At 44.0% G+C, this 67,942-nt stretch overlaps 6 protein-coding genes across 9 annotated transcripts in view; 4 read left to right on the top strand and 2 right to left on the bottom strand.

Moving 5' to 3' along the window:
- The first annotated feature begins 9,060 nt into the window (after positions 1 to 9,060).
- LOC120063407 (serine/threonine-protein kinase TAO3-like) lies at positions 9,061 to 35,312 on the top strand. The gene is made up of 8 exons (XM_039013773.1): positions 9,061 to 9,188; positions 19,538 to 19,774; positions 25,610 to 25,738; positions 27,733 to 27,936; positions 28,564 to 28,803; positions 29,048 to 29,260; positions 30,965 to 31,147; positions 33,775 to 35,312. The coding sequence occupies exons 1-8, from the start codon at positions 9,111 to 9,113 to the stop codon at positions 33,934 to 33,936; spliced, it is 1,446 nt and encodes a 481-aa protein (XP_038869701.1). The 5' UTR covers positions 9,061 to 9,110; the 3' UTR covers positions 33,937 to 35,312.
- pebp1 (phosphatidylethanolamine binding protein 1) lies at positions 34,378 to 40,748 on the bottom strand. The gene is made up of 4 exons (XM_039013776.1): positions 40,545 to 40,748; positions 37,895 to 38,004; positions 36,129 to 36,229; positions 34,378 to 35,944 (listed from the first exon to the last, which is right to left on the bottom strand). Exons 1-4 carry the CDS (start codon positions 40,677 to 40,679, stop codon positions 35,727 to 35,729), a joined length of 564 nt encoding a protein of 187 aa, XP_038869704.1. The 5' UTR covers positions 40,680 to 40,748; the 3' UTR covers positions 34,378 to 35,726.
- Positions 40,749 to 40,899: 151 nt separating this feature from the next.
- Positions 40,900 to 50,315, top strand: LOC120063406 (V-set and immunoglobulin domain-containing protein 10-like). 4 transcript variants are annotated; one of them, XR_005478494.1, is made up of 11 exons: positions 41,184 to 41,511; positions 41,694 to 42,005; positions 42,471 to 42,776; positions 43,005 to 43,153; positions 43,273 to 43,423; positions 45,170 to 45,454; positions 45,712 to 45,825; positions 46,187 to 46,342; positions 49,609 to 49,815; positions 49,988 to 50,047; positions 50,189 to 50,315. XR_005478494.1 is itself a non-coding variant. In XM_039013772.1 (9 exons), exons 2-9 carry the CDS (start codon positions 41,807 to 41,809, stop codon positions 46,834 to 46,836), a joined length of 1,440 nt encoding a protein of 479 aa, XP_038869700.1. In that variant the 5' UTR covers positions 40,900 to 41,177; positions 41,694 to 41,806; the 3' UTR covers positions 46,837 to 47,461. The 4 variants fall into 4 exon arrangements, 2 of the variants coding, with proteins under 2 accessions (XP_038869700.1, XP_038869699.1); XR_005478493.1 differs by having other exon boundaries at positions 49,961 to 50,047; XM_039013772.1 differs by lacking the exons at positions 41,184 to 41,511; positions 49,609 to 49,815; positions 49,988 to 50,047; positions 50,189 to 50,315 and adding exons at positions 40,900 to 41,177; positions 46,757 to 47,461.
- Positions 50,316 to 52,078: 1,763 nt separating this feature from the next.
- LOC120063408 (replication factor C subunit 5-like) lies at positions 52,079 to 60,294 on the bottom strand. Its single transcript, XM_039013775.1, has 11 exons — positions 60,125 to 60,294; positions 59,764 to 59,828; positions 59,409 to 59,545; positions 59,145 to 59,224; positions 58,829 to 58,902; positions 58,294 to 58,453; positions 57,852 to 57,933; positions 55,887 to 56,016; positions 54,787 to 54,864; positions 52,649 to 52,703; positions 52,079 to 52,496 (listed from the first exon to the last, which is right to left on the bottom strand). Exons 1-11 carry the CDS (start codon positions 60,169 to 60,171, stop codon positions 52,397 to 52,399), a joined length of 1,008 nt encoding a protein of 335 aa, XP_038869703.1. The 5' UTR covers positions 60,172 to 60,294; the 3' UTR covers positions 52,079 to 52,396.
- A 44-nt stretch (positions 60,295 to 60,338) lies between these two features.
- Positions 60,339 to 61,331, top strand: LOC120063410 (glycine-rich RNA-binding protein GRP1A-like). Its single transcript, XM_039013777.1, has one exon. It carries the CDS (start codon positions 60,427 to 60,429, stop codon positions 60,913 to 60,915), a length of 489 nt encoding a protein of 162 aa, XP_038869705.1. The 5' UTR covers positions 60,339 to 60,426; the 3' UTR covers positions 60,916 to 61,331.
- A 4,766-nt stretch (positions 61,332 to 66,097) lies between these two features.
- The window catches only part of LOC120062809 (kinase suppressor of Ras 2-like), a 136,418-nt gene continuing 134,573 nt past the window's right edge, over positions 66,098 to 67,942 (top strand). Inside the window, 1 exon segment of the mRNA XM_039012881.1 lies at positions 66,098 to 66,274. Coding sequence (XP_038868809.1) covers positions 66,098 to 66,274 — 177 coding nt within the window.

The raw sequence follows: 67,942 nt of genomic DNA, 5'->3' as shown, positions 1-67,942 counted from the left end.
ACACTCCAACCCTCACCCACATAATGACACACGGGAGGGATAGCAATACACTCCAACCCTCACCCACATAATGACACACAGGAGGGATAGCGATACACTCCAACCCTCACCCACATAATGACACACAGGAGGGATAGCAATACACTCCAACCCTCACCCACATAATGACACACAGGAGGGATAGCATATACACTCCAACCCTCACCCACATAATGACACACAGGAGGGATAGCGATACACTCCAACCCTCAACCCACATAATGACACACAGGAGGGATAGCGATACACTCCAACCCTCACCCACATAATGACACACAGGAGGGATAGCAATACACTCCAACCCTCACCCACATAATGACACACAGGAGGGATAGCAATACACTCCAACCCTCACCCACATAATGACACACAGGAGGGATAGCGATACACTCCAACCCTCACCCACATAATGACACACAGGAGGGATAGCGATACACTCACCCACATAATGACACACAGGAGGGATAGCGATACACTCACCCACATAATGACACACAGGAGGGATAGCGATACACTCCAACCCTCACCCACATAATGACACACAGGAGGGATAGCAATACACTCACCCACATAATGACACACAGGAGGGATAGCGATACACTCCAACACTCACCCACATAATGACACACAGGAGGGATAGCGATACACTCCAACACTCACCCACATAATGACACACAGGAGGGATAGCAATACACTCCAACCCTCACCCACATAATGACACACAGGAGGGATAGCAATACACTCATCCACATAATGACACACAGGAGGGATAGCAATACACTCCAACCCTCACCCACATAATGACACACAGGAGGGATAGCGATACACTCCAACACTCACCCACATAATGACACACAGGAGGGATAGCGATACACTCCAACCCTCACCCACATAATGACACACAGGAGGGATAGCGATACACTCCAACCCTCACCCACATAATGACACACAGGAGGGATAGCGATACACTCCAACACTCACCCACATAATGACACACAGGAGGGATAGCAATACACTCCAACCCTCACCCACATAATGACACACAGGAGGGATAGCAATACACTCCAACCCTCACCCACATAATGACACACAGGAGGGATAGCGATACACTCCAACCCTCACCCACATAATGACACACAGGAGGGATAGCGATACACTCCAACCCTCACCCACATAATGACACACAGGAGGGATAGCGATACACTCCAACCCTCACCCACATAATGACACACAGCAGGGATAGCAATACACTCCAACCCTCACCCACATAATGACACACAGGAGGGATAGCAATACACTCTAACCCTCACCCACATAATGACACACAGGAGGGATAGCGATACACTCCAACCCTCACCCACATAATGACACACAGGAGGGATAGCGATACACTCACCCACATAATGACACACAGGAGGGATAGCAATATACTCCAACCCTCACCCACATAATGGCACACAGGAGGGATAGCAATACACTCCAACCCTCACCCACATAATGACACACAGGAGGGATAGCGATACACTCCAACCCTCACCCACATAATGACACAAAGGAGGGATAGCGATACACTGCAACCCTCACCCACATAATGACACACAGGAGGGATAGCAATACACTCCAACCCTCACCCACATAATGACACACAGGAGGGATAGCGATACACTCCAACCCTCACCCACATAATGACACACAGGAGGGATAGCAATACACTCCAACCCTCACCCACATAATGACACACAGGAGGGATAGCAATACACTCCAACCCTCACCCACATAATGGCACACAGGAGGGATAGCAATACACTCCAACCCTCACCCACATAATGGCACACAGGAGGGATAGCAATACACTCCAACCCTCACCCACATAATGACACACAGGAGGGATAGCAATACACTCCAACCCTCACCCACATAATGACACACAGGAGGGATAGCGATACACTCCAACCCTCACCCACATAATGACACACAGGGAGGGATAGCAATACACTCCAACCCTCACCCACAAAATGACACACAGGAGGGATAGCGATACACTCCAACCCTCACCCACATAATGACACACAGGAGGGATAGCAATACACTCCAACCCTCACCCACATAATGACACACGTGAGGGATAGCAATACACTCCAACCCTCACCCACATAATGACACACAGGAGGGATAGCGATACACTCCAACCCTCACCCACATAATGACACACAGGAGGGATAGCAATACACTCCAACCCTCACCCACATAATGACACACAGGAGGGATAGCAATACACTCCAACCCTCACCCACATAATGACACACAGGAGGGATAGCGATACACTCCAACCCTCACCCACATAATGACACACAGGAGGGATAGCGATACACTCCAACCCTCACCCACATAATGACACACAGGAGGGATAGCAATACACTCCAACCCTCACCCACATAATGACACACAGGAGGGATAGCAATACACTCCAACCCTCACCCACATAATGACACACAGGAGGGATAGCGATACACTCCAACCCTCACCCACATAATGACACACAGGAGGGATAGCGATACACTCCAACCCTCACCCACATAATGACACACAGGAGGGATAGCAATACACTCCAACCCTCACCCACATAATGACACACAGGAGGGATAGCAATACACTCCAACCCTCACCCACATAATGACACACAGGAGGGATAGCGATACACTCCAACCCTCACCCACATAATGACACACAGGAGGGATAGCGATACACTCCAACCCTCACCCACATAATGACACACAGGAGGGATAGCAATACACTCCAACCCTCACCCACATAATGACACACAGGAGGGATAGCAATACACTCCAACCCTCACCCACATAATGACACACAGGAGGGATAGCGATACACTCCAACCCTCACCCACATAATGACACACAGGAGGGATAGCGATACACTCCAACCCTCACCCACATAATGGCACACAGGAGGGATAGCGATACACTCACCCACATAATGACACACAGGAGGGATAGCGATACACTCCAACCCTCACCCACATAATGACACACAGGAGGGATAGCGATACACTCCAACCCTCACCCACATAATGACACACAGGAGGGATAGCGATACACTCCAACCCTCACCCACATAATGGCACACAGGAGGGATAGCGATACACTCCAACCCTCACCCACATAATGGCACACAGGAGGGATAGCGATACACTCCAACCCTCACCCACATAATGGCACACAGGAGGGATAGCAATACACTCCAACCCTCACCCACATAATGGCACACAGGAGGGATAGCGATACACTCAAACCCTCACCCACATAATGGCACACAGGAGGGATAGCGATACACTCCAACCCTCACCCACATAATGGCACAGAGGAGGGATAGCGATACACTCCAACACTCACCCACATAATGGCACACAGGAGGGATAGCGATACACTCCAACCCTCACCCACATAATGACACACACAAACAGAACCAACCTCGTTCATATAGTCATACTATATTAACCCAACCCAACAGCCTTCAATTAAAAGCACTGATGCCATGGAAACCAAAGATACGTCCTTCCACTTTTAAAATGCTGCTCAGCTTGATTCCTGTAAAGATGATACACACACAGCACACAGAGCCAGAGTTCATCACTCCTGTGAATCACACTTTGAGAACAAATATGCCCTAACCTCTCCTCTCCTCTCCCTCTCCCTCTCCCTCTCCCTCTCCCTCTTCCTCTTCCTCTTCCTCTTCTCTGGCCTGGCGTTGTCACACAGGCTGAGGGTTGAGCTGCACACACTGCTGAATGGTTGATATTCATTCTGAATACCCTGCATGTCTCAGGCATCACAGCACACACAGGCACACTCACACTCACACTTCAAACCTGCAGATTATGAGATGTTTGTTTCCTCCTCTTCAGCCACATGTCTTTCCTGGTCTTTATCATTTAGTTAACTGTTATTAGCGATGGGTGTATGGGTTGCTGATATGTCACAAGGCCAGCATGGGTGTATAGGAACAAGAGAAGGTGGCATGTTGTTTGTCTATAGATTCACACTGATAAAGAGTTCCTACATGTACAGTGCCTTCAGAAAGTATTCACACCCCTTTACTCTTTCCACGTTTTGTTGTTTTACAAAGTGGGATTAAAATTGATTTAATTGTAATTTTTTGTCAACGATCTACACAAAATACTCAAATGTGAAAGTGGAAGAAAAAATGCACATTTGTAAAATAAAACACTAATATACAGTATCTTGATTAGATAAGTTAATACATGTTAGAATCACCTTTGAGTCTTTCTGGGTAAGTCTAAGAGCTTTCCATACCTGGATTATCCAACATTTGCCCATTATTATTTAAAAAATTCTTCAAGCTCTGTCAAATTGGTTGTTGATCGTTGCTAGACAGCCATTTCCAGGTTTTGCAATGCATGTTCAAGTAGATTTAAGTCAAAACTGTTGCTCTGCCACACATTCTTGGTAAGCAACTCCAGTGTATATTTGGCCTTGTTTTTGGTTATTGTCCTGCTGAAAGGTGAATTAATCTCCTGGTATCTGGTGGAAATCAGACTGAACCAGGTTTTCCTTTAGGATTTTGCCTGTGGTTAGCTCTATTCTGTTTATTTTTTATCCTGAGAAACTCCCCAGTCCTTAATGATTACAAGCATACCCAAAACATGACACAGCCGCCACTATGAAAATATTGTGTGTTATACAGTAATATATTGTATTGGATTTGCCCCAAACGTAACACTTTGTATTCAGGACAAAAAGTAATTTGCTTTGACACATTTTTTGCAGTATTATTTTAGTGCCTTGTTGCAAACAGGATGCATGTTTTGGAATATTTTTATTCTGTACAGGCCGGAGGGGATGGCTGCCGTTTTATGGGCTCTTAACCAACTGTGCTATTTTTTGTTTTTTCACATTGTTTGTAAATCGCCTCTACCATCCATTCTATTGGCCAACGTGCAATCACTGGAAAATAAACTGGATGATCTCCATTCGAGACTATCCTACCAACGGGACATTAAAAACTGTAATATCTTATGTTTCACCGAGTTGTGGCTGAATGACGACACGGATAATATACAGTTGGCTGGGTTTTCTGTGCATCGGCAGGACAGAACAGCCATGCCTGGTAAGACGAGGGGTGGGGGGGTGTTTATTTGTCAATAACAGCTGGTGCGCCATGTCTAATATTATAGAGGTCTCAAGGTATTGCTCGCCTGAGGTAGAGTACCTCATGATAAGCTGTAGACCACACTATCTACCAGAGGTGGGACCAAGTCATTGTTTTACAAGTCTCAAGTCTTAGCACTCAAGTCCCAAGTCAAGACAGGCAAGTCCGAGTCAAGTCTCAAGTCACGACCGACAAGTATTAAGTCAAGTCTCAAGTCCTAAACTTTGAGTTTTGAGTCCTAAACAAGTCATAATGTGCTCTTCACCAAATGTAATACCATTTCATATTTTTAACAAGAGTAATATTTAGTATATTACATTTACGCAAATCATGAATGCTTTTAAAAATATATTTATTATTTCCCAAATAATCTTTATATTTCCATGGAAATACATGGGTAGCCATAAGAAAGACCCCCCTCCCCCCAATAGCGATTGACTATCGCTATGGGGCACAATCGGGCGATGTAGGCTTGTACACAATCTCCCAACCTTAACTCACACAGTAGGCTAACATGCATCAATGGTTTTAGGAACAGCAGTAACATCGGGCAGGATTTAGGCTACCAACTCCCTAGCCAGTTGTAGCTCAATCTTGGGTGCAATGATCACGTTCCCGCACTGACTGACTGTGTGGAGGCTCATTGATTTAACATTGTTAGCCAACATGCAAACATTGGCAAAGTTATGAATGATATAGCTGTTGGCTATATTAGCCACGACTTACCGTTCTTTGTGCAGCTTCAAATGTCGAACAAAGTTGGAAGTTGTTGTGCCTCTGTCTGTCATTTTCTTCCCGCATGTTTTGCAAGTTGCAATCCATTTTTTGTTGATAAAGACTACGCTGTATCAAATCTGAAAATAATAACTTTGTGTATCATCTTTCCAAGGGCTCCATCTGAATTTACCTGCCGACGTTCCTCTGCACTGCCACGCACAACCTTTTCTCAGCTTGCACAATTTGATTGGCTGCTGTCTGATTCAAACTGTAATCCGTTAAATGAAGAGTTGATGCGCTGCACACTTTTTAAAAAATAGCATAATTTTTAATATTTGGACTTGGGGAGGGTATCAAGTCAGGTCGAGTCATAAGGCTCAAATCCAAGTCAAGTCACGAGTCATTGGTGTTAAAGTTAAAGTCGAGTTGCATGTCATCGTATTTGTGACTCGAGTCCACACCTCTGCTATCTACCAAGAGAGTTTTCATCTATATTTTTCGTAGCCTTCTATTTACCACCACAAACCGATGCTGGCACTAATACCGCACTCAACAAGCTGTATAAGGTCATAAGCAAACAAGAAAATGTTCAGGTAGCCTACTGGTTAGAGCGTTGGGCCTGTAACCGAAAGGTTGCTGAATTGAATCCCCGAGCTGACAAGGTAAAAATCTGTTGTTCTGCCCCTGAGCAAGGCAGTTAACCCACTGTTCCCCGGGCGCCGTTGACATGGATGTCGATTCAGGCAGCCCTCCGCACCTCTCTGATTCAGAGGGGTTGGGTTCAATGTGGAAGACACATTTCAGGTGAATGCATTCAGTTGTACAACTGACTAGGTATCCCCCTTTTCTTTCCTTCATCCAGAAGCGGCGCTCCTAGTGGCCGGGGAATTTAATGCAGGCAATCCATTTTACCTTATTTCTACCAGCATGTCACGTGCAACCGGAGGAGAAAATAAACTCTAGTCCTCCTTTATTCCACACACAGAGATGCATACAAAGCTCACCCTCCATTTGGCAAATCTGACCATAATTCTATCCTCCTGATTCCTGCTTTCAATTAAAAACTAAAGCAGGAAGTACCAGTGACTCGCTCAATACAGAAGTGGTCAGATGATGCGGATGCTACTCTACAGGACTGTTTTGCTAGCACAGACTGAAATATGTTCCGGGATTCATCCAATGGCATTGAGGAGTACACCACCTCAGTCACCGGCTTCATCAATAATTGCATTGACGACGTCGTGCCTACAGTGATCATATGTACATATCCCAACCAGAAGCCATGGATTACAGGCTGCATCCGCACCGAGCTAGGAGAGGGACACTAATCCGGACGCTTATAAGAAATCGGGCTATGCCCTCAGACAAAGCATCAATACAGGACTAAGATTGAATCCTACTACACCGGCTTAGACGCTCACCGGATGTGGCAGGGCTTGCAAACTTCTACGGACTACAAAAGGAAACCAAGCCTCGAGCTGCCCAGTGATGTGAGCCTACCAGACGAGCTAAATGCCTTTTATGCTTGCTTCGAGGCAAGCAACACTGAAGCATGCATGCTGTTCCGGATGACTGTGTGATACCGCTCTCTCTCCATAGGCGTAGACCTTTTAAACAGGTCAACATTCACAAGGCCCGCAAAGCTCATCACTAAGCTGAGGACAATGGGACTAAACACCTCCCTCTGCAACTGGATCCTGGACTTCCTGACGGGCCACCCCCGGGTGGTAAGGGTAGGCAACAACACATCTGCCACGCTAATCCTCAACACGGGGTCCCCTCAATGTTTACTCCCTGTTTACCCATGACTGCGTGGCCAAGCACGACTCCAACACCATCATTAAGTTTGCTGATGACACAACAGTGACAACGATAAGACAGCCTATAGGGAGGAGGTCAGAGACCTGGCAGTGTGGTGCCAGGATAACAAACTCTCCCTCAACGTGTGCAAGACAAAGGAGATGATCGTGGACTACAGGAAAAGGATGGCCAAACACACCCCATTCACATCGAAGGGAGTGTAGTGGATCGAGTCAAGAGTTTCAAGTTCCTTGGTGTCCACATCACCAACAAACTATCATGGTCAAACACACCAAGACAGTCGTGAAGAGGGCACGACAACACTTTTTCCCCCTCAGGAGACTGAAAAGATTTGGCATGGGTCCCCAGATCCGGAGCGCCACGTCTAGGTCCAAAAGGCTCCTTAACAGCTTCTAAGCCATAAGCCATAACATTTCTGAACAATTATTCAAATGGACACCCAGACTATTTACATTGATCCCCCAACCCCCACTTTGTTTTCACACTGCTGCTACTCGCTGTTTATTATCTATGCATAGTCACTTTACCTACATGTACAAATTACTTCGACTCAGCTGTATCCCCGCACATTGACTCGGTACCAGTACCCCCTGTATATAACCTCAGTATTGTTATTTTTTATTTGATTTTTTACTTTAGTTTATTTAGTAAATATTTTCCTAACTGCATTGTTGGTTAAGGGCTTGTAAGTAAGCATTTCACTGTTGTATTCGGAGCATGTGACAAATAACATTTGATTTGATTTATTGCACACACAGTGATGCAACTGTGTAATTATGTGCCTTGTTATTTAGCCTTGCCATAACAAAGGGGTTGACTGAAGATTAAGCTTTTCATTTTGAATTAATAATACATTTAAAATTACAACAATTCCACTTTGACACTATGGGGTATAGTGTGTAGGCCAGTGACAACAAATATCAATTTAATCCGTTTTAAATTCAGGCTGTAACACAACAAAATGTGTAAAATGAATAATTTCTGAAGGCACTGTAACTGGTCAACCGGTCATGAACTGACATAAAATATGTAGGTTTATACACACTCCAATTTGATAGTCTAACTATCTAACGTTGGCTTGAGTTCAGTACAAAACTGTCCACTACCAACCTGTGGCACTACAGAACTATGAGAGAACAACCACCATACCTATCCTCCGCCAGACGCCCTATATGAAGAATCATTTGGCTACTAATAATGCAACGTTCAATTATATCAACTACAGTTACATTTAGGTTTTGAAGTTACAGGCCATGAAATTCACCGTTTCTCCCGTCTCTCTCTCTCCTCAGGACCACAGGTATAACTGGGATAATGGTCTGAAACCTGACCTCAGGCCGGAGCTGATGCCGTTATCCTCTGACATGAGCCAGGCACACAACTACCGCCACAACAACTTCTCCACCATCAAATCAGCATCACTTGTAAGGGTCAACACACCTTTATCTCTCTAGCTTCATTTATCTCTCCTTTCTCTCTACTATCCACCATCGAATCAGCATCACTGGAAAGGGCTACCATCATAGGTCACTCTCCCTGGGTGATACCAAGTCTCCCTCATACTCTGTCCATCTTTACCTTTCCTCTTTCCTTTGTGTCTCACATGATGTCTCTCTCTAGCTTCCTCTTTCCTTTTGTATTCTTTCTCTTGTTCTCACTCTATTCTTTCTCTTTCTCTCCCTCGCTCCCTCCCTCTCTGTGTCCTTCCACTCACTCAACCCCTTTGTGTTCTCCCAGTCCTTCACTCTGCTTCCGCTCCTCTTCACCTCTCTCTCCTTCTCTCCCTCCTTCTCTCCCTCCCTCGCTCATTCTCTCCTGTACTTTTCCCCTCGCTAATATATCACTCTCTTGGGGTTCCCGAGTGGTGCAGCGGTCTAAAGCACTGCATCTCAGTGCGACACTACAGTCCCTGGTTCGAATCCAGGCTGAGTCACATCTGGCCGTGATTGGCAGTCCCATAGGGCGGCGCACAATTGGCCCAGCGCCGTCCGAGTTTGGCCGTGGTATGCCGTCATGTAAATAAGAATTTGTTCTTAACTGACTTGCCTAGTTAAATAAAGGTTAAATAAATCAAAATAAATACTCCGACCCCCTCTGTCTTAAGTCTGGAGGGGTGCAGTGCAGTATGGAGTAAGATTACCCTCCCTGCCTATCTCTCTCGCACTCTTTCTCCATGTATGTTGTCATGGATACAAGGCTCCAGTAAGCAGTCAGTCAGTTGCAATGGTGTCTATGGTCTGTCTGTTCTCCCACTGGATTCAATGGTGTCTTTGGTCTGTCTGTCCTCCCACTGGATTCAATGGTGTCTTTGGTCTGTCTGTCCTCCCACTGGTTTTAAGCCCTGGACTGGCTTTGGCACTGGGGTATCAGTGTCCTTAACATGCCATGTGTTAGGCTAGATTTACTGACTGGGTTCCGGTTCTGGATACTTGGTTCTGACTGCCATAGGTAGTGTTTATTTGATATTTTATAAATAGTGCGAAATCAGCGCTCTGACTGTTAATCAAATGAATTGGTTAAGTGAATTGGTTGTTCACGTGGTGGTTGTTTTATGAGGCAGGGTATTGTGGTGTTGATTCCCCATTGCGGTAGGTATGAGTTGCATTCAGACAGCGTGGAGTCTGTTGCTGCTGCAATGAGTCGATGACATCATCGCTTTCTGCCGCCGTGAGGCGGGCACGCGTCCCCTGATGGACCCGGCACTGCTCGCTCAGACTGGAAAGAACAGGTAGAGGGGGGTGGGAGAAATGACAATGTAGAGGGAGGGAGAAAATGAATGGGATGGACAGAGAGGAGAAAAACATACACACAATGGAGGGAGGGAGACTAAAGGAAGAGAACGTGAGAGTATAGAGAGATTAATAAACACAGACAGACAGATGGACAAGAGAGCCAGTCAAGTAGGCCGAGAGGAATAAGAATGAAGTAGAGAGGAGAGGAATGTGACTGAAGGAGGGAGGAGAGGAATGTGACTGAAGAAGAGAGAGAAGGAGAGGAATGTGACTGAAGGAGAGAGAGAAGGAGAGGAATGTGACTGAAGGAGAGAGCGAAGGAGAGGAATGTGACTGAAGGAGGGAGGAGAGGAATGTGACTGAAGGAGAGGAATGTGACTGAAGGAGGGAGGAGAGGAATGTGACTGAAGGAGGGAGAGAAGGAGAGGAATGTGACTGAAGGAGAGGAATGTGACTGAAGGAGGGAGAGAAGGAGAGGAATGTGACTGAAGGAGAGGAATGTGACTGAAGGAGAGAGAGAAGGAGAGGAATGTGACTGAAGGAGAGAGAGAAGGAGAGGAATGTGACTGAAGGAGGGAGGAGAAGAATGTGACTGAAGGAGAGAGAGAAGGAGAGGAATGTGACTGAAGGAGAGAGAAGGAGAGGAATGTGACTGAAGGAGAGGAATGTGACTGAAGGAGAGGAATGTGACTGAAGGAGAGAGGAGAGGAATGTGACTGAAGGAGGGAGGAGAAGAATGTGACTGAAGGAGGGAGAGAAGGAGAGGAATGTGACTGAAGGGGAGAGGAATGTGACTGAAGGAGAGGAATGTGACTGAAGGAGAGGAATGTGACTGAAGGAGGGAGGAGAGGAATGTGACTGAAGGAGGGAGAGAAGGAGAGCAATGTGACTGAAGGAGAGGAATGTGACTGAAGGAGAGAGAGAAGGAGAGGAATGTGACTGAAGGAGGGAGGAGAAGAATGTGACTGAAGGAGAGAGAGAAGGAGAGGAATGTGACTGAAGGAGAGAGAAGGAGAGGAATGTGACTGAAGGAGAGGAATGTGACTGAAGGAGGGAGAGAAGGAGAGGAATGTGACTGAAGGAGAGAGAGAAGGAGAGGAATGTGACAATGAGAGAGGAGAGGAATGTGACTGAAGGAGGGAGGAGAGGAATGTGACTGAAGGAGGGAGGAGAGGAATGTGACTGAAGGAGGGAGGAGAGGAATGTGACTGAAGGAGGGAGAGAAGGAGAGGAATGTGACTGAAGGAGGGAGAGAAGGAGAGGAATGTGACTGAAGGAGAGGAATGTGACTGAAGGAGAGAGAGAAGGAGAGGAATGTGACTGAAGGGGAGAGGAATGTGACTGAAGGAGAGGAATGTGACTGAAGGAGAGGAATGTGACTGAAGGAGAGAGAGAAGGAGAGGAATGTGACTGAAGGAGAGAGAGAAGGAGAGGAATGTGACTGAAGGGGAGAGGAATGTGACTGAAGGGGAGAGGAATGTGACTGAAGGGGAGAGGAATGTGACTGAAGGGGAGAGGAATGTGACTGAAGGGGAGAGGAATGTGACTGAAGGAGAGGAATGTGACTGAAGGAGAGGAATGTGACTGAAGGAGAGAGAGAAGGAGAGGAATGTGACTGAAGGAGAGGAATGTGACTGAAGGAGAGGAATGTGACTGAAGGAGAGGAATGTGACTGAAGGAGAGAGAGAAGGAGAGGAATGTGACTGAAGGAGAGAGGAGAGGAATGTGACTGAAGGAGGGAGGAGAGGAATGTGACTGAAGGAGGGAGGAGAGGAATGTGACTGAAGGAGAGAGGAGAGGAATGTGACTGAAGGAGAGAGAGAAGGAGCGGAATGTGACTGAAGGGGAGAGGAATGTGACTGAAGGGGAGAGGAATGTGACTGAAGGGGAGAGGAATGTGACTGAAGGGGAGAGGAATGTGACTGAAGGAGAGGAATGTGACTGAAGGAGAGGAATGTGACTGAAGGAGAGGAATGTGACTGAAGGAGAGGAATGTGACTGAAGGAGAGAGGAGAGGAATGTGACTGGAGGAGAGGAATGTGACTGAAGGAGGGAGGAGAGGAATGTGACTGAAGGAGGGAGAGAAGGAGAGGAATGTGACTGAAGGGGAGAGGAATGTGACTGAAGGAGAGGAATGTGACTGAAGGAGAGGAATGTGACTGAAGGAGGGAGGAGAGGAATGTGACTGAAGGAGGGAGAGAAGGAGAGCAATGTGACTGAAGGAGAGGAATGTGACTGAAGGAGAGAGAGAAGGAGAGGAATGTGACTGAAGGAGGGAGGAGAAGAATGTGACTGAAGGAGAGAGAGAAGGAGAGGAATGTGACTGAAGGAGAGAGAAGGAGAGGAATGTGACTGAAGGAGAGGAATGTGACTGAAGGAGGGAGAGAAGGAGAGGAATGTGACTGAAGGAGAGAGAGAAGGAGAGGAATGTGACAATGAGAGAGGAGAGGAATGTGACTGAAGGAGGGAGGAGAGGAATGTGACTGAAGGAGGGAGGAGAGGAATGTGACTGAAGGAGGGAGGAGAGGAATGTGACTGAAGGAGGGAGAGAAGGAGAGGAATGTGACTGAAGGAGGGAGAGAAGGAGAGGAATGTGACTGAAGGAGAGGAATGTGACTGAAGGAGAGAGAGAAGGAGAGGAATGTGACTGAAGGGGAGAGGAATGTGACTGAAGGAGAGGAATGTGACTGAAGGAGAGGAATGTGACTGAAGGAGAGAGAGAAGGAGAGGAATGTGACTGAAGGAGAGAGAGAAGGAGAGGAATGTGACTGAAGGGGAGAGGAATGTGACTGAAGGGGAGAGGAATGTGACTGAAGGGGAGAGGAATGTGACTGAAGGGGAGAGGAATGTGACTGAAGGGGAGAGGAATGTGACTGAAGGGGAGAGGAATGTGACTGAAGGAGAGGAATGTGACTGAAGGAGAGAGAGAAGGAGAGGAATGTGACTGAAGGAGAGGAATGTGACTGAAGGAGAGGAATGTGACTGAAGGAGAGAGAGAAGGAGAGGAATGTGACTGAAGGAGAGAGGAGAGGAATGTGACTGAAGGAGGGAGGAGAGGAATGTGACTGAAGGAGGGAGGAGAGGAATGTGACTGAAGGAGAGAGGAGAGGAATGTGACTGAAGGAGAGAGAGAAGGAGCGGAATGTGACTGAAGGGGAGAGGAATGTGACTGAAGGGGAGAGGAATGTGACTGAAGGGGAGAGGAATGTGACTGAAGGGGAGAGGAATGTGACTGAAGGAGAGGAATGTGACTGAAGGAGAGGAATGTGACTGAAGGAGAGGAATGTGACTGAAGGAGAGGAATGTGACTGAAGGAGAGAGGAGAGGAATGTGACTGGAGGAGAGGAATGTGACTGAAGGAGAGAGGAGAGGAATGTGACTGAAGGAGAGAGGAGAGGAATGTGACTGAAGGAGAGAGGAGAGGAATGTGACTGAAGGAGAGGATTGTGACTGAAGGAGAGAGAAGGAGAGGATTGTGACTGAAGGAGAGAGAAGGAGAGGCATGTGACTGAAGGAGAGAGAAGGAGAGGAATATGACTGAAGGAGAGAGAAGGAGAGGCATGTGACTGAAGGAGAGAGGAGAGGAATGTGACTGAAGGAGAGAGAAGGAGAGGAATGTGACTGAAGGAGAGGCATGTGACTGAAGGAGAGAGAAGGAGAGGCATGTGACTGAAGGAGAGGCATGTGACTGAAGGAGAGAGAAGGTGCGAGAAGGAGAGGAATGTGACTGAAGGAGAGGCATGTGACTGAAGGAGAGGCATGTGACTGAAGGAGAGGCATGTGACTGAAGGAGAGAGAAGGAGAGGAATGTGACTGAAGGAGAGGCATGTGACTGAAGGAGAGAGAAGGAGAGGCATGTGACTGAAGGAGAGAGAAGAGAGGTGCACTCTGTCTGATCTCACTGAATGAAGCGTTAGATATCAGTTAAGGGGAGAAAGAGAAGAGAGGGATGGTGAGCCTCATCTGGAGGAGAGAGGGAGGAGTGGGGTTATTACAGGTCAGCCCGACTGAGGGAGGGAGGGGTACAAAATAATATTTATTAATACTTCTATGCCCTTCTGAGATATGTAGCTTTTGTTTTAGTCCACATACAGTACCAGTCAAAAGTTTGGACACACTTACTCATTCCAGGGTTTTTCTTTATTTTTACAATTTTCTACATTGTAGAATAAATGGAAGACATCAAAACTATGAAATAACACATATGGAATCATGTAGTAACCAAAAAAGTGTTAAACAAATAAAAATATATTTTATATTTGAGATTCTTCAAATAGCGCCACCCTTTGCCTTGATGACAGCTTTCCACACTCTTGGCATTCTCTTAACCAGCTTCACCTGGGATGCTTTTCCGACAGTCTTGATGGAGTTCCCACATATGCTGAGCACTTGTTGGCTGTTTTTCCTTCACTCTGCAGTCAAACTCATCCCAAACCATCTCAATTGGGTTGAGGTCGGGTGATTATGGAGGCCAGGTCATCTGATGCAGGTGAAAGCTATGATCCCTTATTGATGTCACTTGTTAAATCTGCTTCAATCAGTGTAAATGGAGGGGAGGAGACAGGTAAAATAAGGATTTTTAAGCCTTGAGACAACTGAGACATGGATTTTGTATGTGTGCCATTCAAAGGGCAAGACAAAATATTTAAGTGCCTTTGAACGGGGTAGGTGCCAGGCTCACCAGTTTGGGTCAAGAACTGCAATGCTGTTGGGTTTTTCACGCTCAACAGTTTCCCGTGTGTATCAAGAATGGTCCACCACCAAAAGGACATCCAGCCAACTTGGAGTCAACATGGGCCATCATCCATGTTGAACGCTTTCGACACCTTGTAGAGTCCCCAACAAATGTTGTCTGTGCTGAGGGCAAAAGAGGGTGCAACTCAATATTAGGAAGGTGTTTCTAATGGTTTGTACATTGAGTGTATAACACATGTTGAAAATAAATAACACTTTTATTCAAAACACACATCAAGGCTCCCTTGATCAACCAGGTCATTGGCTGAGTAGCTTACCTGGCGAAAGGTCAAAAATGCCCTCACAATCAAATAAATCTTAACCTTTGACCTGGAAGTGTTCCCCCCTGGATCGTATTTCCCTTCTTTGAGCCCAGCCTGTGAATGGCGATCACATGACGTGACTTGGCCTGTGGTGGCAGCAAGGTGAAAGCAAGTGATTAGGATTGTCCCTGCATCACAGTAGAGGTATTGATTCAGATAGATTAGGAGGGAATCTCTCTCTCTCATCCTTTCTCTACTTCTCTCTCATTCTCTCCCTCTCGCTCCCCTTTCTCAGCCCCTTCTCTATCTTCCTTTCTGACTCAATTAGGGGGGGATCTCTCTCTCTCACCCTCTCTCTACTTCTCTCTTTCTCCCTCCTTCTCTCCCTCTCTCAAAGAGGCTTTCATGTGACCCACCTGCTGAACACAGGCTGCTCGGCCCCCAAAAGAGCCCCCTCTGTTCTGCCTGCCAATGGAGTCCGCTCCCTCTCCCTACCTCATTCACAGTTCACACGCCTGCCCCGGTGTAGCTGCCCCGGTGTAGCTAACAGCCACCGCGTTTCTCCAAAGACTTTGTCTAAACGTTAACCAACCAGTGGGTTTGTTGCTTGCCTGGGTAAAGCTGAGTTTAGGGGTTCGGGTGTAGGATATGCCACACATGGTTTCTGGGTGCTCGCACGGTTGTTGAACATGAACGTTGCCATGATGCTTGGGCTTAAGAAGATGAGTTATGAGAAGATGAGGGACTACTATGGGGATCTGGATAGTCCCTTTTGTCAGGTTTGGTTTGTTTGTCATCTTGACACTTTATGTTGTTGTGACTTGGACTAACTTGACTTGACTTTGGTTGACTTAACCAATGTAAATCACATTACATCATAGTCCACTCATCAAGTCAATCTACATTGATTAACCGGTTGGATTTAAATTAGATCGGTATAAACAGGTTATTTATTGAAGACAATTGTTGGATCTCCTCCTTTCTAATGTAGGATCTCCTCCTCCCTCCTCCTTTCTAATGTTGGATCTCCTCCCTCCTTTCTAATGTTGGATCTCCTCCCTCCTTTCTAATGTTGGATCTCCTCCTCCCTCCTACTTTCTAATGTTGGATCTCCTCCTCCCTCCTCCTTTCTAATGTTGGATCTCCTCCTCCCTCCTCCTTTCTAATGTAGGATGTCCTCCTCCCTCCTTTCTAATGTAGGATGTCCTCCTCCCTCCTCCTTTCTAATGTAGGATCTCCTCCTCCCTCCTCCTTTCTAATGTTGGATCTCCTCCTCCCTCCTTTCTAATGTTGGATCTCCTCCTCCCTCCTTTCCAATGTAGGATATACTCCTCCCTCCTTTCTAATGTTGGACCTACTCCCTCCTTTCTAATGTAGGATCTACTCCCTCCTTTCTAATGTTGGATCTACTCCCTCCTTTCTAATGTTGGATCTACTCCTCCCTCCTTTCCAATGTCGGATATACTCCTCCCTCCTTTCTAATGTTGGATCTACTCCCTCCTTTCTAATGTTGGATCTACTCCTCCCTCCTTTCTAATGTTGGATCTACTCCTCCCTCCTTTCCAATGTAGGATATACCCCTCCCTCCTTTCTAATGTAGGATATACTCCTCCCTCCTTTCTAATGTAGGATCTACTCCTTCTTCCTTTCAAATGTTGGATCTCCTCCTCCCTCCTCCTTTCTAATGTTGGATCTCCTCCTCCCTCCTTTCTAATGTTGGATCTCCTCCTCCCTTCTTTCTAATGTTGGATCTACTCCTCCCTCCTTTCCAATGTAGGATATACTCCTCCCTCCTTTCTAATGTTGGACCTACTCCCTCCTTTCTAATGTTGGATCTACTCCCTCCTTTCTAATGTTGGATCTACTCCCTCCTTTCTAATGTTGGATCTACTCCCTCCTTTCTAATGTTGGATCTACTCCTCCCTCCTTTCCAATGTAGGATCTACTCCTCCCTCCTTTCTAATGTTGGATCTCCTCCTCCCTCCTCCTTTCTAATGTTGGATCTCCTCCTCCCTCCTCCTTTCTAATGTTGGATCTCCTCCTCCCTCCTCCTTTCTAATGTTGGATCTACTCCTCCCTCCTGTCTAATGTTGGATCTCCTCCCTCCTCCTTTCTAATGTTGGATCTCCTCCTCCCTCCTCCTTTCTAATGTTGGATCTCCTCCTCCCTCCTCCTTTCTAATGTTGGATCTCCTCCTCCCTCCTCCTTTCTAATGTTGGATCTCCTCCTCCTTTCTAATGTTGGATCTCCTCCTCCTTTCTAATGTTGGATCTCCTCCTCCTTTCTAATGTTGGATCTCCTCCTCCCTCCTCCTTTCTAATGTTGGATCTCCTCCTCCCTCCTTTCTAATGTAGGATCTACTCCTTCTTCCTTTCTAATGTTGGATCTCCTCCTCCCTCCTTTCTAATGTTGGATCTACTCCTCCCTCCTTTCCAATGTAGGATATACACCCTCCCTCCTTTCTAATGTTGGACCTACTCCCTCCTTTCTAATGTTGGATCTACTCCTCCCTCCTTTCTAATGTAGGATCTACTCCCTCCTTTCTAATGTTGGATCTACTCCCTCCTTTCTAATGTTGGATCTACTCCTCCCTCCTTTCTAATGTTGGACCTACTCCCTCCTTTCTAATGTTGGATCTACTCCTCCCTCCTTTCTAATGTAGGATCTACTCCCTCCTTTCTAATGTTGGATCTACTCCCTCCTTTCTAATGTTGGATCTACTCCTCCCTCCTTTCCAATGTTGGATCTACTCCTCCCTCCTTTCTAATGTTGGATCTACTCCCTCCTTTCTAATGTTGGATCTACTCCTCCCTCCTTTCTAATGTTGGATCTACTCCTCCCTCCTTTCCAATGTTGGATCTACTCCTCCCTCCTTTCCAATGTAGGATATACCCCTCCCTCCTTTCTAATGTAGGATATACTCCTCCCTCCTTTCTAATGTTGGATCTACTCCTCCCTCCTTTCTAATGTTGGATCTCCTCCTCCCTCCTCCTTTCTAATGTTGGATCTACTCCTCCCTCCTTTCTAATGTTGGATCTACTCCTCCCTCCTTTCTAATGTTGAATGTAATCCCTCCTCCTGTCTAATGTTGGATCTCCTCCTCCCTCCTGTCTAATGTTGGATCTCCTCCTCCCTCCTTTCTAATGTTGGATCTCCTCCTCCCTCCTTTCTAATGTTGGATCTACTCCTCCCTCTTTTCTAATGTTGGATCTACTCCTCCCTCCTTTCTAATGTTGAATGTAATCCCTCCTCCTGTCTAATGTTGGATCTCCTCCTCCCTCCTGTCTAATGTTGGATCTCCTCCTCCCTCCTGTCTAATGTTGGATCTCCTCCTCCCTCCTTTCTAATGTTGGATCTCCTCCTCCCTCCTTTCTAATGTTGGATCTCCTCCTCCCTCCTTTCTAATGTTGGATCTACTCCTCCCTCTTTTCTAATGTTGGATCTACTCCTCCCTCTTTTCTAATGTTGGATCTACTCCTCCCTCTTTTCTAATGTTGGATCTACTCCTCCCTCTTTTCTAATGTTGGATCTACTCCTCCCTCTTTTCTAATGTTCGATCTACTCCTCCCTCCTTTCTAATGTTGGATCTACTCCTCCCTCTTTTCTAATGTTCGATCTACTCCTCCCTCCTTTCTAATGTTGAATTTAATCCTTCCTCCTTTCTAATGTTGGATCTACTCCTCCCTCCTTTCTAATGTTGGATCTACTCCCTCCTTTCTAATGTTGGATCTAATCCTCCCTCCTTTCTAATGTTGGATCTACTCCCTCCTTTCTAATGTTGGATCTACTCCTCCCTCCTCCTTTCTAATGTTGGATCTAATCCCTCCTTTCTAATGTTGGATCTACGCCTCCCTCCTTTCTAATGTTGATCTAATCCTCCCTCCTTTCCAATCAGTGCAGATGAAGGGCAGTAGAATTGGAGAGGACATATTTTTATGTCATTGAGATAGTGCCTTTGTGTGTCCCATACTGTTTGACCTATGACCTCAGTTGTTTTAACTACCTTTGCGATTAGTTGTTTGATTGATTGAATCCCCTCCACAGGTAACCAAGCAGATCCATCAGCACGAGCAGGAGAATGAGCTGCGGGAGCAGATGTCAGGTTATAAACGGATGAGACGGCAGCACCAGAAGCAGCTGATCGCTCTAGAGAACAAGCTGAAGGCAGAGATGGACGAACACAGACTGAAGTTGCAGAAGGAGGTGGAGACTCAGGCCAACAATGCCTATATAGAGCTAGAGAAACTGGCCAAGAGACACACCATCCACTGTGAAAAAGAGGTGGGTCTGGGGGGGGGGGGGGGGGGGTCCTGTCTTGTCTTGTCTTGTCCTGTCCTGGAGAAGTGCCATACTGTCCAATCAAAGAAGGTGTCTGGGGAGAGGGAAAGGACAACTTGTTCATGTTATGGGTTGGGCATTGCTGCCACCCAATGTCAAGAAGCTGTTAAAAAGCACACCAGTTCATCTGTAACTATGCAGATTATAGGTTAACCTCCATGGTCCAGCATAACCTCCTTGACGTCCACTAGCACGTCTACTAGCACGTCTAATAACACGTCCACTAACACTAGCACGTCCACTAACACTAACACGTCCACTAACACTAGCACGTCCACTAACACTAGCACGTCCACTAACACTAGCACGTCCACTAACACTAGCACGTCCACTAACACTAGCACGTCCACTAACACTAGCACGTCCACTAACACTAGCACGTCCACTAACACTAGCACGTCCACTAACACTAGCACGTCCACTAACACTAGCACGTCCACTAACACTAGCACGTCCACTAACACTAGCACGTCCACTAACACTAGCACGTACACTAACACGTCCACTAACACTAGCACGTCCACTAACACTAACACGTCCACTAGCACGTCTAATAACACGTCCACTAGCACGTCTAATAACACGTCCACTAGCACGTCTAATAACACGTCCACTAGCACGTCTAATAACACGTCCACTAGCACGTCTAATAACACGTCCACTAGCACGTCTAATAACACGTCCACTAGCATGTCTAATAACACGTCCACTAGCACGTCTAATAACACGTCCACTAGCACGTCTAATAACACGTCCACTAGCACGTCTAATAACACGTCCACTAGCACGTCTAATAACACGTCCACTAGCACGTCTAATAACACGTCCACTAGCACGTCTAATAACACGTCCACTAGCGCGTCTAATAACACGTCCACTAACACTAGCACGTCCACTAACACTAGCACGTCCACTAACACTAGCACGTCCACTAACACTAGCACGTCCACTAACACTAGCACGTCCACTAACACTAGCACGTCCACTAGCACGTCCACTAACACTAGCACGTCCACTAACACTAGCACGTCCACTAACACTAGCACGTCCACTAACACTAGCACGTCCACTAACACTAACCCGTCCACTAACACTAACCCGTCCACTAACACGTCCACTAACACTAACACGTCCACTAGCACTAGCACGTCCACTAGCACGTCTAATAACACGTCCACTAACACTAGCACGTCCACTAACACTAACACGTCCACTAGCACGTGTTAGTGAAAAAAAACGAAAGCGTCTAAAGAGCTTTGTTGGTTGGTCTATTTTGTCTTACAAGCTACCGAGGTGGCGGACTGTCTGTTGCTGCTCCACTTTGTGTTCTAGAACCCATAATTAAATTGCAGTTTCTTTTCATATGGCCACTCTCTTTTTTCTACCTAATAGATTTAGTCCACTAGCACTAGCACGTCCACTAGCACGTCCAATAGCACGTCCACTAACACTAGCACGTCCACTAGCACGTCTAATAACACGTCCACTAGCACGTCCACTAGCACGTCTAATAACACGTCCACTAACACTAACACGTCCACTAACACGTCTAATAACACGTCCACTAACACTAGCACGTCCACTAGCACTAGCACGTCCACTAGCACGTCTAATAACACGTCCACTAACACTAGCACGTCCACTAACACTAGCACGTCCACTAACACTAGCACGTCCACTAACACTAGCACGTCCACTAACACTAGCACGTCCACTAACACTAGCACGTCCACTAACACTAGCACGTCCACTAACACTAGCACGTCCACTAGCACTAGCACGTCCACTAGCACGTCTAATAACACTAGCACGTCCACTAGCACGTCCACTAGCACGTCTAATAACACGTCCACTAACACTAGCACGTCCACTAACACTAGCACGTCCACTAACACTAACACGTCCACTAACACTAACACGTCCACTAGCACGTGTTAGTGAAAAAAAACGAAAGCGTCTAAAGAGCTTTGTTGGTTGGTCTATTTTGTCTTACAAGCTACCGAGGTGGCGGACTGTCTGTTGCTGCTCCACTTTGTGTTCTAGAACCCATAATTAAATTGCAGTTTCTTTTCATATGGCCACTCTCTTTTTTCTACCTAATAGATTTAGTCCACTAGCACTAGCACGTCCACTAGCACGTCCAATAGCACGTCCACTAACACTAGCACGTCCACTAGCACGTCCACTAGCACGTCCACTAGCACGTCTAATAACACGTCCACTAGCACGTCCACTAGCACGTCTAATAACACGTCCACTAACACTAACACGTCCACTAACACGTCTAATAACACGTCCACTAACACTAACACGTCCACTAACACGTCTAATAACACGTCCACTAACACTAGCACGTCCACTAGCACTAGCACGTCCACGAGCACTAGCACGTCCACTAGCACGTCTAATAACACGTCCACTAACACTAGCACGTCCACTAGCACGTCCACTAGCACGTCTAATAACACGTCCACTAACACTAGCACGTCCACTAACACTAGCACGTCCACTAGCACTAGCACGTCCACTAACACGTCTAATAACACGTCCACTAACACTAGCACGTCCACTAACACTAGCACGTCCACTAACACTAGCACGTCCACTAACATGTACACTAGCACGTCCACTAACACTAGCACGTCCACTAGCACGTCCACTAGCACGTCCACTAGCACTAGCACGTTCACTAGCACGTCCAATAGCACGTCCACTAACACTAGCACGTCCAGTAGCACGTCCACTAGCACGTCCACTAACACTAGCACGTCCACTAACACTAGCACGTCCACTAACACTAACACGTCCACTAACACTAACACGTCCACTAACACTAACACGTCCACTAACACTGGCACGTCCACTAACAATGACACGTCCACTAACACTAGCACGTCCACTAGCACGTCCACTAGCACTAGCACGTTCACTAGCACGTCCAATAGCACGTCCAATAGCACGTCCACTAGCACATCCACTAACACTAGCACGTCCAGTAGCACTAGCACGTCCACTAGCACGTCCACTAACACGTCCACTAACACTAGCACGTCCACTAGCACGTCCACTAGCACTAGCACGTCCACTAACACCTCCACTAACAGTAGCACGTCCACTAACACGTCCACTAACACGTCCACGTCCACTAACACGTCCACTAACACGTCCACTAACACGTCCACTAACACGTCCACTAACACGTCCACTAACACTAGCACGTCCACTAACACTAGCACGTCCACTAACACTAGCACGTCCACTAACACGTCCACTAGCACTAGCACGTCCACTAGCACTAGCACGTCCACTAGCACTAGCACGTCCACTAACACTAGCACGTCCACTAACACTAGCACGTCCACTAACACTAACACGTCCACTAACACTAACACGTCCACTAACACTAGCACGTCCACTAACACTAGCACGTCCACTAGCACGTCCACTAGCACGTCCACTAACACTAGCACGTCCACTAACACTAGCACGTCCACTAACACTAGCACGTCCACTAACACTAGCACGTCCACTAACACTAGCACGTCCACTAACACTAGCACGTCCACTAACACTAGCACGTCCACTAGCACTAGCACGTCCACTAGCACTAGCACGTCCACTAGCACTAGCACGTCCACTAGCACTAGCACGTCCACTAACACTAGCACGTCCACTAACACTAGCACGTCCACTAACACGTCCACTAGCACTAGCACGTCCACTAGCACTAGCACGTCCACTAGCACGTCCACTAGCACTAGCACGTCCACTAGCACTAGCACGTCCACTAGCACTAGCACGTCCACTAACACTAGCACGTCCACTAGCACGTCCACTAACACTAGCACGTCCAGTAGCACTAGCACGTCCACTAGCACTAGCACGTCCACTAACACGTCCACTAACACTAGCACGTCCACTAGCACTAGCACGTCCAGTAGCACGTCCAGTAGCACTAGCACGTCCACTAACACTAGCACGTCCACTAACACGCCCACTAACACTAGCACGTCCACTAACACGTCCACTAGCCCGTCCACTAACACTAGCCCGTCCACTAACACTAGCCCGTCCACTAACACTAGCCCGTCCACTAACACTAGCCCGTCCACTAACACTAGCACGTCCACTAACACTAGCACGTCCACTAACAAGCTACCTGTCTCTTAATGGTGTTAGTGTACTGTGCATTCGGAAAGTATTGAGACCCCTTCATTTTCCCCACATTTTGTTACGGCACAGCCTTATACAAAAATAGATTCTATTGTTTTTTCCCCCTCATTAATCTACACACAGTAGTCAAGAATGACAAAGCCAAAAACAGGTTTTTAGAAATGTTTGCAATTTTATTAAATAAAAAAAACTGATACCACTTTTACATAAGTATTCAGACCCTTTACTCAGTACTTTGTTGAAGCACCTTTGGCAGCAATTACAGCCTTGAGTCTTGGATATGACACTACAAGCTTGGCACACCTGTATTTGGGGAGTTTCTGTCATTCTTCTCTGTAGATCATCTCAAGCTCTGTCATGTTGGATGGGGAGCGTCGCTGCACAGCTATTTTCAGGTCTCCAGAGATGTTCGGTCGGGTTCAAGTCCAGGCTCTGGCTGGGCCACTCAAGGACATTCAGAAACTTGTCCCGAAGACTTGTCCTAGGCTGTGTGCTTAGGGTCGTTGTCCTGTTGGAAGGTTAACCTTCGCCCCAGTCTGAGGTCCTGAGCGCTTTGGAGCAGGTTTTCATCAAGGATCTCTCTGTACTTTGCTCCGTCCTTCAATCCTGACTAATCTCCCAGTCCCTGCCACTGAAAAACATCCCCACAGCATGATGGTGCCACCATGCTTTACCGTAGGGATGGCCAGGTGATGAGTGGTGCCCTTCTCCCCCAATTGCTCAGTTTGGCTTGGCGGCCAGTTCTAGGAAGAGTCTTGATGGTTCCAAACTTCTTCCATTTAAGAATTATGGAGGCCACTGTGTTCTAGGGGACGTACAATGCTGCAGAAATGTTTTGGGACCCTTCTCCAGATCTGTGCCTCAACACAATCCTATCTCAGATCTCTACGGACAATTCCTTTGACCTCATGGCTTGGTTTTTGCTCTGACACGCACTGTCAACTGTTGGACCTTTATATAGACAGGTGTGTGCCTTTAGCAAATAAGGTATTTCTGGTTTTTATTTTTTTATACATTTGCAAAAAAAATCGAAAAAACTGTTTTTCGCTTTGTCATTATGGAGTGTTGTGTGTAGATTGAGGAAAACTATTATTCAATCAATTTTAGAATAAGGCTGTAACGTAACAAAATGTGGAAGAAGTGAAGGGGTCTGAATAGTTTCAGAATGCACTGTACTCTAACAATACTTAACACTAACACCAATAACAGACAGGTAGCAAAACAACATTATGTGTTGTTGTGTTGTTTTGTGTTGTGTTGTTTTCTCCCTGTGTGCCTCTCCCACACAAGGCCCCTTCATAGCTAACTAATATCTGTGCCTCTCTCTCTCCCCACCCCTCTCTTTCTCTCTCTCTCTCCCTACTCCTCTCTCACTCCCTACTCCTCTCTCTCTCCCTCCCTACTCCTCTCTCTCTCCCTCCCCCCCTCTCTCTCTCCCTCCCCCTCCCTCCATCCCCCCTGTCTCTCAATTCAATTTAAGGGCTTTATTGGCATGGGAAAATATGTTAACATTGCCAAAGCAAGTGAACTAGATAATAAACAAAAGTGAAATAAACAATAAAAATGAACAGTAAACATTACACTCCCTCTCTCATTTCCCCTCAGATGAAGACAATGTCATCAGATGAGAAGAAGTTCCAGCAGCAGATCGTGTCCCAGCAGAAGAAGGAGCTCACCACCTTCCTAGATAATCAGAAGAAGCAGTATAAGCTCTGCAAGGAGAAGATGAAAGAGGTCCTTTATTCCCCCTTTCCCAGCCTCACACTATATGCTCTGTATTGAGCTGAGTTCAATCGATCCTTGGTACAAGCTCTGCAAGGAAAGATTGGAGGTCGCAACGCAACACTGTTTATGTCCTCTAGCTAGCTAGTACAGTACTGTACCCTCGTATAATGCCTCTACAGTAGGAATAATCTCAGCACCCATGACACATCTACTATGTATTGCGATGGGTGGAAACAACCATCCTACAAATACACACACATAAACACACACACATACACATACACACATACAAACACACACACACATACAAACACACACACATACAAACATACACAAGTACAGTATGTTTGATCATCGTGCATTTTCATTTCACTGAGGAGGAGCTGAGTCACTCCTCCCACTCACTCACTATATACACACACACACACACACACACACACACACACACACACACACACACACACACACACACACACACACATATTGTGTTTGTGTTTCTAACAACCTTGATGCACTGTTTCTCAGAACTGGATCCATTGTTGTGAACAGAACTAGGCCATCTCAGTTAACAGACATTGCTCTGATTCTAGACATTCAGTTACATAGCATTGTTTAAATCATAGAATTTGGAATTAGAATACGATAATGGACATGAACCTTCTTATGATGGGTTAAAGGTCAGCCATTTTGGTCAGGGAGTTGGTCAATCATGGTTTTCCAGTCCTGTGATAAGATATTGTGTAAAATAATGAATTTGAAGAATGTTTGTTTGATCGCTAGCCAGCCATTTTTAGAGGAATAATTCAAATTAACTGCCAATATGCCAACATTCCATTCAAACAATGCAGTCAATACACTGGCTGAAATCAGTTGATGATAGGACTTAGACAAGTTGTAAATGCAACAAGTACTGATATTGTATCATATAATAGCGTCACAGCTTTCCAAGAAAACAAAATGTTGACTGTTTATAGGCTATTTACACAGACATTTTTTATAAAACCTGTATAAACTCTATTTATAATTATATGACAATGTTTTAGGTTGACAATTCTATTACACAATTTCTGATATATCACATGCCTTTTATTTTCCTGCATAAATAAAATCAGGATTATGCCTCTATACTGCCATTCTTTCCAATTAGACTGGTTTGGATTTCTCCCTGACCAATATGGCTGCCAATTTCACCTCATTCTGGAACTTTGAGGGTTTATGACATTTCCCCTCTAGTAATTTAATAGGTCAATGGGACTCGACAAAAACAATAGAAATGCCATGGAAACGCGTTGGGGAAAGATCCCAAATCTCCTCATTTCCCCCCAGCAAAATTAGCCTACTGTATATATGTGTACTTAACACTATGTTGGGATAAAAACCGGAGTATAATGCTGTATAGATGTCAACCTCAATACATGTTCATGTTATCGTCACCAATCAACTGCATTAGTTAAAAACGACTGAGTACCTCCATCTATTTCTGTATGCTAGCTACGCTACCAGTTTACATGTATATGAACGGGAGTTAGCATTTAGCTGTCACTTTTAAATCTGAAAAGGGACAACTTCTAAATGTAATGCAGTGAAAACATCCAAATATATCCAAATCAGATTTTAGTAACCACATGGTAGACCTGTTACAATACATCAATCATGACGGTTTTGACGAATGTCCACTTTGTTAGATCAGATTTGTTGAATGTGCGCCAATCCAGCGTCCTTCTATCCTCCACGGTCTGTGTTCCATTGACCTCTTTATCGCAATATGTACTGTTGATGTGGAACTAATATGGCTGTCATAGAATGTTGAGGTGTTATGTAAATGCATCATAATGCAGAAACCTCATTGGCCCAACTCTCTAGATACATGGCTCTAGAGGACCCTATATATCTTTAGATAATGAGAGGATCTGCTGCACACCTGACCATTAGACAGGAGAACATGTATATTACGGACCGTTATATATCCGTAAAAATCTCCTCTGTCTCTTCCCATCTTCCAGGAGATGAATGAAGACCACCACACCACTAAGAAGGAGAAGCAGGAGCGCATGTCCAAGCACAAGGAGAACCTGCAACACAGCCAGGCTGAGGAGGAGGCCCAGGTTCTGAGCCAACAGAGGGTCTTCTATGACAGGAACTGCAGAAGCTTCAAACGCAAAGTCATGATCAAGAGGCATGCGTTGGAACAGGAGCAGATACGAGAGGTACTGGATATTGTATAGATGTACAGATAGCCATTTCAAACGAGAGGCAAGGCGGACTGGATGACATTGTGTGAAGAATGACTGGGAGGTACAGTATCTTGTATAGATAGACACACATTTTAGTTCAAGTTCAGTCTGAAGTGGTGTGCAGTGAACACTGCAATCCAGTAGGGATGTGAAAATCACATGTCCAACTGCTTATCCATAACATTCCCAGGGTCAATGTTGTCCTCGAATGGCTTCTGTAACATGAAAAATAATGTTCAAATCGTAGTGTTCTTTGACCAATAACGGTATTTTCTGATGTTTCGTGGAAAACACCAAGAAGTGGTTTCCCATCTCGTGGAAAGCAGATAAGAAAGTATAAGCAAGGCAACAATGCCCTAATCTCCTAATCTGCTCTGTATATTGGGGGGGGGGGGAGGTAATGTCAATAAAACGACACCACAAGATACTGATCAGCTCCTGACCAAATGGCAGTAGGTTCTCATCATCCAGTGTCCGTATAAAAGCAACATTTTAATCATTGGATGGCCATGATAATTCCTCTCTCCCCCCACCCCCTCTCTCCCCCTATCTATCCCTCCTTCTCTCTATCTCTCCCTCCCCATGTCTCTCTCTCTCCAGGAGCTGAACAAGAAGAAGACCCAGAAGGAGATGGAGCATGCCATGCTGATCAGACATGACGAGTCCACCCAGGAGCTGGAGCATCGTCAGCTGAAAACCCTTCAGAAGCTCCGCATGGACCTGATCCGCCTGCAGCACCAGACAGAACTGGAGAACCAGATAGAATACAACAACCGGCGCGAGAGAGAGCTCCGCCGCAAGCACGTTCTGGAGCTACGGCAGCAGCCCAAGAACCTTAAGGTGACGGCTACGCCAGGTGCAGCTAGCTAGTGAATGTATCCCTGGGAATGTGATGGCTGCATTGGTAGCTACATTAGGCTGCATTGGTAGCTACTTTAGGTGTTCTCAAGGAAAATGCTCTGATGTAACCAGGTAGTGGATGATATGAACCTAAATGTGAGGGTTAGGGTGCAGCTAGTAAAGGCAGTCCTGAAAAAGGGGAAATCCTCAGTGGTAGTTCCAATGTCTTCTCCATTTCCCCCAGGCCATGGAGCTGCAGATTAAGAAACAGTTCCAGGACGCGTGTAAGGTCCAGACGCGTCAGTACAAGGCCCTGAGACACCACCAGATGGAGGTGACGCCCAAGAGCGAGCACAAGGTGGTCCTCAAGGCCCTGAAGGAGGAGCAGACCAGGAAGCTGGCCATCCTGGCCGAGCAGTACGAACAGAGCATCAACGAGATGATGGCATCGCAGGCGGTGAGTCGCCTTAAAATGGAGGACGGGTGTTATGATGAGGATTCGTGAGCAGTGATGCTGATATTTGATCATTTCCTTTATATCAATCTCAAAGATTCATATAAATGTTAAAGATCTTATCTAATATAGCACATGAAAATGAAAGAATGGTTCCATAGGAGAATTGTATAATTTTGTCCCCAAGCCGTAGGAGATGTTGGTCATTGTAGGAGTTTGTAAATCTGCTTCTGTTATTCCCATATCTCCTATCTCATCTTCTGTTCCATCACTCCTCCTATCTCCTCTTCTGTTCCATCACTCCTCCTATCTTCTCTTCTGTTCCATCACTCCTCCTATCTCATCTTCTGTTCCATCACTCCTCCTATCTTCACTTCTGTTCCATCACTCCTCCTATCTTCACTTCTGTTCCATCACTCCTCCTATCTCCTCCTCTGTTCCATCACTCCTCCTATCTTCACTTCTGTTCCATCACTCCTCCTATCTCCTCTTCTGTTCCATCACTCCTCCTATCTCCTCTTCTGTTCCATCACTCCTCCTATCTTCTCTGTTCCATCACTCCTCCTATCTCCTCTTCTGTTCCATCACTCCTCCTATCTCCTCTTCTGTTCCATCACTCCTCCTATCTCCTCTTCTGTTCCATCACTCCTCCTATCTCCTCTTCTGTTCCATCACTCCTCCTATCTCCTCTTCTGTTCCATCACTCCTCCTACCTCCTCTTCTGTTCCATCACTCCTCCTATCTCCTCTTCTGTTCCATCACTCCTCCTATCTCCTCTTCTGTTCCATCACTCCTCATATCTCCTCTTCTGTTCCATCACTCCTCCTATCTCCTCTTCTGTTCCATCACTCCTCCTATCTCCTCTTCTGTTCCATCACTCCTCCTATCTCCTCTTCTGTTCCACCACTCCTCCTATCTCCTCTTCTGTTCCACCACTCCTCCTATCTCCCCTTCTGTTCCATCACTCCTCCTATCTCCCCTTCTGTTCCATCTCTCCTCTTCTGTTCCATCACTCCTCCTATCTCCTCTTCTGTTCCATCACTCCTCCTATCTTCACTTCTGTTCCATCACTCCTCCTATCTTCACTTCTGTTCCATCACTCCTCCTATCTTCTCTGTTCCATCACTCCTCCTATCTCCTCTTCTGTTCCATCACTCCTCCTATCTCCTCTTCTGTTCCATCACTCCTCCTATCTCCTCTTCTGTTCCATCACTCCTCCTATCTCCTCTTCTGTTCCATCACTCCTCCTATCTCCTCTTCTGTTCCATCACTCCTCCTATCTCCTCTTCTGTTCCATCACTCCTCCTATCTTCTCTGTTCCATCACTCCTCCTATCTCCTCTTCACTCCTCCTATCTCCTCTTCTGTTCCATCACTCCTATCTCCTCTTCTGTTCCATCACTCCTCCTATCTTCTCTTCTGTTCCATCACTCCTCCTATCTTCTCTTCTGTTCCATCACTCCTCCTATCTTCTCTTCTGTTCCATCACTCCTCCTATCTCCTCTTCTGTTCCATCACTCCTCCTATCTCCTCTTCTGTTCCATCACTCCTCCTATCTCCTCTTCTGTTCCATCACTCCTCCTATCTTCTCTGTTCCATCACTCCTCCTATCTCCTCTTCTGTTCAATCACTCCTCATTTCTCTCTCTATTGGGGTCTGTTTATTCCTCTCTATTGTGGTCTATCTCTTTATTCCTCTTGCCTCTCAGCTGCGTCTGGACGAGGCCCAGGAAGCCGAGTGCCAGGCTCTGAGGCAGCAGCTGCAGCAGGAGATGGAGCTGCTGAATGCCTACCAGAGTAAGATCAAGATGCAGACCGAGGCCCATCATGACAGAGAGCAGCAGAAGCTGGAGCACAAGGTGTCGCTTCGCAGAGCCCACCTCGAACAAAAGGTACAGAGAGAGAGAGAGAGCTGTGCAGGGCCCACCTCGAACAAAAGGTACAGAGAGAGAGAGACAGAGAGAGAGCTGCGCAGAGCCCACCTCTAACAAAAGGTACACACAGAGAGAGCTGCGCAGAGCCCACCTCGAACAAAAGAGACAGAGAGAGAGAGAGCTGCGCAGAGCCCACCTCGAACAAAAGAGACAGAGAGAGAGAGAGCTGCGCAGAGCCCACCTCAAACAAAAGGTACACACAGAGAGAGCTGCGCAGAGCCCACCTCGAACAAAAGAGACAGAGAGAGAGAGAGCTGCGCAGAGCCCACCTCAAACAAAAGGTACACACAGAGAGAGCTGCGCAGAGCCCACCTCGAACAAAAGAGACAGAGAGAGAGAGAGCTGCGCAGAGCCCACCTCGAACAAAAGAGACAGAGAGAGAGAGAGCTGCGCAGAGCCCACCTCGAACAAAAGGTACACACAGAGAGAGCTGCGCAGAGCCCACCTCGAACAAAAGGTACACAGAGAGAGACAGAGAGAGAGAGCTGTGCAGAGCCCACCTCGAACAAAAGATAGAGGGGGAGGCGTCACAGAGACAGACTGTTAGATCCATAAAGCCTACCTGGTAGAGAGGGGAGAGTCAACGCATGCACACAGACACAGACTGTTAGAAACACAGACTTACACACGCAGAGCCCACCTTCACAAAAGATGCCAAAAAAAGGTATGGGGGAGTGCGGAGTTAACGCAGACAGACACTGATGTACGCGCACACACACGCATGCAGACAGACACTGATGTACGCGCACACACACGCATGCAGACAGACACTGATGTACGCGCACACACACGCATGCAGACAGACACTGATGTACGCGCACACACACGCATGCAGACAGACACTGATGTACGCGCACACACACGCATGCAGACAGACACTGATGTACGCGCACACACACGCATGCAGACAGACACTGATGTACGCGCACACACACGCATGCAGACAGACACTGATGTACGCGCACACACACGCATGCAGACAGACACTGATGTACGCGCACACACACGCATGCAGACAGACACTGATGTACGCGCACACACGCATGCAGACAGACTGCACACACATTTCACTCACCGCTGATGTGTAACCCAGGGCCATAATTGGTCATGCACACAGCTTTTGTTGTGAAATCCCATGATGTTACCATTGATGTGTTATTCTTACAACATGCTCTCTATATTTTAATCATAAGCAGTGTTAAGAAAATGTATAATTGATTCTTGATAATATGTAACATGGAGATTCTCAACAATAAGGCATTACTTACTCAGCTACGCTGCCTCTACTCCCCTGTTGTATTCATCAAGTCATACACTCCATTCAGTGTCATACAATCTGGAGTCACAACACCTCCTCCTTCACCTCTTCTCCCCACTCACTACTCTGCTGTTGACCATTTCCAACAGTGGATGCTGATGGCATACAATCAATTCACCATAGGCCACTTTATCAGTCATAATACTAGCTTTTTTGGGGGACTAGAATACAAAGTTTTTCCAATGCAATGATGTCATTGCTCCTGGACAACAAAGGAACATGCCGCCCTGATCCAGTTTCCGTTGCCCAGGCAGTAGTTGACAGTAGTATCTTTACAATGTTATGCAACCAGTGGTGCTGTGGCGCCATCTGTTGACCATCTGTCTCCCTGCAATCTGCCTGAAATAGATTGCGTCATCGAAACCAGTATCAGGGTTGTATTAATCAGGGAACGTAACAGAATAAGTTTTAAAACGTTCTCCAATGGAAAACTAAAATGAGCATTTCTTATTGGACCAGTTCAGGTAGACAGACCCTTCCTGTTTCAATAAGTGTTCTTCCATTTCGTGCCTAGTGAACACACCCCAGGCTCATATGCTTCATTTCATATGAAAGAGAAGTGAAAACTGCAGATATCGATCCACTGTCTGGACTATTACGTGACTCAGGGGCTAGATGGAATCTGTTGCTGAAGGCTTTATGGAATTAAATCATGAATCAATACAAACCGAACACTGAAAATGAATTAAAGTTGTGGACGTCTATAATGGGTTGATAAGCTTCACTGTTAATGTCTGGTCCTAAATCATGACTAGTGCAGGTGTATTTCTGTCTGTACTAGTGCAGGTGTATTTCTGTCTGTACTAGCGCAGGTGTATTTCTGTCTGTACTAGTGCAGGTGTAGTTCTGTCTGTATTAGCGCAGGTGTATTTCTGTCTGTATTAGCGCAGGTGTATTTCTGTCTGTACTAGTGCAGGTGTAGTTCTGTCTGTATTAGCGCAGGTGTATTTCTGTCTGTATTAGCGCAGGTGTATTTCTCTCTGTATTCGCACAGGTGTATTTCTGTCTGTATTCGCACAGGTGTATTTCTGTCTGTACTAGCGCAGGTGTATTTCTGTCTTTACTTTGCTGACTATGGAGTGGTTATAGATTCATGTTGAATTTCAAATCAATCCCTTAGACTAGCTTGAGCAAAAAAGCAACCTGAACGAGCAGCTGTTGCAGGTCAAACTCAGCAGTACTCATTCATACCTTACTTCTTCAGTATGTTGTGACTCCAAATACTCTTGCTTCCGATAGTTTAATGAACTAAGTTGTTGTTTTGTAGATTGAAGAGGAGCTGGCTTCCCTTCAGAAGGAGCGTACAGAGAGGATCAAGCACCTACTGGAGCGCCAGTCGAGAGAGATTGACACGTTCGACATGGAGAGTCTCCGTCTGGGCTTTGGTAACCTGGGGGCCCTGGACCCCCCCAAGGACGACTACAGATGACTAGACCAACCCTGGTAACCCCCCAAGGATGACTACAGATGACTAGACCAGCCCTGGACCCCCCCAAGGATGACTACAGATGAATAGACCAGCCCTGGTAACCTGGACCCTCATGGATGACTACAGATGACTAGACTAGCCCTGGTAACCTGGGGCCCTGGACCCCCAAGGATGACTATAGATGACTAGACCAGCCCTGGTAACCTGCCCCCCCCCCCCCCCCCCCCCCCCCCAAGGATGACTAGACCAGCCCTGGTAACCTCCTCACGACCTGTCTGTCGATCTTCATCCTCTGGTCTGACCCTCTTCCTCCTCATCCCCCTGACCTGGTCTGGTTTGACCAGTTAGGGTCTTTAGTCACTGATTCTCACACATTAACACACACCAGCCCAGTGCTAGTCTAATGCCAACGGGGCCCCCAATCGTTTTTTTTTTTTTTTTACTAGGCAAGTCAGTAAATTTGTTACAAGATGACAAAAAAAATGCTGGATAACTTCCTAGGCTTTCTTTCTTTTAAAGAATAACAATACAATGTCAGTGTTTCTGTTTCTTGTGCAGTGATGGCACTTGTAGTGTGACTAAGCAGAAACCAGAGAGGGAGAATAAGACAGAACGAGCATGAAGATACAAGTGAATAATGTTGTGTTGCTCATTGATCACACATTAGAGGTTAATAATTGGTTAAAGCTGTGCAAAAACTTCAAGCCCAAAAACAAACTGATCCTTCTGCAGCCTTGTCATCTTCTTGGCGCTGCTTCCAGTTCCTTCAACTCTTTTTTTAGATTTATATTCATCAGGACATTTTTATGTAAAAATGTTAAGTCATAATGTACATATTGGTACGCGAATCAATTTGATTATTAACTTGACTTGGGAGGGGCAATGCACCCTGGTACTCCACTTTATTGCACTGGCATGTAATGTGAATATTACATGGTTACGTCTGGAATTGCACCCTATTCCCTATGTAGTGCAGTACTTATAGGGCAATGGTTAGTGCACTATATAGGGAATAGGGGTGTGATTTGAGACGGCGACCATGTGAATCCCTACTCCCAGGTAGCACAAAGGGCTTTGTCGCAGGGGGAGGGACATGTATATAGAACAATTTATGTAGAGCTTTTACTTATTTTCGTATTTTAATTGTTATTCAAATATTTCTTTTTTAATGGATGATTTCTCTCATACTCCTCAATGTTTCTTTCTCTTGTCATTCTTTTTGCTTTAAAAGCTGCGGAGTATTTTCTTATAAACCAGATCAGTAAATAAATGCTTTATCATTGCATGCTTTTTCATTTTGTTTTCCAGGGTTAAGAGAAAGCATGAATCTGTCAGAGCTTTTAATTATATTTGTAAATAAAGTGCTCATCACAACATCTGTCATTGGATTTTTAACAGCAAGTTTAGGCAACTGAATATAGGTAGTCATGGATTTGAGTGTGCTGATGCTCCCTATTAATGACATCTTGGCCACATTCAAGGTCCACGCAGGGCCAGGTTGTGTTAAAGGAGTACTCCAGCACCATGCCAGTGTCTACAAAAATAACTGATGCAACCGAGAGTAACTCATTCAAACAGTGTTGGAGAACGGTCAACGACTACAGAATATAAACCAAACCAGATTAGCTGTTTCGTTTGACTGATCATGGGGATAGAGAGATTACTTTTTAAATGAGTCAGCATGGGCATTGCTCACAATACAATTGTAAAATAATTCAGTGTGGCAGGCAACTGCAGGAACCACAATGATATCTTATCTACATAATGTTAATTTCTGAATACTCCTTTGTTTATTTTCCAGCCAGTTGCTCATAGAGTTTAGGGACATAATTATCCCATTCTGCCTGATAGCAGGTTCCAGCCACGGGAACTCCCAGTCCGTATTTCTGGCGGAAGGCTTGGATCTTGAACTTGCCACGGTTGTCTCCACAGCAGTTGGTGAGGACGGGCTCCGTACAGGAGAGGTTTCCTGACTGCTCATAGACCAGCCACACATACCTGTGGAGACCTGGGGGGGACACACAGAGACGGGAACAAAGATGTCACGTGGTCAATGAGGGAGGAAGTGCAAAGGCTGTGTGAAGCATGTCCAATAATACACTTATCCAGTTGTGTAGGAAATTTGTCACATTCAAGCTTCAGAAATTCCTAGAGGAATAGAAGTTGCTCCAATCATCATTGGATAAGGTTACCAGTGCCTTTTGGAGGGCCGGACCCAACGTAGTCGGACATAACACATCCACTGGATACATCGTTTCCCTTCATGTTCACCACCAGAAAGTGATGCCACTCCCTTCAAAAGAATACATTCGTTAGAAGAAAAGAAAATGGTTATCCAACATCCTTGATTACACTATTCAGTTGTCTTGAAAACATTTAAAAAATAAGATTATCAATAACACAATCTGTTGGCTTCATAAATCATCAGGGGGTAAAAAAGGTCACGCAATGTTTTGCACAATCTATCCAAGAGCCAATAAAAAGGGAGTTGCAGCCTAGGGCTGAGCGATATAGCCCAAAAAATTATCTTGATTTATTCACATTTATGGGCGAATCATATCATTTGTTTTCTCGAAATAAGCTTTGTTGTACAATTAAAAAAGGTCAAGCCTCCACACAAAGACCTAATTTTATCAAAAATAGTCACTGACCTGGTTTTCAAGTCTATGAAAATGTAATTTGTTAAAATGTACCAGAACAATGCATAATGCACTAATAAATGACTGACTTCTTATAGCAGGCGTTATAGAAAATGAACCCAGGTCTCAAACAATCTGTCAAGCAAAAGCCCATGTGCTAGTGAGTAGCCAGCTACCCTTTACATTTCAAGTTTAGCCAACTTGGATCTATCTGCTCGCTAACAAGGTAGAACAGTTGAATTGTTATGACCACACCCTTCTGTCCATGTTTGAACAGCATGCTAGCTTGTCCACTTTTTTTCCCCAGAGGTTGATATTAAGTGACCTGCCTAATTTCTCAGAATGAGAACGAGTTACCAAAGCCCAGTGCTAGTCTAATGCCAACAGGGCCCCCAATCTCGTGTTTTTTTTGTTTTTTTTTAACTAGGCAAGTCAGTAAATTTGTTACAAGATGACAAAAAAAATGCTGGATAACTTCCTAGGCTTTCTTTCTTTTAAAGAATAACAATACAATGTCAGTGTTTCTGTTTCTTGTGCAGTGATGGCACTTGTAGTGTGACTAAGCAGAAACCAGAGAGGGAGAATAAGACAGAACGAGCATGACTATACAAGTGAATAGTGTTGTGTTGCTCAATGATCACGCATTAGAGGCTAATAATTGGTTAAAACTGTGCAAAAACTTCAAGCCCAAAAACAAACTGTTCCTTCGTCTTCTGGCGCTACTTTCAGTTCCTTCAACTTTTTTTAGATTTATATTCACCAGGACATTTTTATGTAAAAATGTTAAGCAAATGTTGATATTAAGTGACCTACCTAATTTCTCAGAATGAGAACGAGTTACCAAATCCTTATATAATTGTGTTTAATGCTTACTGCACATTTATACAACAGTCTTGATTGTCCATAATCAACGTTTATTGATACTCCTGTTTCAGTAGTCTGCTCTGCACATAATTTGAGGAGTTGAGACATAAAAAAGGGTATCATGAGAAAGGTTAACTTCTCTATAATATGTGTTGTGTCCATGTGACCCATTCTGTTGGACCAAACCTCAAACGCAAATAGCAAGTTGAAACCGCTTGTCAGAGACGAAGTGATCTCTCAGCTTTGTTGTTGTAAGTGTGTGTGAGCGAGAGAGAGAAAAATGGGAAGGTGCACACAGCACAGAAGAAGCGAAAAAGAGCCCCCCCCCCCCCCAAAAAAAAGACAGTAACGCTCAAAAACACAATGTGTGTGATTCTGGAGAAACATGCATTTAGAATATTGTGCTAAAACAAATTCTAATTAATTTGATATCACCCAGCCCTACGGCAGCCCACCCGAATTTGGGGTCTTTCCTGCTGGGTGCGTCGGGGTCGGTCATGGCCAGGGTGTACAGCTTAGTGGAGTCACACCCCTCCCACTCTATAGAGGTGGGACTGCTCTGCACCTGTGAAGAAACAAACCAAGGGGAATGTAGTTGGTCTCACAAATACAAGCCAATCCCATTTTGGTAATAACTCACACAAGCGGTGGTCAATATAGTTGGTATCACAACAAATAGCCTACAAGCCAAAAATACTTTCACAACAAGTCAAGGTTGTTATCACAATACAAGCATTTCACTACACTCACATTAACATCTGGTAACCATGTGTATTTGATAAGAATGGTTGCTATAACAAACAATAAGCAACATAAATCAGTTTAATGTATTAAGAATATTAGATTGAACTGTGGATAATTATGTTAATGAGTTAGGCCAAAAATCCTGCACTAAGAGAGTGCCGATTGACATACATTCATTGCCCAACCCTCATCTCTGCAGTGCAGACAGTGTATGGTCAGACCAGCTCTTATGCAGTCTAAGTGTGGGGTTTTGCAAAGCTTAGCGTGCTAAAATAACTATAAACTGGAAGGATTTTGCATTAATTAAAGTTTAAGCTACTGACTTGTGTAGGCCTGACATTTGTCTTTGTTCTCAGGAGTAACAGTTCTCATAGCCTAACCATGAGGCCACAGCCTGAAATATGTGTGTGTATGCAACAATGTACAAGGGCATAAGATATGAAACAAAAGTGTGAAATGTGTGTGTGTTAAGGGCGCTGTACTGTGTGACTGAAACTGTGCTAATCTTAGAGAGGCACATGAGGGGTGTAGAGGGAGGGGGGTGAATCAGGAGACTGCTGACTATGGTGTACAATAGACAATAACAGATAAACTATACACACGAAGATCATCTGTGAGGTTCTGAATTATGCACTACAACCCAATACTATATGTGATTGTGATTGAATACTCAATGTGATTGAATATTAGCAACTGTTGGCCTGGGCGCCTGGGTGTCTGTGTGTGTGTGCTGGAAGTAACAGTTAGCCCCAGATAAGTGTGCTGGGAAGCTGTGGTTAGCCTTGAGCGAGAACAGTGGGCTTTGTATACAGGTGCAAATAGCTCAGACAATGTTGCAGAGCTGTCTGACCTCAGTCTTTGGGGTGAGGGAGCGTAATCTACACAGCAACAGCGTCGGGACATCACATGCGCTAAGGGGCTAGGACTAGCTTAAGCGCCAACACCAACGATAGGCTGGGTGAGTCTAAACCACGCCCAGTCTCTACTCTGACAGGCCGGCTCGGAAGCGGGAACTATCTCTGTCATGAGTATATTATAACATCTTTGTCAGGAACAAGTGTCTTCTCTGTTTTCATCCTGCGTGATGTTACAGTGAACCCGTATACCGAAATTGCATTTGCCATTTATTAACTACTGAATTAAACAATTATTTTAACCAAGTTCAGGTGTGCTATTGTTCCTATCTCAGTTGAACCTTCGCAGCCTTAACATAAGCAAGACTGGAACATTATTGCACACTGACACGGTTTTGTGCATTGTGTCACATTTTTGCAAATAAACCTGGTCATGCAAATGCTAGCAATCAATAACATTTTTTAAATTAGCTTATTTCATATCAACTACTATCTATTGAGCATAATCGTGAGCACGTGCTGTAAACCCTACAACTCCGAATTATATTCGACACTATGCAAGCTAACTCCACAGATAGAACAATGAGATATTTTACCGGATGTATGAATGTTAAGCATCCGCTTGGCGTTTCCGCTCACTACCAAATATGTAGTGAGAGGAAGCACACTGGCCGGAGAAGATGGAACGATATGGATTTTGGGTGACATTCTGCGCATTTTCTCAACGATTAAACGTTTGTTCCCAAAACTATAATATGTTATGAACAGAGTGGACAAAGTTTTGTAGACTTTACCCTTTCCAAAAGTATTTGTGTGCGAGATATATGCATTTATTTTCTAATCGCGTTTAGGAGTGCAAAGGCGAATTCAGTTATTGCACAGGCGGATCTCAGATAGGCGGCGCAGATACAGGCTGGAACGCGCCAATAGGATCTCGCTAGCTCATGTTTGGCTCTGCCCACGTCCTGGTTCTGCCCACTTTGACTCGTTTGGTCCCATTGGAAACGACAGGCTGGTCTATCTTGGTTTAGTTATTTATAAAAAAAAAAAAAAAAAAAAAAAAAAAAAGAAGATCCGCTAACTCGTTAGTTATTATGTCAAAGATGAACGCTGATGCAACGGCGAGTAACTCATTCGAACAGTGTACACCACAGTGTTGGAGAACGGTCAGCAACTAAAGAATATAAACCAAACACGATTAGTTGTTTTGTTGACTGATCATGAGGATAGAGATGACTTTTTAATGGAGTCGGCATAAACAAATCTAGGGCATTGCTCACAGAACACAATTGTAAAATAAACGAGTGTGGCACAAACAAAAAGGCGTTGTAGTTTCTGCAGTTATCACAGCTACACAATGTTAATTTCTGAATACTCCTTTTGTTTATTTGCTTGTTCTGCCCACTATGACTCGTTTGGTCCCGTTGGAAAAGATAGGCATGGTCTATCTTGGTTTAGTTCTAAAATAAATATTCGTTAAGTCGTTAGCGTTCAGCTTTGACAGTACCTGTGTTGGCGTGAGCACTTTGCCCAACTCGTCGATTTCAAGAGAGCCATACTTGACATGGAGGGTCTGTGCAGGCTTCTCATCCACCTCTGTTAGTGCAAGATCCCCTGTCCACAGGCTTAAATCTACCGGCATTTTGACTGATTCCGGAGAGCTGAAAACAGGAGCTGCTTTGACTTATACTGCACAAAAACACAAGGGGGCAGGCACAGGCAGGGCCCGGAGTCCGGACTATGCATTGCGTTTAGGCCAATCACAGTACGTCTAGCTCTACAGTTAGCACTTGTGATTGGCCTAAGGTTCTGTCAATCCCTCACTTTACTGCCCAATGACCCGAATTTGTCTTTCTAGAATGTTCTTTTCATTACCAAGGCCCACTCCTACTCGAATTGTCACGTTTTGCTGATAAAGCTACATTGTGTCTTTAAGATTTAAAAAAATATATATAAATGACCTACATTTCAGACACTTTTGTGTTAGTTTTCCCTGAGTTAGATATCACTATAGAGAAAGAGATAATAGGCTGTCTGTCACCTTCTCAGTGAACTTGGGTAACACGCTTCGTCGATCAGCGCGGTGACAGCGGTATCAACTGTCAATAAACTAGAAATCCCCTGCTGCACCTTTAAGAAGGTAAGTGTTGGGTGTGGTTTGAAGTTTCCGGATAAACACGCGCGAGTAAACAGCCAGGTAGCCAAATGGCTGAAAAATCGTAGCATGTGGCAGATCCATGGAGAAGAAAAATATTGAATTATAGTGGCTCATAATTCCTATATTAATTACTCTAACCAGTGTTATGTAAACTAGATGTAGAGGTGTCACCGCATGCACAACAGGTAGTCAGACAGAGGTTGGCAACCAAAGCATTTGTCTAACTATAAATCAGAGTATATATGCTATACAGTAGGAGAAATAATTATGAATGCCTTCGCAGTTGCAATTTTTCTTCAGGTCATGCATCAGACCGGTGAGTGTCCACTTGTGACATGTTTATGAAACATAATCCATTGTTTTTAGCCTATACAGTGAAATTAGTTATATATTAGGTCTGACGTTTTGATCTATGTAGGCCTACTGTTCACTTTTATAGGCTATTTGTTGAATCGTGTCTCTTGTCTTAAATTATCGTGCTCATTGTTTTTATGAAAGTTGCAGCAAATGGGCGCTCAGATGAAACTGCTGTAGCTGGAACACTGGGAGAGAATATTATACTTCCGTGTTGGAACACTGCGACCAATGTGACCCCCTCATTCACGCGATGGATGAAGAATGGACAGTTTACCATTGAACGCAATCATTCCATTATAATTCCAATATCCTCAAGTGAAGGGCACCTGACCATACTGTACAATCAAAGCTTGTACATCAACGGAGTAAATTTATCAGATGAGGGGACATATCTCTGTGATTCTTTACCCCATGAGAACAAAACTCAAACAAGTCTCACATTGCAAATAGTCAGTAAGTATCTGTGTTCTATCATAACAATGTGTGTTGATGTCCTTCATATAATGACTTGCAGATACTGTACTGGTATCTTGGTCAATTGCCCTGGCAGTTGCCCTAGAAACTATTTTGAACAATTATTGCCTTGAAACTGGTTATTCCGGATGATTTGGTGCTGGGGATGGTTTCATAGCACATGCTGTAGTAGCCTATGTGTCTTGTAGGCATTTGAACTATCATTATCAGAGGGGTTCCTTGACCATTATGTAGTATATGATGGATGGATGGTATGGGACTGTATATTTTTACAAACGTTGTGTATGTTATGGAATCAGTCCACATTGCTCAATAATGAAAGATGGGTGCCTTTGGTTGTAACAAGGCTTGATTGTTGTATGCTGTGAGGACTGTTTTCAAGTGGAAAGTGTCTGCCTTCTTTGGCAACACTATTGTAAAGTATCTCATGTTTACTTCTTGCAGGTGGTCCTGACAATAGCATCATAGACATCCAGCCAGCCACGCCTCTTTCCAACGGAACTCTCTTTGTTGTCAGGGGTTCCACGGTGTCATTCAACTGCTCCAGCTTGTCCTACCCCTCCCAGAGCCTGTCCTGGGGGTTTCAGGGTGTGGCGTCCAGTAACGACTCTCTGGCGGTGGTCAGTGGGTCATGGCTGGACTTCAGGATAGAGGATGTTCAGCCCACAGCTCAGGGGAACTACAGCTGCAGAGCCCAGAACTCAATCTCCCAGAAGGCTGCTGGCTGGAGCACAGAGCTGCTTGTATACTGTAGGTGACTATAAGGGAAACAGACTTAATGGTCTCTGATAGTGGTTGCTCGGGGATTGGTGACAATTTGAATATCGGCATATATCCGAAGCTCTTAATAGATACCTATCAGATACAGTGGCCAGTGGTGCTTGTTCAAATGACTTGTGTACATATCTTATTGTTGTGTAATAACCCAAATACCTCATCAATTCTATACTGTAAAGAGCATCCATCTTTCTCCTTTAGATTCCCCAGAGAGGCACCCAGAGTGTCTGTGGAATGCAGGGAAGGATCCGTCCCATGTCCAGTTCAGCTGTAGCTGGTTTGGAGGCTACCCCTCTCCCACGTTATTCTGGGGGGAGAAGCATCAGAACTCAGGGAGCCAGGGGAAGCAGGTGTTTGTTTTGGGGGGGTTAAAACACAATTTAATTGGATACCATGCTTTTAAAATAAGTTCGTTTTTTTGTGTGTGTGTGTGTGCTATCCTCAATTATTTCCTTTGTGGTTCTCTTAGGTGGCTGGACAACTGATGGAGTCGGAGGAGACCGATAATCTGGTGGTGAATCTGAACAGGTCGTTGTTGTTCGATGGGCAGATGCTGAAGTGTAATGGGCATCACCCTACGATCAGTCCAGGAGAGGAGAAGTTCTGCTCCTTCACCCTGAGTAAGTGAGAGATGACTGCAAATGTAGGTTGCGTCCTGAATGGAACACTTCCCTATATAGTGCACTACTTTTGAACAGGACCCATAGGTAAATAAGTGTACTATATAGGCAATATGGTGCCATTTGGGACGCACACCCAGCCAACATCTGATATGCCTTTTGTTTGCATTCAGCTTTATGGTTTCTATATTGCAACTGTACATAGATGCATCGAAACGTGTCAATATCAGTTCTGCATTCAATTGTGCAACTGACTAGGTATCCCCCTTTCAGTTGTGCAACTGACTAGGTATCCCCCTTTCAGTTGTGCAACTGACTAGGTATCCCCCTTTCAGTTGTGCAACTGACTAGGTATCCCCCTTTCAGTTGTGCAAATGACTAGGTATCCCCCTTTCAGTTGTGCAAATGACTAGGTATCCCCCTTTCAGTTGTGCAACTGACTAGGTATCCCCCTTTCAGTTGTGCAACTGACTAGGTATCCCCCTTTCAGTTGTGCAACTGACTAGGTATCCCCCTTTCAGTTGTGCAACTGACTAGGTATCCCCCTTTCAGTTGTGCAACTGACTAGGTATCCCCCTTTCAGTTGTGCAACTGACTAGGTATCCCCCTTTTCAGTTGTGCAACTGACTAGGTATCCCCCTTTTCAGTTGTGCAACTGACTAGGTATCCCCCTTTCTCTTTCAGTTGTGCAAATGACTAGGTATCCCCCTTTCCCTTTCAGTTGTGCAAATGACTAGGTATCCCCCTTTCCCTTTCAGTTGTACAAATGTCTAGGTATCTCCCTTTCAGTTGTGCAACTGACTAGGTATCCCCCTTTCTCTTTCAGTTGTGCAAATGACTAGGTATCCCCCTTTCCCTTTCAGTTGTGCAACTGACTAGGTCTCCTCCATTCCCTTTCAGTTGTGCAACTGACTAGGTATCCCCTTTCCCTTTCAGTTGTGCAACTGACTAGGTATCCCCTTTCCCTTTCAGTTGTGCAACTGACTAGGTATCCCCTTTCCCTTTCAGTTGTGCAACTGACTAGGTATCCCCCTTTCCCTTTCAGTTGTGCAACTGACTAGGTATCCCCCTTTCCCTTTCAGTTGTGCAACTGACTAGGTATCCCCCTTTCCCTTTCAGTTGTGCAACTGACTAGGTATCCCCCTTTCCTTTCAGTTGTGCAACTGACTAGGTATCCCCCTTTCCTTTCAGTTGTGCAACTGACTAGGTATCCCCCTTTCCCTTTCAGTTGTGCAACTGACTAGGTATCCCCCTTTCAGTTCAGGGTGCTTTATTGGGACACCCTACCATTGGCCAATTTATTGATATGATGATGTTGGGTAATTAATAAAAGAGACATCTCGTCTGTCTCTTATTTACTTTCAGCTTTAAACCAACTGAATGGTTTCCACAACTGTACAAAGCTCATAGAATATTAGTAATGTGTGAAACACCCAGTGGCTGTGGCACACCTGGTCTGATTCCAAAAGAAACCTGCAAAGGAGGGAGCTGTCTTTGTGATTCCAGAAAGGCGAGATATTTTGAAGTCATTTATCAGCGTTTCTGAGCACCAGGCAAGATGACTCAAACAATGAGGAAGAACAAAAATAATGTGTTATCTACACCTCTTAACAGGCTATACTTTTCCCATGTCACACCCAACGCAGTTTGTGTGATTGTGTGCATACCTGTATAGAAGGATATCTAGCTAGATGTGTATCTATCACTAACCCAGTCTAAACCCCTGTCTCCCTCCTCATCCCCTAGAGTCCCCCTATCCTGAAGGGGAACCACTAGTCACAGCGGTAGAAGGAACCAACGTGACATTAATGTGTACAGAGTCCAGCTCCCTGCCTCCAGCCCTCACCAGCTGGCAGAGGACAGCCCAGCAGGAGGACGTGGTCTCCAGCCCTAAGTACGTCCTGTCAGAGCAGGGCCCCACCTTCACCCTCACTATAGTCAACATCACCAAGCAGGACGAGGGCCTCTACTTCTGCAGGAGCGAGAACCCACTGATGGTCCGCGAGTTGGAGATCTATTTAACAGTTAAAGGTTAGTTCAGAGAGGTGTGTGTTTACAGATTGGATATCTCTGCAGACTCCATCTGGTCCTTGTGATAATCTATGTTGATGATCATACAGGTGCAGAAAGAGAGCAAGGCAACACCTTCCCTGGAATGTCGTTAAACCTGTTGCCTCTCCCTGTTAGCTTCTAACAAGACTTCTTAGATTATTGTACATTCATTTCTCTTTAGTGACCTAACTTTTTTTACTTAATCAATCATGTCTAATGTTGTTTTGTTTCCACAGCCACCTCTCAATACACTGGAGCAATCATAGGGATATTCATAGCTATTTTGATAGTTGGATCTGGGATTGTTATTGCTAAAACAATATACTCCAACCGTGACCGAATATGCCTGGGTAAGATATTTTTCCCATGCGTTATAATGTCCCTTTTGTTGATAGGGCTTCAATTTTGTAACTGCCCGTGTCATATCAGATTATCTGCCTTTATTATTTTCAGGGGTGCAACTTTCACTGGGGACGGGGGGGGGACATAACTAAAAATAATAGTTATGCCCCCCCTAAAACAAAAGTTGTACCCCTGGTTATTTTTGTATAATTTCATGAAAGGGAATGGATAATATGACTCCCATCACCTAAGATAATATAATATATACTTTGATGATAACTGACTTGTGAAGTTACAGAATTGCTAAAAGATATATGCAAATACTAACTACCTACTTTGAAATCTAAATGTATGTTTTTTTTATTGCAGGTAATGGATTTGAGCAAATGGAGGAGAGAGATGTGTTGAGCCTGGTAGAGGCAGACGAAGAGGAGGTGTTTCATGAAGCTATACCCAGACTGCCACCTCTGCCTCTGACCAACGGACACAACACTACACTTGTAGAGATACACACAATACCATCCAGTAAGGAATGATTTTTTGCTTCTAAGTTGTAGAGGGAGGAGGGGGGGATTTCCCACTTGGGTATTGGCTGTATATTAGTTGTTTTCCAAATGTGTAGTTGATATTAAATGTGACACTATTAATAATGTTGCAATGTTGTATTTGCAATGTATCCGTAATATACAGTGGATAGAACTGTAACTGGGCGGCAGGTAGCCTAGCGGTTAAGAGCACTAGGTTCGAATCCCAGAGCCGACTAGATGAAAAATCTGTCTGTGCCCTTGAGCAAGGAACTTCACCCTAATTGCTCGTAAAAGTCGCTCTGGATAAGAATCTGCTAAATTACTTAAATATAACTGTTCTGTTGCTGTTTTGTATTGACCTTATACTGTAGATGCAACTATAACCCAAATCTGTAACCAATCTCTTTTTCAGTTGACCATGAAGATGCAGAAATTCTTGAACATCCATTACAGCTAGAAGATAGAGATATAGATGAACTTGTCACATTTTAGGTGTTGTAAGACTTTTAGAAAACAGTTTTTTTTTTGTGTAATGATTGGTGGTTGGTTTGTACAGTATGTAGATACAGTATATAGGTTTGCTTTTTACCATCCACTTTACCTTTGTTTTGTTTTAGCTTCAGGCTTATTAAGTGATACTTGACATGGTTATTTCAATGAATTGTTGCCATTTACCTCATTAAATTACATATTTGACAATAATATAACATTTTGTATTACTCAAACACAAAATTAAACCTGTTTTTTTTTTAAGCAAAGGCAAGGATGTAGTTCTCTCTTTTGTTTTTATATACAATTTACACGTTGGAATGTGTAGGCTTATCAGGGCCTAGTTTTTATTTTTTTATGATTTTGATAGGATACATCCATAGAAATAGAACGGACGAATCAGTAGGCAGGTTCCGTTGACCCAGGTTTATTAGACAAGCAATGTTTTTTTTATATATATAATTAAACCATTGCAACATGTTTAATGGAAACGCAGCTATAGAAGAAATGTTCTAGATTGACAACATTTGTATTCGTTCGACGGGAGTATTTTTTTTTTTTTTTTTACTTTATTAACACGACAAATGATGGAAGCTGTGTTTTTCCGAATAAATGATTTGACGATTCATTTTTGAAGATACGTGACGTCATCACGTAACTATAAAGCTCTACTCCACATATTTTTTTTTAATGTATTTATATTTAAAACCTTTATTTAACTAGCCAAGTCAGTTAAGAACAAATTCTTATTTACAATGAGTGCCTACCCCGGCCAAACCAATTGGGCCAATTGTGCGCCTCCCTATGGGACTCCCAATCACGGCCGGATGTAATACAGCCTGGATGTAACTAAATGCTTACTGTTTGCAAAATCGTTTTTTTTTTTGCTATAAAAATGTTTCTTTACAGGACAAAGATTGTCCTGACTTTCAGGAACGCCTTGCTTTTCTGGTTGGCTGGCAAATTTCACTATCCGATTACTTCAGATGTACATGAGCGCAGACCGTGGCGATGCTTTGGCACTCGTCCCAGAAATATATGAGTCAGTTATTATTGCGTTGTGGCTTTCGCGGGCAACATGAAACAGATAGGTGGGAGGACATACAGGCTGTCGCCAATTTATTAATGCGTAATTTACCTAAGTGGGTAATGGAAACACTTCAGCCACTACAATTTGTATTCCACACTAGGTTTTTGTGAAAACATGTTTAGGGTGTGAGTGACGTCACTACGGTCCGGTTGACACAAGAAGATATAACGCAACCTAGCAGGCAATTGTCGCATCTATTTTTTATGCGAACTTTCTAAATGTCGACAACAAAAAATCACTGGATAAGTAATGACAACATAGCAAGGGATTTGAATGGGGACACTTGTTCATTATATTTCTATGCATTTAATCCTATCCGATAGCCGAAATCAAGATAGATAACTCTTTAAAAATGTTTACTGTAGATTAAACAAATCAGGGACAAATCCATTTTACGTAATAGAAAACAAGAGCACATGTGGCAAGGTAGCCAATCAGGAAATCTGTACTGTACAGGAAATCAGATTAATTCTTCTCCTTTTACTCAAAAACTCAATAAAACAACAACAATTAGGCTATTTTACATCATTTGGTGATCTAAAGACACGATAGGCGCTCTGTTTTCTTCTCGGAATGGCATTTTAACATGGGATTATTGACTGGAAGGCATTGTTAGATAACCAGGAAGTCAGTTAAAAACAAATGATTATTTACAATGACGGGCTACCAGAAGGCAAAAGGCCTCCGACGGGGACGGGGGCTGGGATTAAAAATATAGGACAAAACACACATCACGACAAGAGAGACACCACAACACTACATAAGGAGAGACCTAAAACAACAATATAGCATGACATGAACACACAGCATGGTAGCAACACAACATTGTAGATATTGGAGCTGAGATCCGCCCACCCTCAATTCCAGTTCGCATGATCTATGAGACACGGGATAGTGTGGGTGGTCGCCAGTTGTGTAAAGTACTTCTGTAAAAGTACCACTTAAGACGTTTTTTGGGGTATCTGTACTTTACTTGACTATTTATATTTTTGACAACTTTTACTTCTACATTCCTAATGAAAATAATGTACTTTTTATTCCATACATTTTCACCGACACGCAAAAATACTCGTAACATTTGGAATGGTTTGCAGGACAGTTCACGCATTTATCAAGAGAATATCCCTGGTCATCCCTACTGCTTCTGATCTGGCAGACTCACTAAACACACATGCTTCGTTTGTAAATTATGTCTGTGTTTGAGTGTGCCCCTGGCTAACCGTGAATTTAAAAAAACAAGAAAATATTGGCTACTGGTTTGCTTAATATAAGGAATTTGAAATTATTTATACTTTTACTTTTGATGCTTAAGTATATTTTAGCAATTTCATTTACGTACATACAAAAATGTACACATACTTTTAGACTTACTCAAGTAGTATTTTACTGGGTGACTTTCACTTTTACTTGAGTCATTTTCTATTAAGGTATCTTTACTTTTACTCAAGTATGACAATTGGGTACCTTTTCCACCACTGGTGGTCGCCTGGCTGCTTCAGTATGGTATGCATGTATGGACTTTAAAGACAGGCCTGTAAATATTCCTTCCTTTCGTCCTTCCATGCTCCATTGCTTCCTCTCCTCCTTCCTGATTTGAAAGTATTGATGATGTTCATCAACACCTCTGGAGATTTAAAAAATAATTGTTTTAGTTTATTGTCAATAATGCTTAATTGTCTGTATAGAGTCAACAAGGTTGATATTCCCCCGGAGAGCAACAGACAGGACAAGAGCCCGAACTGTGATCAGACAGTGTGGGGTCTGACGTTTGGACCCCGTCCATCAAAGACACCAACACCTGGCGATAAAGCAGCCTCCAATGAGAGAGAATCAACCAGACTACTTCTGGCCACTGGACAACGGAGTCATCAAGATATGGGATGGTGCAACTGGTGGGACATCTTGCTGTGTTTGTTATGGAGTCAAGGCTAATGTTTCATTTGATGATAGCACTTTTCATTTAACCCTTATTTTGAATAGATTATCATATAATTGTGTAAAGATTGATAACTAAATATTTATGAATGTTCCTTCAAGCTGTGTTTATTTCACTCCTAACCGAAGCTCACCCTGGTATCTTCCACTGGAGATAACACCTTAAGGATATGGCATTTAACCCACAAGGTCAGCCATTTTTATATCTAAAACATATATATTAATCCAAAGAGCTTTTCTCTGTCTATCTAAATTCATGGATATTTTTTATTGCACATGGAAATAATCTTGAACTGCTGTATACTTACCTGCTTCTCTGCCTTCCATAAGTCATAAATAGCCATGTCGTCACTGGCTACAAGGACTGGATCAGCCACTGTCCTCACTGGCCACAAGGACTGGGTCAGCCACTGTCCTCACTGGCCACAAGGACTAGATCAGCCACTGACCTCACTGGCCACAAGGACTGGATCAGCCACTGTCCTCACTGGCTACAAGGACTGGGTCAGCCACTGGCCACAAGGACTGGGTCAGCCACTGGCCACAAGGACTGGATCAGCCACTGTCATCACTGGCCACAAGGACTGGATCAGCCACTGTCCTCACTGGCCACAAGGACTGGGTCAGCCACTGGCCACAAGGACTGGATCAGCCACTGTCCTCACTGGCCACAAGGACTGGATCAGCCACTGTCCTCACTGGCCACAAGGACCGGGTCAGCCACTGGCCACAAGGACTGGATCAGCCACTCCTCACTGGCCACAAGGACTGGATCAGCCACTGTCCTCACTGGCTACAAGGACTGGATCAGCCACTGTCCTCACTGGCCACAAGGACTGGATCAGCCACTGTCCTCACTGGCCACAAGGACTGGGTCAGCCACTGTCCTCACTGGCCACAAGGACTGGATCAGCCACTGTCCTCACTGGCCACAAGGACCGGGTCAGCCACTGGCCACAAGGACTGGATCAGCCACTGTCCTCACTGGCCACAAGGACCGGGTCAGCCCCTGTCCTCACTGGCCACAAGGACCGGGTCAGCCGCTGTCCTCACTGGTCACAAGGACCGGGTCAGCCCCTGTCCTCACTGGCTACAAGGACTGGGTCAGCCACTGGCCACAAGGACTGGATCAGCCGCTGTCCTCACTGGCCACAAGGACTGGATCAGCCGCTGTCCTCACTGGTCACAAGGACCGGGTCAGCCCCTGTCCTCACTGGTCACAAGGACCGGGTCAGCCGCTGTCGTGTCTCATCAGACTGCAGCATGGTGGCATCCTGGTTTGACAAAGTTAGACCCCATGACTCAACATGCCAGACTGCTCCAAAGCACAAAGCTCCTCAGACAAGGAAAAATGTATATGAGTTCAGGAATAAAGAGAGAATACTTATTGGCCTCCATTTTAAATTAATTGGAGTTGTTTGGAAGTATTGACTAATGATAGCACAGTCAAGGGAGAGCATATTTATTTATTTTAACCTTTATTTAACCAGGCAAGTCAGTTAAGAACAAATTCTTATTTACAATGACGGCCTACACCGGACGACGCTGGGCCAATTGTGCACCGCCCTATGGGACTCCCAATCATGGCCGGATGTGATGCAGCCTGGATTATTGGCATCCATTTGAAATGTATGAGTTATTTGGAAGTATTGAATAACTAATGATAGCACAGTCAAGGGAGGAAAGCTTATTATTTGCCTCCATTTGGATAGTATAACAAAATCGTGGGAATATTGTATGACAGAAGTGACGGGACTTTCTAGGGCCCTGAGGTGATGCATCTTTCATTCCGATCTTCTCTGAAGTTAGAGTTGATCTAACAATGGTTGGATAGGTGAAGGCGACTTTGGAATTTGTGGTTTAGACAAAAATCAGTCATGTCTGATCAGCTATTTGTCCAAAGAAATCTCTCAGGATGTCAAAATGCTAATGCAAATGGATGCAAATAGTTAAGTGACTCAAAACATGCAACTGAACTCTTAAGTCTTGAATCCTAACATTATTCAGGTTAATTTACATCAATGTAATACAATTACTATCAAGAACTAATCTATATTTTTGTGCTAGAGGTATATTGTATGATAACTACTATAGTGTGTATTTTGTTATTTAAATGTGTACATTTACTGAGAGTAAATCTAAAGCTTGCATTGTGTACAGTAAATTGGTCTACTGATACCTTATTCCGTGACTCTCGTACACAGCATACAAAGACACCTGATTACATAAGAAACCATTTTATTTGACAATCAATATCAAAATGTAAATACAGACAGGAATATTGAGCAGACAAGCACAAGTATGTTTTTATGAAGTTAGTCTTGAGTGAAATGTCTTTTCTTTTGTGAACAAAAGGGTATGAAAGCCTTTAATTCAGTTAGCACTAACTCAACTAACCATGGTCTTGACCAGCAATGTACAAATTACATCAGGTGTGTTAGTGCTGGGCTGGAATAAAAGCCTGCACACCCTGTAGCTCTCCAGGACCATGGTAGGTGACCTATGTGTACTAGACGTTTGTGACTGAGGACTACTGGTCTAGGCGGCCTCATTGACCACGATGTCTCTCACTGCCTGGAAAGCCGCCACCATCGAACTCAATTGGATCTTCTCACTAGTTCCAGAGGCCAGCCGGTACCTAGAAGAAAAAAAAACACATCAAAATAAGTGTACCAAATTAGTAATCTTAATTTACATTTAAATCATTCTGTTATCCAGAGGGACTTACGATGAGTAAGGTATACAATTTGATGGGTATATAACCACCATACTGAAGATATGAGCACTTACTCAATGTCTGCCAACTTGATAAGCAAGCCCATCCGAATGGCAGGAGGGAAGTCCACTATAAGAAAACAAACACAGTTATTATACAGCACAAAAGTGTAAAAATCTCTCAAAACATGCACCATAGAATGAACTGGTGTAACGCCGTGACTTTGATCTTAGCGCGGAGTCGACCCCCCCACGAAAGGAGACACCTCTCCATGGGGGAGGAAAGGAGACACCTCTCCATGGGGGAGGAAAGGAGACACCTCTCCATGGGGGAGAAAGACCCCCATTGTTCTTCAATGGCTTCCCCTCACACCAGGAAGTCACCCAGCTAAGAAGCAAGCCTTCTTCCTCATCTTCCTCCTTTTCAAAACGAGATTACAGACTACCGTCAAATGGCTGCAGTTTGAATGTCAAAGGAATTAGCATCGGTGGAGGCAGCCCCAAATGGTTCCCAATCAATGGAAGGCCATTCACGTTCACACAACAAAGAGATGTTGCAGAGAGTAGGCCCTGGGACCGGACTGCTACAGTGAAGACACTCAAATTTACAAAAACCTTAAAATTATTTTTTACCAAAGGATACAGTGTCGAGGAGTATCTCTGATTTCCAGTGGTCCCAATTTGATTGTTTAATTATGCTACAGTATGGCTTTCACTTTGCTTTGTGTCATGAATTTCAGATTATTAACATGTAAATGTTAGTATTTACGGAACTGCAAGGAAATGACGAACATTGAAACAGGTTTTGTGACTGCACAAAGAAAGTACAGACAGTTATGTACATAATTCTTTATGAACAGAACCTAACTCAGCCAAACCTTCTTTCACACTTGGACACAAGTGGGCGTGACTGAACTAAAGCTTGGCCAATCAGACTTTAACACAGATAAGTATACAAGCTGCTTGCATTACTGTCTTCGAATGCATTGGCGGCAATCTCATTATTCCACGTATTGATAAATTAACTGCAGTTTTTATTGCTAATAGATCATTAGATTTGATGAAGTACCACAGACAAGCAATTCCCTCCAACTCCTTAAATCTAAGCCTCTGCATGCTCCTTTTAAATCTAGGCCTCTGCATGCTCCTTTTAAATCTAGGCCTCTGCATGCTCCTTTTAAATCTAGGCCTCTGCATGCTCCTTTTAAATCTAGGCCTCTGCATGCTCCTTTTAAATCTAGGCCTCTGCATGCTCCTTTTAAATCTAGGCCTCTGCATGCTCCTTTTAAATCTAGGCCTCTGCATGCTCCTTTTAAATCTAGGCCTCTGCATGCTCCTTTTAAATCTAGGCCTCTGCATGCTCCTTTTAAATCTAGGCCTCTGCATGCTCCTTTTAAATCTAGGCCTCTGCATGCTCCTTTTGCCACGTTTTGCATCTGTGCTTCTCTAGCATTACCTTCAGGTAGCTGAATGCGTTGCTAAAAATCACTATCCAATTTCTGTATTCCATTCAGTAAACCCCATTCCTCTATTCTGTATCATTTTACAGTTATATAAGGAGTGACATCTCTAATATACGGCACAGAAGTGTACCAAATCCCTCAAAAAATATATCATTGCATCATAAAAGGTATCAATGCTATAATTCACAGGCCCTCTATGGTAACGCCTGATGAATCTGCCAAGACAGCTTAGTGAGAACAGAAACACATAACTTCAGAAATAAGAAAACAGGCATTCACTGTCAGGCTAAAACGTTGCAGTAGTGATACGTGCCACACTTAACACTGGCAAGCCATTTATTCTACAATGAGAACACTGGCAGCCATGGCAACCGCGAGGGGTCTCCCGGGAAACCAGAGGAAGAAAACATCACTATGCAGTTCGCTCTCCTAGTAGCTCGCCTCTCATATAATGTGCTGTATGGAGTCTGTTTAGAATAGATCTATCAACTATAGATAGATAGATAGATAAAAGTAAGCTAGGCCCTGCCCAGCCAGCCAATCATTTTTTTTAAAGTCCATAATCTAGTATATAATTCACACATTAAAAGACCCCGACAATTAACACATTTTCAAAAATACAACTTCAGACTTTGGGGACACAGTGATTGTACCTGTGATGCATTCAACGGAAATACCCATCCCATACAGTATGGACATCTCTAGAACCACAGCAATGTACAGGTTTACTGCCCCCAGTCCAGTCCTTACCTCTGTGGATCAGTAGGTGGACTTCCGTCAGGATGTCATGCAGGGCTAGGCCTTTCAGCGTCTTCAGCTGGAGAATCTCTGTGGATCAGAAGCTAAGGAACATCTCTCAATATCAAAGATGGGATTTGTCCTTCAGTAGAATTCCAGGAATTCATGATATTCTGACATGATCCTCTATATATCCATACATACCCGGAAACTGACATACAGTATCATCACCTAGCCAACTTTCAGATGTCCTTTTGTCCTGATCCCATAAAGGGGTGAGATTCTTCCTGATTAAATCAGGAATTTGTGCTTTTCTGACACAATCCTCTATTCATAGGCTACATCAATGAAATTATCTTTCTATACCGACCTAATAACATCCCTGCAAAATACACCGCCCCAAGGCATTCAGAGCCACTTCCTAGAAGAGGTCGACACCACAGAGTACAAGTTGTCCTCATATACCACATATTGGAGATATTATGCTAATTTGAGATGGCTATTTAGCCATTTCTAGATACTGCTTACTTAATTGAATTAAAACATAAGTTAGTTGAAATAAAATAAAATAATTTAAATACAGTAAGACATTGTTAGTGTGGCAAAAAAAAAAACTAATACAAATCATTAAAATCCAGACGGAAAATATTTACACAAGAAGCCACCTAATATCACACAGTCAAACTCTTCAGTCATTTAGTAAAATCACCATTCTGCGATTTCTCATCGTTTTAAACATCGCACAGTGGGCAAGGGCTCTTTACGTCATCGTTTTTATCTGAGCAAGTCAACGCCCACATTTTTTTCTAAAGTAATCTAGTATCATTTTTGAGGGTGGATGCAATTGGCATGTTGACTGCAGAAATGTCCACCAGAGCTGTTACCAGATAATTTAAAGTTAATTTCTCTAACATTAGCTGCCCAACTTGTTTATGTAGACATCATACATTGGCGATATTGTTTTATTTGAAAGAGCTGCTTTGGCAATACATAAACCATTGTGCGGGAGGGGGGGGCGAGCCATTTGGTTGTTGAAAAGAGTAGGCTAAACATAACTTGTAGTAATAGATATCGTTGAAATAAACATGGTTGTGGGAGAGAATAAAGGATACGGTTGTAAGCGGAAGTGAAGTCCTTGTTTAGGGACCAGTCCAGGATGTTGGCGATATCGGATCGTAGTGGGTGACCAGTGCAGGTGTACACATTATCCTCGGTGACCTTCCCATACGCCATGCTGGTGCTCTGAGAAATACACGGGAAAGGAATCAGTCAGTCATTAGAAATAACAAAAAGAAATCAACCATAAGGAGTGTACTCAGAATCTGGGCACCGATATGGAAAATCCATATCAGTTGCAGGTTTTTTTTAACAATATACACTGAAACAAAATATAAAACGCAACATGTAAAGTGTTGGTCCCATTTTCCATGATCTGAAATAAAAGAACCCAGAAATTGTCCATCCACACAAAAAGCTTATTTATCTCAAATTTTGTGCACAAATTAGTTTACATCCCTGATAGTGAGCATTTCTCCTTTGCCAAGATATCTATCAACCTGACAGATGTGGCATATCAAGAAGTTGATTAAACAGCATGATCATTACACAGGTGCAACTTGTGCTGGGGACAATAAAAGGCCTCAAATGTGCAGTTGTGTCAGACAACACAATGCCACAGATGTCTCAAGTTGAGGGTGGATGCAATTGGCATGTTGACTGCAGAAATGTCCACCAGAGCTGTTACCAGATAATTTAAAGTTAATTTCTCTAACATTAGCTGCCCAAACTTTGTTTAAGAGAATTTGGCAGTACGTCCATTCTGGCCTCACAACCGCAGATGGCATCGTGTGGGCGAGCGGTTTGCTGATGTCAACGTTCTAAACAGAGTGCCCCATGGTGGCAGTGGGGTTGTGGTATGGGAATGCATATGCTGCGGACAACGAACACAATTACATTTTATCGATGGCAATTTGAATGCACGGAGATACCGTGATGAGATCCTGAGGCCCATTGTCGTGCCATTCATCCGCCGGCCTCACCTCATGTTTCAGCATGATAATACACGGCCCAATGTCACAAGGATCTGTACACAATTCCTGGAAGCTGATAATGTCCCAGTTCTTCCATGGGCTGCATACTCACCAGACATGTCAACCATTGAGCATGTTTGGGATGTGTACGACAGCGTGTTCCTGTTCAAACCAATATCCAGCAACTTTGCACAGCCATTGAAGAGCAGTGGGACAACATTCCATAGGCCACAATCAACAGCCTAATCAACTCTATGTGAAGGAGATGTGTTGAACTACATGAGGCAAATGGTGGTCACACCAGATACTGACTGGTTTTCTGATCCACGCCCCAACAGATGCATAACTGTATTCCCAGTTATGTGAAATCCATAGATTAGGGCCCAATTAACTTATTTCAATTGAATGATTACCTTATATGAATTGTAACTCAGTAAAATCTTTGAAATGGTTACATGTTGCGTTTATATATATTTGTTCAGTATAGATGTCGTTTTTTTTATCAATAACATTGCAGCTGTGTTCATCTTCTGTTAACTTCCAAGGCTTTGTTAAATTCAGACAACTGCTTGTTGACTGCCCATTGTGCCTGGTGTGAATGTTCAGGGGGCCTGAACCTACCTAACCAGTTGAATACAATCAACTGTTTGAATACAATCAGTTTGAATACAAACAATTATTCAGCAGGCCAATAAGTATGCTAAATGATGAGCCTGTGAGGTCAGTTTAATGGCTACAGGAACAGTCATGTAATATATAGTGTACCAAACGATATCAAATACATTTTTACTTGTCACATGCACTGAATACAACAGGTGTAGGTAGACCTTACAGTGAAATGCTTACTTACAAGCCCTTAATCAACAATACAGTTAAAAAACATAAAAAAATAAGAATAAGAAATAAAAGTAACAAATAATTAAAGAGCAGTATCGAATTAGCGATTTTGGTGCCCACCACTAGCCAATACATTTAGACCAGCAATAAAAACGCAACACTGTGATGCAATTAATCACATTTAGCTACACACCGGTAGCACTCCTGTACCTGCAGTATGTTGAGGGATCTTCTCATGTCTCCTGATGATAGGGTCACAATAGCTTTCATTCCATCTGGAGTTACATCAATGCTGCAGGGACAAGAGCAGACATACGTCTCTGATTAAAAGGCAATAATAAAACCCAGCAGACATTAGTCTCAAGTAAGTTTCAAGTTTTATTTCTCACATGTACAAGTACAGTGAAATGCTTAACTTGCAAGCCCTTAAAAACAGTATAAAAAAAACATTAAAAACCCAGGAGAAATAAGAGATTAAAAAAAATGTATAATGTATCAGAAGAATGTAAGCTATATACAGGGTCAGTGCCAGTACCAAATTCCTTGAGGAACACAGTGATCTACCATCTGAAGCCCCCGACCCCCACTCACCTCCCCTGACCCACAGGCCCCACTCACCTCCCTTGACCCATTAACTCCTGAGCCCCCTCACCTCTCCTGCTGGATAACAAACTCCAGCCTGGGTATCATCTGGTCCTGAGACAGGGGTCCGAAGCGGAACCTGGTGCAGCGAGACTGCAGGGCTGGGATGATCTTAGACAGGTAGTTACAAATCAAACAGAACCTGGTGTTCTCTGTGTACTTCTCAATGACTGTAGGAGAGGAAGAGAGAGGTAGAGGGAGAAGAGAGAGGTAGCAATAGGAGTAGAGACCGGCAGGGAGAAATGGATGTCAATGATTTGACGTTCAGTGGGCATATGCTCATTAAAATGTTGTAATGTAGAATATAAAATGGGAACTGTTAAATCAATGACATCTATTACAAGCAATTGTAGCACATTAATATTCTAAATAATCAGGCTAATATGCGGTACCCCTCCCAAATGCATTTAACATTTGCTTGTTGTCTCATGTCCCATGTTGCCGTAAGCAGATCCTTTCATCAGTGAGAATTACTGGTTAGCTCGCAGGCAGCTCATTTGGCCAGTTGGTACACAGCAGGTGAACAACTCAAAACAGATGGTTACCTCGCCGCAATGCATTCTGGGCATCCCGGGTCATGGCATCAGCCTCGTCCAGTATCACCAACTTGAAACCCTTCCTGGAAGACAAAGAAAAATAAATAAACACTAATTTTGTCAATTGCAGTCAGGGTTGTCTAAGGACACGGGTACTTGCAATCCTCCTTTGTGTTTCCTTGTCCTCACTGAAAAGACTGGGAACCTGATTGCAATATGGTAGACAACTACTGGTAGATAAGAGACCTACTTCTCTACAAATACAGACCTGTCAGTGACTGCAAGGAAACAGAACCTTTTGAAGTATTATTCATTATTTTCATACTTGAATATGGTCCTGGTGCTGGCAAAACTCAGGATGGGTCCTCGTACAACATCGATACCTCTGTCGTCTGACGCATTAAGCTGCAAATAAATAAATGTATGCATTATTGATGCACCCGAGAACAGTTATGTATGCCGCACACTAACATTGAATGTTAAGAATCAATATTGCTCACTGGAAAACATGACAACCCTCAAGTGCAGTGTTATGAGCACAGCATTTGTCTTTGATAATTCTACATCTCAGGGCTGAGTTGGTACGTACCTCCAGGACCATAGCGTTGAACTCCTTCTCCTTGTAGAGCTGCTTGGCAGAGGCTAGAACAGTAGATGTTTTCCCTGTGCCTGGGGGTCCATAGAACAAGAGATGCGGCAGCCTGTCCTCACTGATAAATTTCTGGACTGAAAAGAGAAAAGGATTGTTTCCGACAAATATGTTGTTACATATGCACTCATGCAACAACAACAAAAATCACACCTATAGTTCATTTGAGCATGAAAACATTATTTGAAAAAAATTCACATTTGAAATGAATTGTTGTTGGAATGGATAAGGGTTAGGTTTTCTACAGCAGCAGTTCCATCCCTGTTGTTTCAAAGACTGAAAAAAATATACTTACTGGTGCTTAATATGTCCTTGTGAGAAATCAAGTCATCTAGGGTCTGTGGCCTGTATTTCTCAACCCTAAAATAAAAATATAAAATGTCAGACAGCATCGCGCATGCGTGGCTACATTGTAAGCAGGGAAGAGGTGGTATGCACGAACAAACAAGGCAACTAAAATACAAATCACAACACTTTGCTACACCGTATAGGCAGGGGAAACATATTAACACAATGATTGAGGTTTGGCGAGCCTGCTAATTAGGCCTGCTAACGTAGCTAGCTAGCTAGTTAATTAGTTAGCATGCTTGCTGGCAAGAAATAAGCTAGTTAGTTAGCTAGCATCTGACACCGGCTAGCTAGTGGACTCAATTTACCACGGCAAATTTCTTGACTGCAACGGTATCTTGCCAATCGATGCCATTTGAATCGATTCAATTTGTTCTCCAATTTTCACCAATATATTATCCAAATGGCGCGCTTTACTTCAACAAAACGTGCTTTACATTACGATACACAGTTTACGGCAGGTTTGCAACCAATCGCATCCGTTGTTTTACTGTGGGCGGAGTCAAATTACTCTTTATAATATTTCGCGGCATGCTGCCATTTCCTTTTCCGTCGACGTTCCTCTCCAAGTAGCAGCTCTTCTTGTTCAGTCCGCAAAAGACAAAGAAACATGTCCGACGAAGGAAAACTTTTCGTCGGTGGCCTGAGCTTCGACACCACAGAGCAATCTCTTGCAGAAGCGTTCTCAAAGTATGGAAATATCTCTAAATGTGATGTCATCATGGACAGAGAAACAGGAAGGCCTCGTGGATTCGGCTTCGTAAAGTACGACAATCCCGAGGATGCGAAGGACGCTATGGATGCAATGAACGGCCAGTCTCTCGACGGCAGAACCATCCGTGTGAACGAGGCAGGCCAGGGCGGTGGTGGAGGTCGTGGAGGTGGCGGTGGATACAGAGGTTCCCGAGGTGGTGGTGGATACGGCGGTGGAGGTGGATATGGTGGAGGCGAGAGGAGTTACGGTGGTGGCGGAGGAGGCCGCAGCTATGGCGGAGAAGACCGAGGATACGGAGGTGGTGGTGGTGGTGGTGGTGGATACAGGAGCGGTGGAGGCCGAGGCGGGTACTCCTCTGGTGGCGGATACAGGGACAATCAATAGGTTGGGCCCAGGAAGGCTACGGAGACCGTTCTAGGCCGGGGATCCTACAGAGACTGCTAGCTCTACAACAGTTAACGTTATGCTGCACACGAGTAAAACTCCGATTCAAGATCATCCCTTGGCTGGCTGTATTTAAAAGATGCGCTCCTCAAGAAATGTCCACGTGTTGTTGTTGACCGGATGACTTTTGTAGTCCTATTCTGTGTTTAATTAGCTAAGTTAGCTTGCTAGCTAGCTCGAGCGTCTTTCAATTTAGCCACGTGTGTCGGCCATTCATTTCCAAACCATGTGAAAAGTTCATGTTCTCTTGCCCAGTAACATTCCACCTTTGTACTTTCTGTTTGTATCCTCAACATTATTTTTTGTGTCAATTTTGGCTTTATGGAACCTATTAAACGATTTCTTTGGAAAAACAAGTTCTCCTCATGTTATTAGTGTACCAGTTTTATCAATCCATACAATGACTCGTGTTTGTGGTTGAATTTATTCTGCTAAAGGCCTTTAACCGCGGCAATCCGCAGTTACAACCACAGGGCCACCCCCTCAGTACAGAACTGCAGGATGGGTCGATAAAAGCTTTCGAAGTAAACTCGAGGCATAACGTTACATTCAACAGTCGATGGGTGCATAATTTTATGAATCCAAAAATGGATGTCGCAACTGCCAATTGCGTCGTAAGACTAAGGTGTGTCGAAAGACTTCATAAAATACTTTCGGTAGAACTATATTCGTCCACAAACACGAATATAAGAGTATGTATATAGCTAGCTATCTTAAATGACCGCGTTTTCACCAATTTAAGTATGTGATTGTACGGGACTGGATACGGAAGTAAAGCGGAAGCAGGCGTCGCTTTCGCACAACTGAAAAGTGGTTTCCACTAGAGTGCACAGCCACAAAGTTAAAATGAGCTTTATCGTAAAGGCCCATGAAAATAAAAAGTTGCTTTTTGGTCTGAATTTAGGTATAAGGCTATTAGTGTGGGTAAGGTAATGCTAGGGTTTAAAACATTTGAAGATACATTGTAGAAATAGGCAGGATTTATGACTTTGTGTCTGTGGTAACTTGTGACGACCGCGTAATATCAAGAGGGCATATTTTATACATTTTCAGTTACACAATAACGATTGTCGAAGGCAGATACCAAGTCAGTCGTTTGCTTGTCATTTCTAAATATATATTTACCCTAATGCCAAAACAAAGGCTTCTAAAATTAAGAAATAAATCCCTCTGTTCAAATCCAAGTTTATCGGTGGTATACGCAGTTTTGCAGATGTTATCGCAGGTGCAGCGAATTGCTTGTTTCGAGCTCCCACAGTGCTGCAATATCAAGCAATACAATAATACACACATAATCAAAAAGTAAGAAAAATAAATTAGACATCAAAACGAGCAATACCAGTCTGGAATAGAAATAAATATATGAATGTGAATGGTGTGTATGGACAGTATGGACAGTATGTGAATAGAAATGGTGTGTACAGCAGTAGTTATATAGGATTAGCCTTGACTAGAATACAGTATATACATATGAAGTGGGTAAAACAGTATGTAAACATTATTAAAGTGACCAGTGTTCAATGAATATTTACATGGTTGTCGAGTGGCGCAGCGGTCTAAGTCACTGCATCTCAGTGCTTTAGGTGTCACTACAGACACCCTGGTTTGATTCCAGGTTGTATCACAACCGGCTGTGATTGGGAGTCCCATAGGGCGGTGCACAATTGGCGCAGTGTCGGGTAGGTCGTCATTGTAAATAATAAATTGTTCTTAACTGGTTTGCCTAGTTAAATAAAGTAAAAATATATATATATATATAAAAACATAGGGCAGCAGGGTAGAGTACCAGGTGGTAGCCGGCTAGTGACAGTGTCTTAAGTTCAGGACAGGGTACTGGGCAGAGGCCAGCTAAGAGTTCAAGATTTCCTGACGTGAAAAGCAACCCCCACGGTTGATTTTTTGAAATTTTTCGGACAAATAAGTAATCTCTACTGCCATTTGGATTGTACAGAGAGGTAGGTATCAGAATAGTATTTTGGAAAAACCTGACTCTTGGGAAATACATGCGAATGTAGCTTCTAATAGCACTTTCCTAGAAAACATGCTCTGCTTATCAAAAAGTCTGAGTGACATGAATGTTGTTTTTAATATAAATATATATATATATATAAAAACCTAAATCAAGTGTTAGAACATGTCAGATATGATGTCTACAGTAAATGAGACACGACTGAGTGACACAAAAACACATCAAAGAGAATGGTTGTTTTATTGTCGGTTTTTTCAGAATATTGTAGGCGGCTCAGAGTATTGTAAGAGGCTCACTGTATATAAGCCCTTATGATTGGCCATTATTGGCCTTATGATCACACACTGTACAACACATAGACTGTACAGTGTTTCTAGTGAACTCTAGAATAGGATCTGTGTGCAGTGTAGCCTATAGAAGCCAAACAGCTATATTTTTCATTCTGTCTTGACACACAAAGCACCAAGCCTGTTCAGTCCAGCAGCGAGACACAATAATGCTGCCTGTTGACACAGAGGAAATGTCCAAAATCTCTGGTTCCACACCACCGGCCTCATTCAAGTTGACCCGCAGGTACAACACTAAATCTTTCCCCTGTTTATTTCACCCCACCAATAGAAGAGAAAATGCTGTCATAAAATAGGCTATAATTCAGTGAGAGATGTTGGCCCGGCCTACTCAGTGTCATTCAGCGTTCTGTAATTTCATTTAGACAGACAGACAACTGTTGCAGTTCATTTGGAGTATACAACCATAACACATGTAGCTATGGTTATTTTAGTGGTGTGTGTGTGTGTGCATGTCTGTGTGTGAGTCTGGCAAGATATCTACAAGTAGGCTTAAAAGGGCACATGTTAACAGAATAGCCTAAATGTGTCTAAAATTATCCCAATTTTGTTCTCTGAAAAATGACCCAAAAAAGTATTCAGACCCCTTCCTTGACTTTTTCCACATTTTTTTTACGTTACAGCTTTATTCTAAAATTGATTAAATAAAAAATGTTCCTCATCAATCCACAAACAAAACCCCATAATGACATCACAATACCCCATAATGACATCACAATACCCCATAATGACACACAGTACCCCATAATGACAAAGTGAAAACAGTTAAGACATTTTTGCAAATGTATAAAAATGTAAAAAATATTTACATAAGTATTCAGACCCTTTGCTATGAGACTCAGAATTAAGCTCAGGTGCATCCTGTTTCCATTGATCATCCTTGAGATGTTTCTACAACTTGATTGGCGTCCACCTGTGATAAATTAAATTGATTGGACATAATTTGGAAAGGCACCCATGTATCTATATAAGGTCCCACAGTTGACAGTGCATGTCAGAGCAAAAACCAAGCCATGAGGTCGAAGGAATTGTCCGTAGAGCTCCGAGGCAGGATTGTGTCTAGGCACATATCTGGGGAAGGGTACCAAAAATGTTTCGCAGCATTGAAGGTCCCCAGGAACACAGTGGCCTCCATCATTCTTAAATGGAAGAAATTTGGAACCACCAAGACTCTTCCTAGAGCTGGCCTCCCAGCCAAACTGAGCAATCGGGGGAAAAGGGTCTTGGTCAGGGAGGTGACCAAGAACCCAATGGTCACTTTGACAGAGCTCCAGAGTTCCTCTGTGGAGATGGGAGAACCTTACAGAAGGACAACCATCTCTGCAGCACTCCACCAATCTGGCTTTTATGGTAGAGTGGCCAGACGGAAGCCACTCCTCAGTAAAAGGCACATGACAGCCTACTTGGAGTTTGCCAAAAGTCACCTAAAGACTCTGCATATATGAGAAACAAGATTCTCTGGTCTGATGAAACCAAGATTGAACTCTTTGGCCTGAATGCCAAGCATCACATCTGGAGAAAACCTGGCACCATCCCTATGGTGAAGCATGGTGGTGGCAGCATCATACTGTGGGGATGTTTTTCAGCGGCAGGGACTGGGAGACTAGTCAGGATCGAGGGAAAGATGAACGGAGCGAAGTACAGAGAGATCCTTGGTGAAAACCTGCTCCAGAGCACTAAGGACCTCAGACTGGGGCGAAGGTTCACCTTCCAACAGGACAACGACCCTAAGCGCACAGCCAAGACAACGCGGGAGTGGCTTCGGGACAAGTCTCTGAATGTCCTTGAGTGTCCCAGCCAGAATCCGAACTTGAACCTGATTGAACATCTCTGGGGGGACCTGAAAATAGCTGAAGAAGACTCGAGGCTGTAATTGCTTTCAAAGATGCTTCAACAAAATTCTGAGTAAAGGGTCTGAATACTTGTGTAAATGTGATATTTACGTTTTTTATTTATAAAACATGCTTTTGATTTGTCAATATCGGGTATTGTGTGTAGATTTGTGAGGGGATCTAATCTTAATCCATTTTAGAATAAGGCTGTAATTTAACAAAATGTGTAAATAGTCCTGATAACACGTTAAAATCCTGATGTGGAGCTGATGATGGAGCATATCGATAACGGAGTTCAAACAGTGAACTCACTCTCACTGCACTGATGCACATAATCTCGCGATAACTCCTCCCCCACGCAGCATCACTCGGCGGTGGTGCCTCTCCTCCCGCTGCTTCCGTGGGCGATGCGATCCCCTTGCTGTAGATTTGATTGACTGGAAACATGTCGGTGTGGTGGTGGGAGCGACCCGGGATGCAGCTGCTGGCAAGGGAGACGGGGAGTACCTGTACCCAATCCACACAGCATCACCTTTAAAATGATTATATGACGATGCTTTAATTTAATGGATCCGTTTATGTTATTATGATGCGTTGGTTTTTTATTTGAAATGAATAAACAACGCTCAATGGATTTATTAGCTGAGGCTTGATCGGTTGTGTTCTGATTTTTGTTTCTGTTATGGAGGTAGCCTACGCTATCTGCATATTGTGTTTGATGATATAGCTCTCAGCATCAGTACCAGGTTCAATCAGAAACACCTTGATGAACAACCACCACCAGGAAATACAAGGACTATTGCAATGGAGTCGCCTTTCACATAGATCACATCTCATCTGTAAACCAATGTACATAATAGAATATACCACCACGTTTGCTGGCGTTTTATTACATGGAGTTTTTTCCACCTTTATTTTCTGAGTATATTGTTTTTTGAAGTTACACATAAAAAAACGACCACTGCTCGCAAGCAATGGACGAGAAGAATATGACAAAAAGCGACGAGCAGCATCTGAGTTTGCAAAAAGCCTTGCAGCAGTGCGAGTTGGTGCAAAATATGATAGACATAAGCATTTCCAGCTTGGAGGGATTGAGGACCAAATGTGCCACATCTAACGACTTGACACAGAAAGAAATACGAACGCTGGAGGTAAGCAAAAGCACCCATTCCGTAGAATGAAAAAGGCTACGGCTGCGCTGAGGCTGCTAATCATGTATTTTGATCAAAATCACTGTTGGGTTGGTTGTCACGTCTATCATAGCCTATATCAACATCAATGTACATTATTCGATGTCGTTAAAATTGTTTACTATATCATTGGAATACTGTTTTTCCCCCTTATGTTATACAGCCTAGATGTGTTTTATGCAGTGTAATAAATGAAGAAAAAGCTAGCTGCAGGGAGCAGGCTGTTGTGGGCTTGCGCATTCTGCAGGTGGTGGAAAGAAGGTGGTTTATTCAGCTCTAGAACTCTTCTCCATCAGAATTCTCCCTGAGAACGTTGAGGCCTAAACACTTTCTGTTTACGATTCATCATCATCATCAGTAATATGCTCTGCATATCATCAGCTAGATTGCAACAACTGTTATGCAAGTGTGTATTAGTGAAATTGAGATCCGATTTAATTGGCCCACAGGGTATTCCATAAATTGCGTTATGTAATGGACATGATGTTATCCAAAGACAGTGTAATGTTTTTTTATTTTTTTGTATCAAAACATACTCTGGGTACATTTCAGGTGCACTTAGGCCCTAAATGGTTTAAACCAGAGATTCCTGTGTATGTTACACAGGCAGGTGACTTTAAACGGAAGACATGTAAACAGAGGTCCAATGTGATGGGACTTGATGATGTGTGAGTAAAAAAGGGCACCATCATTATGCTCAACATAATGAGATGACATAGGCCTGTAATAGATGTACAATTAAGTTTTAGTGGCCACAGCTGGAGGAATAGCAGGCCTCTATATACTGTTTGTTTATTCATTTACTCAATCATGTAGTTTTCCCACTGATACAAGGAAAAAAATCCACATCTATGCCTCTCATATGGACTTTATATATATAGGCACACCATTTTACAATATTTTGTAATTTGAAGGGATAAGTAGGCCTAGATGCTTGAGTTGAATTGAATTTCAGAGAGTAGATTGAAAACATACACTACATTAGGCTCTATAGCTAGGACTACAGTACATTATGGCCACTCGTTAACTTAATAGTCTACCTGTTTGGGTGAATGGAACATGCTGAATAGATTCCCCATGTCTAGCTAGGTTACAATTATTTGTTCTAACAAATGTTCACACACAGTTTATCGTTCCCCACTCCCTAGCTACCAACCAAAAACACCACTTTGAAATGTACGCCTAATAGTTTGACTCAGGGAAACTGCTGTGTCATGCAGGTACAGCATCTTCAGTCAGGAAAAACATGGCTGCACTCAAACTCTAAAAAGACATGTCTGCCATTGACATGTGGCCTTATGGCCCTGTTATGTTAGTTAGGTGGTAGGTTTGCTGTATGTTTGCACATGCTGTCATGCACACTGTTTGGGCCTTCTGAGGCAGAGGGCACAGTACTAGAGGATTGGGCAGTCATATTTGGTAACATTTTAACTTATGTTGCTCTTCTTCCTGTGTAGTTCTAATAGCATTATATTAGCATGTTGTTATCATGTATTCATAAGGGCCAAACGTGGTCAAGCAGTTGCCTCTCACAGATTTTAGCCATGGCATGGGTCAGGCTGTTGCTGTAAAAACGTTATTAATACATTTCATTTATTGATTGAGTGTGTTGGACAAGGCCTTTAGATT

Source organism: Salvelinus namaycush, chromosome 18 (assembly GCF_016432855.1).
Source record: "Salvelinus namaycush isolate Seneca chromosome 18, SaNama_1.0, whole genome shotgun sequence".
Lineage (NCBI taxonomy): Eukaryota > Metazoa > Chordata > Actinopteri > Salmoniformes > Salmonidae > Salvelinus > Salvelinus namaycush.
Note: the sequence above shows the minus strand (reverse complement) of the source record. Positions and strands in the feature narration are given on the sequence as shown.

Excerpts from the sequence above, each read along its gene's own strand:
- LOC120063407 (XM_039013773.1), top strand. The coding sequence starts at position 9,111 with ATGCCGTTATCCTCTGACATGAGCCAGGCACACAACTACCGCCACAAC. Across the intron at positions 19,775-25,609 it reads CCATCCACTGTGAAAAAGAG|ATGAAGACAATGTCATCAGA; the intron begins GTGGGTCTGGGG and ends ATTTCCCCTCAG. Across the intron at positions 25,739-27,732 it reads GCAAGGAGAAGATGAAAGAG|GAGATGAATGAAGACCACCA; the intron begins GTCCTTTATTCC and ends CCCATCTTCCAG.
- pebp1 (XM_039013776.1), bottom strand. The coding sequence starts at position 40,679 with ATGCCGGTAGATTTAAGCCTGTGGACAGGGGATCTTGCACTAACAGAG. Across the intron at positions 38,005-40,544 it reads AAGTGCTCACGCCAACACAG|GTGCAGAGCAGTCCCACCTC; the intron begins GTACTGTCAAAG and ends GTTTCTTCACAG. Across the intron at positions 35,945-36,128 it reads CGGCCCTCCAAAAGGCACTG|GTCTCCACAGGTATGTGTGG; the intron begins GTAACCTTATCC and ends TGTCCCCCCCAG.
- LOC120063406 (XM_039013771.1), top strand. The coding sequence starts at position 41,463 with ATGAATGCCTTCGCAGTTGCAATTTTTCTTCAGGTCATGCATCAGACC. Across the intron at positions 43,154-43,272 it reads CAGGGAGCCAGGGGAAGCAG|GTGGCTGGACAACTGATGGA; the intron begins GTGTTTGTTTTG and ends TGGTTCTCTTAG. Across the intron at positions 46,343-46,756 it reads GATACACACAATACCATCCA|TTGACCATGAAGATGCAGAA; the intron begins GTAAGGAATGAT and ends TCTCTTTTTCAG.
- LOC120063408 (XM_039013775.1), bottom strand. The coding sequence starts at position 60,171 with ATGGCATCGATTGGCAAGATACCGTTGCAGTCAAGAAATTTGCCGTG. Across the intron at positions 59,546-59,763 it reads CAAGGACATATTAAGCACCA|TCCAGAAATTTATCAGTGAG; the intron begins GTAAGTATATTT and ends TTCTCTTTTCAG. Across the intron at positions 57,934-58,293 it reads TTTGTTATCCAGCAGGAGAG|CATTGATGTAACTCCAGATG; the intron begins GTGAGGGGGCTC and ends TTGTCCCTGCAG.
- LOC120063410 (XM_039013777.1), top strand. The coding sequence starts at position 60,427 with ATGTCCGACGAAGGAAAACTTTTCGTCGGTGGCCTGAGCTTCGACACC.